The sequence below is a fragment of the Kogia breviceps genome, chromosome 5, assembly GCF_026419965.1.
Source record: "Kogia breviceps isolate mKogBre1 chromosome 5, mKogBre1 haplotype 1, whole genome shotgun sequence".
Lineage (NCBI taxonomy): Eukaryota > Metazoa > Chordata > Mammalia > Artiodactyla > Physeteridae > Kogia > Kogia breviceps.
This window is the reverse complement of record NC_081314.1, coordinates 126,343,265-126,415,353: the sequence shown is the minus strand read 5'-3', so window position 1 is coordinate 126,415,353 and position 72,089 is coordinate 126,343,265.

Sequence of the window (72,089 nt, the reverse complement as noted above, 5' to 3'; positions counted from 1 at the left end):
CCAAGACTCAACTACAGTTGTCTATAAGAAACACACTTTAAATAGAAAGACACATGTACATTAAAAGTAAAATGGATGGAGAAAAATATACCATGCTAACACTAATCACGAGAAAGCAGGATTAGCTATATTAATTTCAAAGAGAGCTAACTTCAATGTAAGGAAAGTTAACAGGGATAAAGGAGGTCATTAGGTAATGACAAAGGGTCATAAACTACATGCAGGTTAAACATTACACTTCTAACATGAGTCAAAGAAGAAATCACAAGACAAAAACATTTTGAGCTAAATGAGAATGAAAACACAAAAATTGTAGGAAGTAGTGTAAGCAGTGCTTACAGGGAAATTTATAATATTGAATAGAATGCTAGTAAGAGAAAAGAAGGATCTAAAATCAAGAACCTTTCTTTCTACTTCAGGAAATTAGAAAAAGAGAAAATTAAATTCAAAGTAAGAAGTAAAGAAATAATAAGAATTAGAGCAGAAATCAATGAAATTGAAACAGGAAATCAATAGAGAAAAATCAATAAAACCAAAAGTTGGTTCTTTGCAAAGACCAACAAAGTTGATAGGCCTCTGCCAGGATAAAGAATAAAAGAGGATACAAATTACTAATATCACAAATGAAACTGGGGACATCACTAAAAATCCTGTGGACACTGAAAGTAAAATAAAAGAATAGTATGAATAACTCTATGTATACAAATTTGATAACCTAGGTGAAATGGATCAATTCCTTGAAACACAATTAGTCAAAACTCACACAAGAAGATATGAACAATCTGAACAGGCCTATATCTATTAACCTGAATCAATAATTAATAATATTCTAAAACAGAAAGCACCAGGTCCAGCTGGGTTCCCAGGGAATTCTATCAAACATTTAAGAAAGAAAGTATACCAATCTCTACAATCTCTGTCAGAGTATAGAAACAGAGGGAATATTTCCTAACTCATTTCATGAGGCGAGCATTACTCTAATACAAAAACCAGATAAAGAGATCGCAAGAGAAGAAAACTGCAGACCAATATCTCTAATGAACATAAATGTAAATATTAGCATGTCAAATCCCCCAAAATAATAGGAAAAATTATACACCATGACCAAATGGGATTTATCCCAGCTATGCAAGACTGGTTCAACATTCAAAAATCAAATAATGTAATCCATCATATCAACAGACTAGAAAAGAAAAAAAATCACAGGATCATACCAATAGATTGAGAAAAAGCATTTGACAAAATCCAGTACCCATTCATGATAAAAGCTCTTAGTAAACTAGGAATAGAAGGGAACTTTCTCAACTTGATAAAAGATATCTGCAAAAAACTATGGTTAACATCATAGTTAATAGAGAGAAACTCAGTCAAGGATGAACCTCTCACCACTCCATTCAATCAGCACCCTGGAAAAGGCAAAACTATGAAGAGACAATAAGATTAGTGGTTGCCTGGGGCTGGAGGAAATGAATGAATAGGCAGAGAACAGAAGGTTTTTAGGGCAGTGTAAATACTCTGATGGGTGATGATGGGTATATCATTACCCATTTGGATAATGATGGATATATGTCATTATACATTTGTCCAAACTATACAACACCAAGAGTGAACACTAAGGTAAACTATGAACTTCAGGTGATTATGATGCGTCAATGTAGGTTCATCTTGGTTAAAAAAGAAAAAAATTAAAAGTACCATTGTGGTGAGTGATGTTGATAATGGGGGAGGCTATGCATGGGTTGGGCTGTTTATGGGAAATCTGTACTTTCCTCAGTTTCGCTGTAAACCTAAAATGCTCTAAAAAAATAAAGTCTTTTAAGAAAATGTAAAAGAATGCAGGACATAGCTATTAAAGGGAAGAGAGGGTCGGTTTATGGGAGGAAAAGCACAAAGCAGTCATGAAGGTGAGAACATAGGAAGATAATAAGTAAACAGAAAGCCTTATTTCTTGAGTGATGACCTGGTTTAACAGAAATACACAGCATGACAGATCTATCTACTAAGAGGGATTCTAATAGAATTAATCCCAGCTATCTCGTTCTGTAAAGAGCTGGGGACTGTTACCTACAATCTATAGTGATCTACTTCTGAGAGAATATTTGTGTATCTGCACTGTCTCAGTGGAAATAGTTCTTACACCGTTTAAGAAATTATAAGTAAAGTAAGAATTAAGCTGTGTTTGTGTGTGTATGTTAGTGTGCACTTCGGGAGCCCTGGACTAGGTTCTTGTGAGAAATCAATTTACCCCATGAACACGCTAGGGAAACACAGTCACCATTTAATTAATGAGGAATTAGAAAGTGGAGTAAGAACCCTCAAATTAAAGACTTGTTTTACATTTCTGTGTGAAAAGTGTATTTGCTTATTCTCAACTTCTTCCTTTAGCTTCATAAGAACAGGGGTGATATGCCCGACATTTGATGGGGTCCAAATATTGGTTCCATACCCCGGCAATTTCCTGATTTCCTGATAATCCATTAAGTCAGCGATTACCTGAATTCCTTATATATATTTGTAACTCCTGAGGGTAGTGGGTCATATTAATTACTTTTATAACTCTAAAACCTAAACTGGTAACATAGCTAATAGAGGTTCTTAGACAATATTTATTGAATTAACAGATGAACCTAGAAATATGATACTGAAACTTAACAATGATGTATTGTAGCCACGTATCAGATAACATTTTTAAGGGCATACTGTCGAAAGGCATGATTTGCCATTTCTATATAAGATCTGAAAGGCCAGAACCACTGCCCTGTGTTACAGAAAGTACCAGAACAGAATTAATCAAGAAGATCTGTAACACGAAGTCTCCCACACCTGGAAGTATATTTTAGTTAGGAATTCCTCGAGCATGGACAAATTTGGAGCAACCTTATTTGATGGTATAAAAGACCTCTAAAAAAATAGGAGATAATTGCATGTGAATAAAATGGAAAACTATATAAATACAAAGTGTTACTACTCAAAGAAGGAAATGTGTTAAGACAATAAATGCTGGCTGGAAGGTCAGGTCACTATTCCACAGCCTAAGAAAAAATACAAAGAAAGGTGTTCAAATTCAGAACACTTTCAAGAAACAGAGAAACACTTATGGACCTGCTCTTTGACATTTACGGTTAAAAACATAGCTAAGTGCTCTTTCTGGGCACTGATTTCCCATCACTTCTCCAAACACTCGAGTTATATTTACCTTTCCATGAGATTATAAAGTCTGGTCAGTACACTCTGGAGAATAAACTGAGAAATGCTTAACAAAGTCCTGACTGGTACAAATGCTGTTACATAAAGGCTGCAATCCATGTAGTCCCCTGACTACTTTAAAAACTCAAGCCTCTCCCTATTATTACTGTCACAGCTACAGACAAGTCTATCTTGAAAAAGATTTTTATAATGAAAGATTTTGTAAGTCCTGAAATATAATTTTTAAAAGTAACAACATCAGTGACAGTCAAAACTTTTGTTTTCTGAAAATACATAATTCCTTTTATTTTATATAAAAGAGCTAAGAACTAAGTGATAGTGTTTTGTTTGGTTTGGTTTTGGGGGCAGGAGGCAAATCAACTGAAAGGAACCTAGTCAAGATTAGTAATTCCTTTGGATAATTGGGGACATACATAAACCAAAAGGAATTGGGGATTATTTAAATTTCTTTGTTCAGGTGGTCAGTGAAGTTAAATGATACTCAACCAAAGCAGTTAAAACAATAATTTTACTTTAGCATTTCATGGAATATTCACTGACCCAGAGTTGATGGAAATTTTATTTTTTAATTTAAAACCTTCTGTGCCCTTTGCAACTCAAGGTTAGTTACGGGTATTTTGATGTATATTGGAGAACAGCATTGGATTGTGAGTGTTAGTGTTGATAATATAACTGTATATTTGATCATTTTAATCTAGTCTAGATGTTAGATTTCTGTATATTTTAATAATACGTTAATGGAATTATCAAAATGGCCTGCTACTATGGGAACTTTATCAAAGGGTAGGAGTTGTACCATTGTAACAAAGTAGCCCCCGTAACAGTGGCTTAAACAAGAAACATGTTTATTGTTGTGTCAGACATGATTCAGAGTTGAGAGAGCACCTTCCCTCTCAAGGTGCAAGAAAGTTGCAACAGTTTCAACACCTCCCAGACACAGGAAGGGAGAAAAGTCTGAGAGAGTATGCAGGTAGTGCTTTTAAGATCATGGACCAAAATGGCACATGTCAGTACTATCCACATACCTTTGCCCAGAACTTGCTTACGTGGCCACAAATAACAAGGATGACTAAGGAATGGAATGTCAGGCTAAAAACCATGTGGCCAGAGTTTGAGAAAGAGAAAGAGAAATGAATATTTGTGGGTAACTATTAACAGCCTCAGCCAAGAACTATTCCCAAATTGCAAGCTCAAATATTTTACTTTTTCCCATATCCTCCCTTTATGCATCTGTAGATTTTCAAGTGCCACTGAAAGAAATTCCTCACCTCCTCTGACTAAATCTGTGTTTTGCCCTCTGCAACTTTGCCCTTCCAATAGAACTATCTTATAAATTACTAAACCTAGATCAAACCTACTGTTTTTTTCTTCTTACTCTGTGTTGTTATAGGACATTATTTAATTTAGCTTGCTTTAAATGCAATCTTCTCAAAATCACAGTTTATCAACGTTTTTGAAATTTTTCATGTGCTATTTCCTCAGCAGTCCATCACAATCAACATTCTATCCCCATAACTCCAATGACTCCCCCTTCACCAAATTTATCAAAATATCCGTATCCCTCCATTGGTCTCCTAATTCTCCATAGGTCATTGTTTGCCTCCATTATGGATTCCTTTTCTTATGTGTATCTTTTAAGCAATAATGTCCTCCATTTTCAACACTGAACCACTGATTTTTTTAAACATGCTTCTCTTAGGTACTATCACTATTTTCATTACCTGTACATTTCCCCTAAATCTCCATTTTTATTTAACTGCATTGTTCCACACATAAATGATCTTTGAGAAACAATTATTTTGTTGTCTTAGATTCTATAAAATACATGGCCAAACCACTTTGTCATAAATGTAGAATATTAAAACGTTAATTTAGCCCCAATCATTAAGCCTAAACAAATTCAGCCAATTTTCATGAGTGGCTTGATGAGGCATATTTTTTTTTCTCAGAAATGCAAAATAAGCTCCTAATTTGTCTTTAAAAGTTTACATGACATTTACCTGTAGGAACAGCCTTGTCCTGTCCTGGTCATGTAAAATGCTCTTCTTCATATGACCCAGCCCTAAAATAAGTCAGTAACAGTTACTTCGGCCAGCGTGTCTGTGTTTGCGTGCTTTGTGTATAGGTGATGGTACTGGTGAGGGAGAAGGTTGCTACGTAAAGCTTCCTCCTTGCTCAGCAGGAGCCAGGAGGCTTCTATGAGGGAATGGACAAAGATGCCTGCTGACTGAGGCTCAAATTTAGGGAGGCTGCCTAAGATGGAACCTCATGATCCCGATAAAAACCTTGCAGGAAGGAGCACCCCTGGAATAAAATTACCTCTAAGAGAGAAATTCAACTGGGACAAAGTTTTAGAATTGTGCTCTGGTAAAATCATTTTCCCTGGCAAGAGCTAAGGCTCTGGGCATGTTTCACAATAATTACTCTTCCCTTCCCCTGCTACCACAGAGACCTAGACTCCTCTCTATGAGAATCTGGCTGGGTTCTTGGAGGAAAGCTCATGAAAGTTAGGGGGCATGAGGTGTTTCTCACTCTCATGGGAGTCCACACTCAGCCTCCAGCAATTCATCACAATTGCCATGTGAGGGCTTCTCCCAGTTCATGCCTCCAGCAGCTTTTGCTCCAATAAGCAGACCATGGTTACCTATCTCTCTAGATTTTGGAGAAACAGTTTGCCCTACAACCTGAGACACATGGATGTAAGAAGAGTTGTTGGTTTTCAGTTTGTCCAGCTTTTTCTTGTTGTAAGAATGAGAGTGAGTGCTGCCAATCTCTTTACGTGTTGGAACTGAAACTGAAAGTCTCAGCTTCAAAGATTTACCTTTTAACTTCCATGGCTAAGCAGTGGGCAAGTCTCCAGTGATAATTGTGGTAATACTCAGCCCAAAGGGTCATGTGTAATTGTTTCTAACGAAGACGGGACCTGTGAGGCTATTTCCTTTGCAAGATACTAGTTAGTACGTGAAGGTTCAGAGACATATAGGGCTTAGATGGACTTCTTACAACTATCAGTGTGTTTTTATTCCTTTTACTCTTTGGAATTAATTAGTGATGGGATGAATGTGTATGTGTGTGTGTGTGTGTGTGTGTGTGTGTGTGTGTGTGTGTGTTACTTGCAAAAGTAATGGCTCATGTAGAATAGAATTTTTTTATTAGAATTATCTTCTTGGTTTCCAAAGAATGTGTCCAACTACTCAGTACAGGTAGTTAAAACCTGTAAATGTTTAAAGAAATAGGTATAAACATTATTTTATGAATGTAAAATGAGGAGATTAGTTAGTATTTTGCCCCAAGAGAGAAGTATAGCCCCAGAGGAAAATAGGGCCAATGTCATAATCTTCCTTAATTTCCCTTTTATAGCTCAACATGGAACATTAAGTAGAATCCCTCAAGCTAACCTAGAAAATGTTGCAGTAGCAAACAACCTTTAAATCTCAGTGGATTATACAACAAAGGTTATTTTTTTTTTCATGCTAAATTTTCGTTCACGTTTTAGCTGGTGGCTGTTTCCCGTCAGCCTTACTCAGGAATACAGGCTACCAGAGCCCCAGCATTTGGAATATATCAGTCTCTGTGGTAGTAGAAGTGGAAAAGTGCTAAACTGGATACTAGATAAAGTTTCTTCCCACAAGTTATACACTTTACTTCTACTCACACTTCATTTTCCCAAAGGAGAGAAACTTAAAATTCTCACATATCCTATAAATAGTGCATATATTATATCCTTTATATGTTACATAGTTAAACAGAATTTCAGTAGCATATCTGACTAAAATCTATATTAAAATTTTTTCAATATAATATTTATGTAGAGCAAAGAACTTTATTTCCTCAAATACTTCTGAATATCTACGGGAAAAATGAAGCAAAGTAAGAGACCAACATGTCTATTTACTTACAGCCTCTGTTCCCACAAACTGTGGTAGGTAATTTACCACAGTTTGCCTTTCAATCACTGTAACTGCTATGAGACATGACCATTATCATCGTTTTATAGCTTTTAAGTAACCTGCCAAAATTACATAGCATTTAAAAGCAGAAACATAATGGGGTCCTAGGATCCTATTCTTCAAACAGCCCTGCTAATGGTGCTAAATTGGGGAAGCATATTCATAAAAGTAAACTAAGTATTTCTTAGAATTTTCTCTTCATTTTTCCATTCAGTGGGCACTTGAAGAAGACCTAGTATCAACCCTTTTCTTTTTCAACAAAGTTGGCATTGCAGAATAGTAGTTTATGAGACTGGGGAAAAGGCTGGAAAGGTTGAAAACTTCCTCGTTTTTCATACCATATCCACTTCAAGTAAGCTTCAAGTACATGTAGGTGACTGCTTTGGACCAGACCTAAGGAGAAATTCTCTAAAGTATTATCAGTTATTTTCAGAATAGTTTGACTAATTTACATTTTCAGTAAACATGTATATATGTGTGTATATATGTATATTTATACACTGTTGAAGTAACTGACATTTAGTGACTATTGTCACTAAACAAATATTTTTATAATTGAATGAATCTCTGCCCCCCACCCCACATACACACACATTCTAATGTTGTAGATCTGAAAAAAAATCTCGAAAGTAACTTCAAGGGACACATTGTAGGTTACATCACCAAAGAAAAATGACCCCACTTACTGTTTCATATTTGATGGTGTGAACAAGAAATACACACAGTTCTGAATAACCAATTTGTTTACACAAACTTATTTAATGAAACTGTTTATTTTGCTCCATTTCAATAGTGTTTCTGTGTTTCCCGTAGCTGACGGCACCTATTTAATATTCATACCAGTAGACATTGGAAGACTCAACGTGAGGAAATACATTCTTCTTGGTCAAAGGTAAGACATATATTTAAATTTCTAAAACTTGGGGGCAGAGAGCTCACAGTTTTAGCTCACACAAACATACATTTTGAAAGGCTGATCACTTGCCAACTTGTTTCATTTAAATGAGAATTTAGATCAAGGATATGCTAAATAAATATGAAGATGCAGTATCTCTTTCCACAATATTGCATTTAATTTGATAGTAATATTGAAATACATATGAGAATGTAACACATCTAATAAGGATAACTTAATGAAGTCAATCTGACCTAAACTTACCATATTAAACTATGTGGTATGAGCAACAAAAACTATATATTGAAGGATAACAAAATGTTATCACAACAATAGTCATTTAGAAGGAACACATGATTTGGGGAATAAGCACCCTAAAGTTGTGACAACAAATTCTGAATATGTAATAAACTCTAGAAAATTTTGAGATGGGACAGCCATTATTTTAAAATGTTCAGTCTTAGAAAGTTGATTTGTAAGCAAATGTGAGATTATAGATTCACATACAGTTATAAGAAATAGATTTCTCGACCCTTTACCCAATTTTCCCCAATAGTTCCACTTTACAAAACTCTACAATAATATAATGATGTTGATGCAGTTGAGATGCAGAATAATTCTAATACCCTAATGCTGTCCTTTTATAGCTACCCCTTCCTCCTCCCATCCCTGACACCCACCAATCTGTTCTCTATTTCTGTGATTTTGTCACTTCAAGAATGTTATATGTATGAAATGATATATTATGCAACCTTTTCAGATCAGCTTCTCTCAGCATAATTCCTTGTAGATTGATCCAGGTTGTAAGTATCAGTTGTTAGCTCATTTTTATTGTTGAATTGTATTCTAGGGTATGGATAAACCAGTTTGTTGATCCATTCACCAACTGAAAGACAACTGGGTGGTCTTCAGTTTGGGTTATTTTGAATAAAGCTTTATTTGTATACTGGTAAACATTTATGTACAGGGTTTAGTGTGAACAGAGGTTTTATTTTTCTCAGATAAATTCCCAGAAATAGAATCAACTGCACGTTAAATTTTTTAAGAAACTGCCAAGCTGTGTTCAATTGTAGTTTTTTTTTCTTTATTTTTCTTCTATTTTCTATGCACACATATCTTCCAAGAAAGATTTGCTTTTTATTTCCAACCAATATGCTTTTTGTCCTTGTCTTATTGCACTGCTTCAGATTTCAGTAAAATGCTAAGTGAGAAAGTGGTAAGAAAGGACATTCTTGTCTTGTCCATGATACTGTGTAAAACGCTATCATTGTTAAAATAGGAGTTGGCTGTAGCTTCTTTGTAAATGCTCATTATAAAGTGGAGAAGATTTTTCTATTCTTAGATTTCATCAAATGGTTATTCTACGTCAATTTAAATAACCATATGATTTTATACCCTCACTCTGTTAATGTGACAAATTAATTATTACATGGATATTTGCTAATGTTGTACTAAGGATTTCAATATGTGTCTACATGAGGGATATTGCTCTGTAGCTTATATGTGTGTGTGTGTTTGTGTGCATATGTGTTTCCTGATATTGAGTGGAGAGGTTGCTCAATTCTCCTGCTTCAGTCTTAGTTTTAGGCAGGACTTGGGTATCTAAACTTCAGGCATGAGGCTTTCTCGGCAGTCCTGACTGTCCTTGTGTGGCAATCAACCTTTCCTCTTACTCAGTGCAGGGCCTAGCCCACGTGTTTTCTGCCTTTCCTCCAGTAGCAGAGGTGTTGCCTCAAGTCAGTGTAGAGTCCTGGACGTGAGCAGGTTTCTTGCCCCTCTTTCAGCAGTAGATGGCTTTTGCCTCGTGTCAGAGAAGTGTCTGGTACACAGACATGTTGTCTATTTGTCTCCCTGTGATAGTCAACCACTGCATTGTTGAACGTACCCAGGGTCCAGGGTTCAGAGAGCCTTCTCTAGGTTCCACTGCTTCCACCTTGGTAATCCCTGTATGTCTACACTGCAGGGGCTTTTCCTTCAGGCCTCTTGCAGTGCTACTAATCTTCCTTGTGAACCCTTGGTGGAGGAATGTAGAAATGAGTTGTAGAACGGCTGCTGACTTTCCCTGTTCTCAGTGCTTCCTGGGATTCTAAACTGTTGTGCTAGTCTAGATCTGTAAGGATTTGTTAAAATTTCAGCTGCTTGATTTCCTCCTTCTGTGAAGAACACCTCTTCTCCCTGAAGAACTGCCTAAAGTAAGACAGTTCATTTGTCCTGTCTCTCCACTCTACCTCTTTGAATCGTCATCCTTACTCTTTGGATTTAATTTCACCAGGTGGCCTTGCAACATGAGTCATCTGACGAGCCTAAAAAATATTTTATAGGCTACTGAGCTTGTTTTTTCAGAGATGATATAATAATTTCCTGTTGCTTTCTACTTGATAATGGGAAGTAGAAGGTTGAGCATGCATGCTATGACTTTTATTACAGGCATTTACAAACACAATGACTTAGGAGACATGATTTCCTTAGGAGATATGATTAATCATTTCCACAGGATAGTAAAACATTCTTTAAATTAAATGTGTATATATATTCATTTTTATATTTTCATCTTATAGGACAAGATTATCCCCTTCATGGTTAGCACCTATCAAGTATCAAGTTCAAGGGCAGTTCCACAATTTTATGCTAAACACAACAGGAAATAGGCTGCATTGAGGAAAGTGAGAGTTTGCAAAACACAGAGTCAGCAAGAGACTTTATTGGGCCTTCATCTTCCCATTGTCCCCCAGAAATTTTTCACTTGCTAAGGTTCTCTACTGGGTACGGAATATGGGTTCACATTCTTCTGGGATATTGTTCCCCCTCAATTTTCCTTCTTTTATAGAAGGTGATGAGAAAGCAGAAATTCAATAAAAGAATATCCAGGAAAATTCAGATGTGGTATCTTACCTGAATTCACCAATCACAAATTTCTGCTTACTAACTTTGACAACTTTTCTTCTTCCAATACTACTGATTCTCCTCCCAGTAAAAAATAATGCCCAGTCATTAATAAGCATTGTATCCTATGCTAACAAATATATGCACATATGCTTTTAAAGTACAGCACATGAACTAATCTTACTTAGAAGCACAAGTACACATATCTGGAAGGTAAATAGGTCAGGGACTCTTTTAGAAATTATTAAAAACATGAGAGCTTTCAGGAACAACATTAAATTTAATAAGATAATTATCTACACCAGACAGCTGTAAATGATATCTTCATATGAGGAAACTTTGTAAGTTGCATCAAGATAACCCTAGTTGTTAGCTAGGTGCTTAAACTGAATTGTTTTGGAGAATTTTCTTTTTATTCTGTACCCCTGCTTCATTTCTCCATTACAATGATTTTATAGTGAATGTGCTTGCTTGTAAAATAATTTTAGCAAATGTTTAAAAGTATCTTGCAGGTTGAGTGTATTAAGTTTTATGTAAGCTGTATGTTTGATGTTCTGCTTTATTTCAACTATGTCCATGGACCTATAGTGTTTATGTAAGCTGCAGGCTACTGCCATCATCTTTAGAACATCTAGCCAACTGCTTTTATGTCTTTAAGAAACTCTAACAGTTAAAATAACGTTGGCAATAGGCAAATCAGGAAATAAAGATACATTTCAGGAATGGACTTCCTTAAAACTCTGCCAACTGATGGTTGAATGGCCCATAGTGCTTTTGTAGCTTTTGCAGATAATCAAGAATGGGATTTCTGTTCAGATTTTTATTCTCAGAAGGAGGTTATTTTCACTTAAAAAAGAGAGTATGTTCTGATAAAACCATGTGTGTGACCGGATCAATTTTTATGGCAGTATTTGAACTGCTTTGATTCTTTTTGGAGGTAGAGGGAAATGCCTGGTTAATTTGAATGACTTCTAATTTAGCTAACAAAAATTTGGATTGGTTTTATAGATTATTCCTCCTAGAATTCACATGAAATCAAAGCAATATGCATATTCTATATAGTTCTTTCCTTTCGTCCTCCTAACGTTTAAAATCAATAGTATTATGTAGTCTCCAATCCAAAATAAAGAAAATATTCTGATTTATAAAATGAACCATTTTGGAATTTTAAAAAAAAGTGTGAACACAATAAAATGGCAATAATCTGAGCATCCAATTAAAATTTAGAGGGCTGGAGCAGGAGGGCATTGTAACTATTTTTAATTTTCTAATCCTCTGCATTTTCTGCACATTTTAAAATGAGTTTTACTTGTATTCACGTTTACTCTTATAACTGCGATAGAATTAGACAATAAGAATTAGAACTCTATCTTTTCATTATTTAGCTTTAGATTTCATCTGAAGCAGCAAAAATTTAGAACACTTTTGTATCTGAGAAGTATCCCAGATGCAAACTACAACTTATTCTTTTCACATCATGGGCTCTAACAAGGACAATGAGATGAGTGAGTGATCAGCCTGAAATAAGAGGAATGTTATGCTGGTCACAACCATATGGCAGTCTATAATTAATGTGCTTTAAATATTTGTAAATTTAAAAATTGAATATTCTGGTTTTACCATCTTGTTTTACTATAAATATGATTCCTATAATTTGGGGGGCCAGGAATGAGGACATATATTAAATAAAATTAAAGACATGATAAGATGTAAAACTTGACTTACGGCTAATAGAAGTCAGTATTTCTAACATAAATGTTATACACATAAAATAAAATTCTTATTGAAGAATTTCAATATAATTGGTTAATAATAAAGATATTTTACTAGGTGAAAATACTTATCTTGAAATTATTTCTGTCATGAAGAGAAAGATAAATGTCTTTCAGAACTGTATATTTCTATTTAGCTTTGTATACATGGTGGTCTTTCATGATATTTAGTGAGGACACAAAAAACAAAAAGAGGCTTTTAATATTCATCATATGCTAAAAGATAATTTTCATAATTTTGAAGTCAGATGCAGGGGATAATTTAAGGAAAAAAACGATGGAATGAGCACAGATAGAGAAGATTTGACTTAGATTTGATAAGAGAAAAAGGTGTAAATATTCGAACATGGCACTATTTTCTTCATTCTTTGTTAAATATTACTGTATATTCAGGATTATATTGCTTCAAATTTAATTGAAATTTTCAATGTCAGTTTTCTCTAGTCTTTTAAAGTGAAAAAACAATGAAATCAAGTGATATAGATAAATGGTTAATTCCTTAGAAAAATATATATTGAAAACCCAGTCTTTGTATTAGTCATGGGACATATAGCTATGATTAAACTCCTGGGCTTCAAAGAGCTCAGTCTAGAATAATAAAAACAACATAAACTGAGATTTTTGAATGCTAGAAAGTACACAGGCATATTGCATAAATTACGTTAATTAGCTCTCAAAGTAGCCCTTTAAGGAGATGCCACCAATATATTCATTTTTCAGGTAAGATCCCTTCCTTGTTGCAGGTTGGTAATCTATAGAGCTGGGATGTATAATTGGAGGGCCTCAGTCTCTTCAGAATATCTCCCTAGAGAATATTCTTACTTGAAATTCTCCTCAGCAAATCTCAATGACTATTCAGTTTCCCTACTTGAAATGTAGAGTCAGGTTGTCCAAACCTCAAGATTTGTTTGTAATGCCTGCAATCAAAATCAGGGAGTCAGAATACTATATACAAACTGGAAAGCTTGGTGCAAAAAAAGATAGTAAAATTAGCCATATATAAAGTAAAGCTAAAAATGTGCAAAAAAGTGGAAAAGACACAGAAAGGATGAAGGTTTATTGGAGGGAGAGCCTTAAATAAGGGAATTACAGAGTGATGGCAGCCCCCAAGAACCACATTATCTACGGCATATCTTGGACTGGGCATGGCTGGTCTGACTTCATCATGGCTAATCTTTTGTTAGAGCATGGCTTCATCCCCATAATGCTCAAAATGTTTTTAGAGTCCGGAGGGTTGGAAACATCTATGCAGCTTCATCTAAGCAGGCTTCAGGTTTTTTTGTTTTTTTGTTTTTTGTTTTTTTGGTTTTTTTTAGTTGAGCTAACTTGGATTTTCTGAGCCAGCTGCTAAGCTAATATAAAGGCATAGAAAATGAGCCTCCAGGTATTCCAGATTTGTCTGTCCTCAGCTCCATGCGCTACCTGTACTTTCTCAAGCCAGACAGCCTAAGGAAGAGCAGATATGTACATAAAGAGCAGTTGTACCTTTCTAAGCTCTTTCTTATTTATCCTCAATTTCACTTAATGTCATGATCGTTCCTTCAGTTGCCTGAATCAAACAAACCTCTGAATCATCTCATTTTTAAAATTTCCCTCATAGAACTGGCCAGACACTAAACATGTCAAAGTTGATTTTTTTCTATTACTATTATTTTTGCCTTAGTTCATATTCTTATCACTTAAAAAAAAATAACTGCAATAATCACCTAAATGATATTTCTGCCCTATTCCACGTTTGGTTCACAACTCTGTTTTAAACCATTACTAATACATTTCTTTTAAAAAAATACAAGAACTTGAAATGCTTGACTAAAATTCTTTACCCTAGCATCTATTACAGAAGGGTTTAAGTAACACCTTGCAAACATCTTGAAGTGAAAATATTGAGGCGTGTTTGAGGACAGCAAGGAAGCTGGTGTGGCTTGAGAGGAGTGAGCAGGTGGTGGAGTAGTAAGAGCACTTGTCAGAGAGGTGAGGAGGGCTTCCCTGGTGGCGCAGTGGTTGAGAGTCCGCCTGCCGATGCAGGGGGCACGGGTTCGTGCCCCGGTCCGGGAAGATCCCACATGCCGCTGAGCGCCTGGGCCCGCGTACCACGAGGGTATATAAACTTTGGTTATAGAAAGGGCTTAACTTTAACGTGGATCCTTAGAACAGAGGAGTGGCATACTGAATTTCATGTTTCATAGGGATCATTCTGGATGCTATAACTTTCAAATAGACAGCATTAGAACAGCTTCAGGAGACAACTGCAATATTCCAGCTGACAGATGATGGTGGCTTGGCCAAAATAAAATGGTAGTAGTGAAGGTGGGACAGCAGATGATTTTCTTGTGTTTCTAAATAAATATCCAAGAAAATAAGAGCACAAATCTATCTATATCTTTCTTGAAATCAGGAAACCTATGGAAGGCTGTCTATCTGTTAACAAGAAATTTGGCCAGGTTTCTCCTTCTGAATAATAGCAAACATGCAGAGTCAGAGCGGTCAGGTTTGTATTAGCTTAGTGTTTACCAGCATCATTTTACAAATTGTGTCTCTTCTAAGGTTTCTATAGACTAATAAGACTACTTTACCATGAAAGCTTACTGAATAAAATGTCACTCCCTTCAATAGTTCTATTTTTTTTTTTTTTTGCGGTACGCGGGCCTCTCACTGTTGTGGCCTCTCCTGTTGTGGAAAACAGGCTCCGGACGCGCAGGCCCAGTGGCCATGGCCCACGGGCCCAGCCGCCCCGCGGCATGTGGGATCTTCCCGGACCAGGGCACGAACCCGTGTCCCCTGCATCGGCAGGCGTACTCTCAACCACTGCGCCACCAGGGAAGCCCTCTTCAATAGTTCTTATGAATGGTCTGATTGCCCCCCCACCCCCAAGTCTTGATTGTCTTTCTCGGGAACAGTGAAATGCACTGATTGACAATAGTTAGAGATGAAAGAGGCAAAGTCATTAAGAGAAATTGACATCACTCTCACAGATTTATTCTAGAATACACTTTTAATTCAGGCATTGTGGAATAGGCTAGAATATCCTTTATCTAATGCCACTCTTTCACCTTAATAGAATGTGTGTGTGGGGGGGGGGCTGGGGTAATGCCTAAAGTCCTATTATGGAGTTTTGATGTCTTAAATAAAGGAGTGTTTACAAATATCAATATTTTGAATTTCCCCTTTGCTTGATGTGATGGTTAATTTTTTGTGTCAACTTGACTGGCGATGGGGTGCCCAGACAAACATTTTTTCTGGTTGTGTCTGTGAGGGTGTCTCTGGAAGAGATTCGCATTTGAATTGGGGGACTCAGTAGATTTCCTTCCCCAGTGTAGGTGGGTATGATCCAATCCCTTGAGAGACTGAATACAGCAAAAGGTGGAAGAAGGAGGAATTTGCCCCCTTTTTTTCCTGCATCACTATTTGAGCTGGGACAGTTCATCTCATCTTCTCCTGCCCTTGGACTGGGATTTAAACCATTTGCTACCCTGGTTCTCAGGTCTTTGGACTTGACATGAACTACACCTCTGGTTTTCCTGGGTCTCTACCTTGTAAAGGACAGACTGTAAATTGTGGGAATTTTTAGTCTCCACAATCACATAAGCCCATTCCTCATAATGTCTCCTTTACATATATACAGATACACACACACACACACACAGAGTCTTCATTCTATTGGTTCTGACACTCTGGAGAACCCCGACTAATGCACTTGGCACCCGTGAGGTTTTTCATCTCAGAGTGAAGTAAAAGTCAAGTATCAGAATGAGTAAGAGATAAGTATGAATTTCTTTTCTAAGTGGAGAATGATTATGAAAGGATGGATCAAAAGAAAGACAGGCATCATGTTTTGAGTCAGGCACATTCTCAGACATAATAACTTAGGAAAAAGTAAATATGAACCTTAAGAATATGGAGTTTTTTCCCATCTTTCCTAATATTCTATATGCCAGCCTACTCCATGAAAATCTTTAGGGATTCAACAATAACTGAATCTTTGTATACAGCTGCCCTGGGAACTGTGAGATACATTTTGCTTAGCAACATATACTTTCTCAAGGAGGCAACACAGATAAGTATATTTTAAAAATTCAACGGAGGGCTTCCCTGGTGGCGCAGTGGTTGAGAATCTGCCTGCCAATGCAGGGGACACGGGTTCGTGCCCCGGTCCGGGAGGACCCCACATGCTGCGGAGCAGCTGGGCCAGTGAGCCATGGCCACGGAGCCTGTGCTCCACAATGGGAGAGGCCACAACAGTGAGAGGCCCGCGTACCGCAAAAAAAAAAAAAAAAAAAAAAAAATTCAACGGAATGAATTGTTAGGGGATAAGTTTATTCATCTGCAAAAGAAAACCTAGATGCATTTCTGGATGAGCAGGTTGAGAAGCAGAAAATATTTCTAACTTTTCTCGCATAAACTTTAATATCGATCAGTTTCAGGAGCGACACAGATGTAGAAAAAATGGGTACCACGTAGTAATAAATAGATTTTAAGAAAAAAAGTTCACTGAAACTGTTACCTTGCGGGCCTCTCACTGTTGCGGCCTCTCCCATTGCGGAGCACAGGCTCCGGACGCGCAGGCCTAGCGGCCATGGCTCACGGGCTTAGTTGCTCCACGGCATGCGGGATCTTCCCGGACCAGGGCACGAACCCGTGTCTCCTGCATCTGCAGGCGGACTCTCAACCACTGCGCCACCAGGGAAGTCCAAACTGTTACCTTTTTATAAACCTTGGCTTAGAAAAAATATGCAACATACTATAATAAATTTTAGTTTATTTGTATTGATATATATTTCTCTATCAACTTTTGAAAGCTGTTCAAGTTGATGTAAATTGAAATCAAATGCATCCATATCTATAATATATTTTGCAGCAATTTGTTACCTGTTTCTTTTACTAAAGTTTATCAATGGAAATTGCTTTTAAAATGACTATCTAAAGTGCATTTACTTTAACATAACAGATGTAGTATTAGGGATTATTTTTTTGCAACATTAATTCAACATTGTTACTATAATATTTTTAAGATGTTCCAAACATATCAAATATCTGGATTATAGTCTTAATCTGCTAATTATGTAATCTGTTATTCAGTTTCAGAATAAATGTCTATAACTTCCTCTTCCTAATTTACTTAATCTATAGGTGTTTGTATCATTATGACTTTCCTTACTGAAATAAAATAATTCTAGAACAAAGCAGACCATTTAATTCTCACGGTCTTATATAGTTGTTTTTTGAATTGCCACTACAAAATGACAACCTTTGGAGAAATTTAGTTAAGCCATTGAAAGTTCAGGGTTGAACTAAATGTCTTATATATTCTAATATTGTCTCTCTCCTCCGTTTCTTTCAAACAATAAGGAATAGTACAAAAATAGCCAAGTCCAACCTTTACAAGAACTGATTTGACTCTAGTTTCTCTAGTAGAAAACTGTATACCTTGTCAAAATATTTAGTGCATTTGAAAGACATTTTAATTCTCTGAGAAATGCAGGATGATACAATATTTGAAAGTGCTTTCACAGGCATATAGACTAGGGTTTGATTTGTGGATCATATTTTTACTACCTTCCTCTCTGGGTAAGGCTTAAGATCCCTTGATAGCTCAGTTTTCACACTTATATAAGTGGGTTAAAACCCTTGGTGAAAATGAAGTAAGATATTTACAAAACTTTGAACATAGTGTCTGGCATACATCATGACTAAATTATGTTTTCATGGTGTTTCATAGAATTATAAAGAGCGAGCAATACCAAAATGACAAGAAGTCTGTGTGCTGTACTTACAGGAGTGTTGTGAATAGCAAATTATATATTTGAAAGCACCCACAAATGTATATAAAATGTCGTGCATTTTTAAAGATATCATTTGAAGTTTTGCTGAAGATTGTAATGAAACTTGGTGGTCAATTTTCTGGCCACATATGTGAACACATTCTTTATGGTATATGCTTCCTCTCAGATATATTCACTATTTGGTATAGGTAAGTTATTTTCAAACTTTCTATGGAAACCTAGAAATTGGATTGAGTGCTACGTGAATAATTTTATGTTGTATGTGCTTGTATGGAGAAAGGGTAGGATTCTGTTCTCATTTCTTTATTCAACCAGAGCCGTTCTTTTGTGATGGTATAATTTTTAATTAAAAAAAATCTTCAAATGGAATAAATTTGAGGTTCCACATTTCAGTAATAACAGAAAAACTTGTATAGACAAACTTTCCTGTAGGTAATATCTATAAAATCTGTATACAACAATTTTAAAATATTGACCTCAAACAGAAACAATCTTGAGAAGGATAACCCCTGAAAGATAGGAAGTACAAGAGGTGAGATTCACATGCTTTCAGGATTTTGCTGAAGCGTATTCCCTGATCTCTATGGTGCAGGGGGCATGAGATTAACATGCAGATTTGAGGCTGGCATATTGGTTTGGAAATTAAGGTGAAAATCCTGGGAAGGAAGGAGTTGAATATGGAATGAGAGCCAAAGTCTATATATAAAAATATGTAAAATTCATGATTAAACACTGATCTAGTCATGCATTTATGAGATACTAAAGAGCCTGGCAAATAAAGTCACTAGAAGTTGGAAGGATGCAGATTTTCAGTTGCTGCCTCTCCTGAAGGAGACAGATTTTAGAGTTTGAGTTTGACCATTTTAAACTCAGCTTGAAAAAAATATCAGTCCTTCAGAGGAATATAAGTAGAATCAGAACCCTACAAGTTACTTTTATTGCCCAACATGCAATAAAAACTTACTAGACACGTGAAGAATCAGCAAAGTATGACATACTCAAACAAAGCAGTCAACAGAATTGATTCCCAAGATGGCATAAAAGGTGAAATTATCAGAAGGAATTTAAAGTAGCAATTATAAATAAATATATTCAAGGTTCTGAAACAAAATCTAGTCACAATGATTGAACATTTGGAAAATATAAGTAGTGAAATTGAAACTGAAAAAAAGGAAATTCTATGAAAACTAAATAAACAATATAAGTGAGCTCAAGCGCAAGGAGAAAAAAGAATCAGTAAGCTTGAAGACAGATCAATGTAACTTATAATATATAGAGAAAAAAGAAAATCAACAGAAGTTTAATCTGTAGGAAATATAAAAATGTCAATAGAATGATAGAATATGTAGGAGAGGGGGAGGAAAAAGAAATTCAGTGTAACTTGGGACTACATCAAGTGTTCTAAGATATGTGTGTTTATATACTTAAAAAGAAAGAAGAGAATGAGGAAAAGTAACATTTGAAGAAATAATGGTTAAACATTTTTCAGATCTGATGAAAATCTTAAATTTATGGATCCAAGAATAAAAGTGAGTTGCATGCAAGGTAAATACAATCACACCAAAGCACATCAGAGTCAAAATGATAACATCCGAAAATAAAGAAAAAATCTTGAAAGAAACTAGAGAAAATTGTTATATTACATACAGGAAAATAATGCTATAGCAGCTGACATCATCAGAAGCAATAGAGGTCATTCTTCACTAAAACTACCAAGACATTTTAGACAACAGGCTGATTCCAGGACAGGTGCATGTAAAATACTAGAGGATATTCCTACATCTTGTTTGGGTCAGTAACATGAGAAAAGCTCAAGGAATTATGGGGAATTCTCAGAAGAATCCAGAAGTCAGCTGGAAGAGTTCTCACCTATCATATGAAGGACAATTTATTGCCCCATCAGATAGAATACAAAGGTTTAAATTCTTATTAATATACAAGCACACATACATAGAGAATGAAAATCCCTTCCTCAGAGTAGAATTTCAACTGAAAATATATTCACAAATATAGTAAAAAAAAGTTGTAAATTCAGTAACAAAGGGATTAGAGAATCAGTAGTTAGAATAGTTAAGGGAAATTTTTACAATGAACAAGGCATTTACATAGTTGCTAAAGGTATTCCACAAATTATTTTTTTAAAAAGCAAGTAGTAACTTTATAGCAGAGAAATATGGCAGGTACCATCTTAACCAGGTCACCAATCTTAACCTAAGCTAATATCACTTACAGTAAAACAAAGTAGTATCATGTTCTTCCTAAAACAGTATCCCCAAAAAGACACAGTACACTTCAGTAATATTCCTGCTATCACACACAGCTGCACAAACACCATAACCTGAATTAAATACAGGGAAATAGCAGACAAATCTAAATTACTTGTCATTCTACAAAATAACTGGCCTATTCTGTTCAAAATTTTAATATTAAGAAAGAAAAGGCTGAGGAACAGCTCCAGAATAAAGAGACATAAACAGTGCAATACATGAATCTATATGGGATCATGGATGGGAGAAGAGAGCTATTGAGAATAATGTTGGGAAAATTGATGAGATTTGAATATGGGCTACAGATTAAGGCTGGGATACAGTGATAGGAAGAAGCCACTCATCTCGGGCACATAGAATTTATGGTGGCACAAATAACTCAGTAATCAAATAACATTTGAAAGTAATGTTTAAAAAAATTAATGCAAAAGTCCATGATGAACAAAGTATCAAAATTTTAAATTACAAAATTATTTCTTGCATTGGTGGTATAGTGATGAGTATATCTGCCCTCCAAAATTACTTCTGATTTTTCCTTTTGCCTTAGGCTCCAATATGACTAGGTAAACACAAACTATATCAATGTTAAATTACCTGATTTTGTCAACTGTTCCATATTTAAGAGAATACACATTTAGGAAATATATAATAAAGAAATTTGGGGTAAAGGGCCATGATATCTTTTCCTGTCGAAGAATTAAAAATGATCCAAAGATGTATTAAATTCCTAATCTCTAGAACATTTGAATAGTACCTTATATGTTAAAGGATGTGATTAAGTTAAAGATCTACAGAGAAAGTGGATATCCTGGCTTATCAGCATGGGTTCTAAATACAATCTTATGTATCCTTACAAGAGAAAACCAGATAGAGTTTTAGAAAAGAAGCAGCAATAGCAATGTAACTAAGGCAGCAGAGATTGGAGTGATGCCACCACAAGGTAAGGAATACTGGCAGCCACCACAAGCTGCAAGAGGCAAGGGATGGATTCTCCTCCAGAACCTTTGTAGGGAACAATACTGCCCAGACCTTGATTTTGGACTTTTCTCCTTCAGAACTGTGAGAGAGTAAATTTCTGTTATCTTAACCATCAAGTTGAGTTTTAAACCACTAAGTGGTAATCTGCTATGACAATCAAAAGAAACTAACATAATCTTAAATGGCATTAGGGTGGTGATAGATGATATAGATAATTGATAAATATAGGAGGAGTAGAGGAGAATGAGAAGGAGAGAGAATAAAACTGAAATGAGGATGCAGTACAGTACTGTTGAACCTGGGTAGAGAGTATATGAGATTTCCTTGAACTATTTGTACCATATCTATATGTTTGATATACCAGAATCAATTTACCAAGATCAGTTGGAAAGCCTCTAATATGTATTATTTTTCTTCTATAAATCATGAAGTATGTATTTTTTAATGTATATCTTTAAATCTTACATCTTTTTCATTTAGCTATAATACTCTTAGTGGTCTTTATGAGCCTCCTATTATGGTACTCAAAGAAGGGATAATTTACAAAGAAAAAATTTTTTTTTCAGGGAGACTAGTTGCTTGCCTGGAGAGAGTAATTTGCCACAAATGTCCCCCCCTTTTAGACTCTAAAGTTCACGTGGTGATAAAAGGAAAAGAAAACAAATTAATTTTTTTAAATCTAGCATGATTCCAGGCACAAATTAGAAGCCTATTATAAACTTACTGAAAATAACCAATGAATGAATAAGTATATAAATAACCAAATATTATGTTTACTTCTTTCAGAGAAATTGGTAATTTTCCAATTCCTACTGTATCTTTTCATTCTTTTCCCTTTGTGTATGCATGTGCACTTAGTTTTGTAAACTTTCATAACATTCACATCGAGATTTATATAAAGTGTCAAACAAATAAGGCTCTATGGAAATACTGGTTTCTAGAACACAAATAACCCAGGGTTCAATCATTTAACATAAAAGGGGTAACAGGACCAAGAATGAGGCATTAAGAAGTTCTGCCATTATCTATGTCTGACTCTGATAATCTTCTTACTCAAAATATCTATAATATCTCAGATGAACAATATAGGAGATATTTTATTATTTTAATAACACCATAAGTGTTATGAGACACAATTTCAAGATGACAAAACTGGTACTCAGAAAACTGAAGTATCACCCTCTGCAGCAAGCAGGTCATATGTGACAATGAGATTGGACTTTTGGTTGCCTTTACTGAAATGTTATGCACCTACACATTATTATTTCTGACTTCCAAACAAAATTATGTTCTCTATTTCCTCACGTATAAAAGAGGTTACGGTAGATACTTTCTCAGGTCCCCTTTTAAAATAAATTGGAATGACTCTGAGGCTTAACAAAGGTCAAATTAACAGTACTGGATAAAAGTTCCCAAAGTCCTTGATATAAATTTGATTTTTTAAAATTTAAAATTAGTTTTTATGCACTGTAGTTGTTTGAATTGTGCCTCTCCACCAAAAAAAAGTCCAAGTTCTAATTCCATTACCTGTGGATATGACCTTTTTTTTGAAAATAATGTCTTTGCCGATATAATCAAGTTAAGGATATCAAGAAGAGGTCACACTGGATTTAGGATGGGCCTAACTCCAGTAACTGGTGTCCTTATACTGGGGAGACACAAAGGGGAAGGTCCTGTGAAGACCAAGGCAGATATTGGAAGGATGAGTCTATAAGCCAAGGAATGTCAGAGCCATTGCCCACAGCACCAGCAGAAGCTATGAGAGAGGCAGGGAGCAGATTCTCCCTCAGACTCTAGAAGTAATCAACTCTGCTGACACCTTGATTTCAGACTTCTGTACTCCAGAACTGTAAGAGAATAAATTTCCGTTGTTTAACACCAGCCAGTTTTTGGTATGTTGTTATGGCAGACCAGAAATTGATACATATGTTTACGATAGAAAAAACTAAAGTCTTAATTTTGGGTTATTTTTAAATATAACTGAGAATTTTCTTCATGTAATTTATCGGAGCAATATTTTATGCTGTCAATTATGCTGCTTTGTGGGAAAGATGAAATTAACTGATAAAATTTCGATTAAAGATATTTGTGGAAAACAGATTAAATTTTAAAAATCAAATAATAAACCACAGTTCTATAACATGTTTTGTTGTAACAATATTTTAATTTATTGGAATGATGAGCTGTATAATTCAAGGGTCTATGTCAAAGAATTATTCTTGCAATATTTTAAAATAAATTTAAATATTTTAGTGCATGTATTAGTGTATTATCTATTGTCACATAAACCTACATACAAAACAAACATGCAAACTTAGTGGCATGCTATAATCAGTGTGTGTTTCTTATACATATGGAGTCATCTGAGATTGTTAGCGATCTCTATCTTATCTGGACTCACATGTACAGACATGTCTGGGGATCAGCTGGTTTGCCATGATTTAGGCTAGCCTTGTCTGGGATTCCATATGTCCCACGTCCTCCAATAGGTTACCCGTATCATGTTTTTAGGGCAATCACTGAAGCATAAGAGCAAACATAAGGACTCAAGGTCTCTTTAAGTCTAGGTCTGGAAGAGACATGCTGCCGTTTCTTCCTTATTGCATTGACCAACCAAGTATATAACCAAACCTTGAGTCAGAAGGGAAGGGCACCACAAAGAAACAAAGCAAAGGGCTTGGTTACAGGAAGGGGTGAAGAACTGGGGTCTTTGATACAATGTAATTTATCATGTTTGGTATGAAGAGATACCATTCTTGACTTTGTCAGTCTTGTTCTAATCAACTAAATGGACATTCTTCCTGCCTATATATCTTCAAACTATACCCTATGCTGTAAGCAGCAGGACGTTTCCATCTGTGTTATATATGTCAAAGTTTGGTTGTACACAAACTCCATAAAAAATTCTTTCTATGTCCAATTCCCCTTCTTTTTATTGCTAGGTTTCTCAGTATCATACTGAGTCACTATATGAATAATGAATATGGTTATTAAAAATGATTTAAAAGGCTTAGTCAAGCACCTCAGTCACCAGAGAGAGGAAATAATTAAAATATTTTTGTAGATCGACTGTCTTTCAACACTTTTAGTTTACCTGGCAATTAAGGATTGGATCATAGTCTTTTACAAGTGGCACAGCTGTGAAGTGAGAACATTGTGCCTCTCAGAAGACAAATGACAAAACAACAGTAATGATATTATATTAAACCACAAGTGTCTATGGCAGAAACTGAGCACTAGAGTTAGAGGAGGAAAGAATCCTGTAAAGTGAAAGTCCTTAAAATAAGAGGCAATAAACATTGTTTTTCAACAAAAGATAAAGAGTAAAATTGATTATAAAATTTTCCCATTATTTTTCAAAGTTTTACACTGCATAATAAGTAATCGAATCACTCCTAAAGGCTTACAACAAAAAAGCAGTCCCTAGGTTACTGCAGTAGAAAAATCCTTAATTCACAGTTCCAAGAAGGAATCAATTTAAACTTAAGCTTCCCTCCACCCTTTTTTTCCCCCAGTATACCTTTATATTTGGCAATGTCATACTTATAATTTGCTTCCTTAATTTTTCAGCTTTTCATATTATCTGCTTCCTAAAACTAACATTGACAATCCTTATATCCCCCAAACCCCTCACCTTCATACACACTTCTCTTTCTCTGTCAATACTACCGTATGACTCTGTTACTGCTTCAGTCCAAGCAATTATTGTTCCAGGTTTACATCATTATGAGTACACTTTCATGAGAATGGAAGTTTTGGTTTTGTTTTTCTACAGCAGTGCTATGGTAATATGTCCTTTCCTACACAACTTCTGTTACTTTCCTGGAGTAAACAAATTCCTAACTTATTTTTTTCTTTTTCTATGTACATTTTATGAATCCATCTCCAGATTCTGTAGGACAATCCTCCAGTTTATAGATCACAGTGAATGTCAGTTTAATTTCCTTTTTTCTTCCCCTTGGAAGTGATTTTCCTCAGAATTTGGAGCAAATTGTTTTATCATCTTGAAACTTTAGACTCCCTGTTGAGAAGCTCAATGTTATCGTATTTACTAATCCCCCACTGTTTTGGATTCTCTCTGTAAAGGTATGAGATCTGCCTTTACCCACTCTATTCTGAGATTTCATAAAGACATACCTTGGTTTGTTTTTGAGAAATGCTGCTGAATTGTTTGACAATATTCCTCCACTCATTTTCACCAAAGGAGTTCAAGATTAAACTATTATAAGGTAGTGGACTTTGTGAACTGCATCATTGACTTTTTAGTTGTTTTATATTGTGTATCAAATTCTCCATCTTTTACAGATGATTTCTTTTTTAGAAAAATCCTTGATATTCTGATCCTATTGAATTTTTCTTTAATGAATTCTTATTTTAATTTCCATGAGTTCTCTTTATCCTCTAAATATTCTTTTTTATCTTTGTTTCATGGATGAAATTATCTCCCTATACTTTAGAAAGGAGAATACTTTAAGAATTCAGGGACAAGAAAACTTTAAATTTCGTTTATTCTATTTAAAAATTTTTTACTGCCTTTCAAATTTGGGCCTTTCTTCAAATGTATAGTGAATTCTGAGTGTCTAATCTTATTTTTGAAAGAGTCAACACTACACTGTAAGCTTCTTCAGCATGTAAGAAATCTGCCAGGTAATTAGTCTCAGGGGAGCTTAATTAGGCTGGGCATTGTCAACCATTAGAAGGGAACTACAACCATAGTAGGGGTAAGTTTTATGTCTTTGGCTAGATTGGTTCACCAGAGATAAATCTTTCAATTTCTTTCCTTAGGAGAATACACTTGCTTGCAATAACTCTGGAGTTTTATTATTTTTTTTAACATCTCTGTTGGAGTATAATTGCTTTACAATGGTGTATCAGTTTCAGCTTTATAACAAAGTGAATCAGCTATACATATACATATATCCCCATATCTCCTCCCTCTTGCGTCTCCCTCCCACCCTCCCTATCCCAGCCCTCTAGGTGGGCACAAAGCACGCAGCTGATCTCCCTGTGCTATGCGGCTGCTTCCCACTAGCTATCTATTTTATATTTGGTAGTATATGTAAGTCCATGCCACTCTCTCACTTCATCCCAGCTTACCCTTCCCAAGTCCCGTGTCCTCAAGTCCATTCTCTATGTCTGCATCTTTATTCCTGTCCTGCCCCTAGGTTCTTCAGAACCTTTTTTTTTTTCAGATTCCAAATATATGTGCTATCATATGGTATTTGTTTTTCTCTTTCTGACTTACTTCTGTCTTACTGTATGACAGACTATAGTTCCATCCACCTCACTACAAATGACTCAATTTCATTTCTTTTCACGGCTGAGCAATATTCTATTGTATATATGTGCCACATCTTCTTTATCCATTTATCTGTCGATAGACACTTAGGTTGCTTCCATATTCTGGCTATTGAAAAAAGTGCTGCAATGAACATTGTGGCACATGAATCTTTTTGAATTATGGTTTTCTCAGGGTATATGCCCAGTAGTGGGAATGCTGGGTCATATGGTAGTTCTATTTTTAGTGTTGTAAGGAACCTCCATGCTGTTCTCCATAGTGGCTCTATCAATGTACATTCCCATCAACAGTGCAAGAGGGTTCCCTTTTCTCCACACCCTCTCCAGCATTTATTGTTTCTAGATATTTTGATGATGGCCATTCTGACAGGTGTGAGGTGATACCTCATTGTAGTTTTGATTTGCATTTCTCTCATGATTAGTGATGTTGAGCATTCTTTCATGTGTTTGTTGGCAATCTGTATGTCTTCTTTGGAGAAATGTCTATTTAGGTCTTCTGCCCATTTTTGGATTGGGTTGCTTGTTTTTTTGATATTGAGCTGCATGATGCTTGTATATTTTGGAGACTAGTCCTTTGTCAGTTGCTTCGTTTGCAAATATTTTCTCTCATTCTGAGTGTTGTCTTTTCGTCTTGTTTATGTTTTCTTTTGCTGTGCAAAAGCTTTTGTCATTAGGTCCTGTTTATTTTTGTTTTCATTTCCATTTCTCTAGGAGGTGGGTCAAAAAGGACCTTGCTGTGATTTATGTCACAGAGTGTTCTGCCTATGTTTTCCTCTAAGAGTTTGATAGTGTCTGGCCTTACATTTAGGACTTTAATCCATTTTGAGTTTATTTTTCTGTATGGTATTAGGAAGTGTTCTAATTTCATTCTTTTACATGTAGCTGTCCAGTTTTCCCAGCACCACTTATTGAAGAGGCTGTCTTTTATCCATTGTATATTCTTACCTCTTTTATCAAAGATAAGGTGACCATATGTGCATGGGTTTATCTCTGGGCTTTCTATCCTGTTCCACTGAGCTATATTTCTGTTTTTGTGCAGTACCATACAGTCTTGATTATTGTAGCTTTGTATTATAGTCCCAAGTCAGGGAGCCTGTTTCTTCCAGCTCCATTTTTCTTTCTCAAGATTACTTTGGCTATTCAGAGTCTTTTGTGTTTCCATACAAATTGTGATTTTTTTTGTGCTAGTTCTGTGAAATATGCCATTAGTAGCTTGATAGGAATTGCATTCAAGCTCTAGTTTCCTTTGGGTAGTACAGTCATTTACACAATGTTGATTCTATCAGTCCAAGAGCATGGTATATCTTTCCATCTGTTTGTATCACCTTTAATTTTTTCATCAGTGTCATGTAGTTTTCTGCATAGAAATCTTTTGTCTCCTTAGGTAGACTTATTCTTAGGTATTTTATTCTTTTTGTTGCAATGGTAAGTGGGAGTGTTTCCTTAATTTCTCTTTCTGATTTATCATCATTAGTGAATAAGAATGAAAGAGATTTCTGTGGATTAATTTTGGAGCCTGCTACTTTGCCCAATTCATCAATTAGCTCTAATAGTTTTCTGGTAGCATTTTTAGGATTCTCTGTGTATAGTATCATGTCATCTGCAAACAGAGACAGTTTTACTTCTTTTCTGATTTGGATTCTTTTAATTCTTTTTCTCCTTTGATTGCTGTGGCTAAAACTTCCAAAACTATGTAGAATAATAATGGTGAGAGTGGGCAACATTGATTTCTTCCTGATCTTAGTGGAAACGGTTTCAGTTTTTCACCACTGAGAACAATGTTGGCTGTGGTTTTGTCATATATGGCCTTTACTATGTTGACGTAAGTTCCCTCTATGCCTACCTTCCAGAGAGTCTTATCATAAATGGGTGTTGAATTTTGTTGAAAGCCTTTTCTGCATCTGTTGAGATAATCATATCGTTTTTATCCTTCAGTTTGTTAATATGGTGTATCATATTGATTGATTTGCATATACTGAAGAATCCGTTCATTCCTGGGATACACCTCACTTGATCATGGTGTATGATCCTTTTAATGTGTTGCTGTATTCTGTTTGCTAGTATTTTGTTGAGGATTTTTGCAACTATGTTCAGCAGTGATATTGGCCTGTAATTTTCTTTTTTTGTGACACCTTTGTCTGGTTTTGGTATCAGGGTGATAGTGGCCTCATAGAATGATTTTGGGAGTGTTCCTCCCTCTGCTATATTTTGGAAGAGTTAGAGAAGGATAGGTGTTAGCTCTTCTCTAAATGTTTGATAGAATTCGCCTGTGAAGCCATCTGGTCCTGGGCTTTTGTTTGTTGGAAGATTTTTAATCACAGTTTCAATTTCAGTGCTTGTGATTGGTCTGTTTATATTTTCTATTTCTTCCTGGTTCAGTCTCTCTCAGAAGGTTGTGCTTTTTTAAGAATTTGTCCATCTTTCAGGTTGTCCATTTTATTGGCATATAGTTGCTTGTAGTAATCTGTCATTATCCTTTCTGTTTCTGCAGTGTCCATTGTTACTTCTCCTTCTTCATTTCTAATTCTATTGATTTGAGTCTTCTCCCTTTTTTTCTTGATGAGTCTGGCTAATGGTTTATCAATTTTATTTATCTTCTCAAAGAACCAGCTTTTAGTTTTATTGATCTTTGTTATTGTTTCCTTCATTTATTTTTTATTTATTTCTGATCTGATCTTTAGGATTTATTTCCTTCTGCTAACAGGGTTTTTTTTGTTCTTCCTTCTCTAATTGCTTTAGGTATAAGGTTAGGTTGTTTATTTGAGATTTTTCTTGTTTCTTGAGGTTGCATTATATTGTTATAAACTTTCCTCTTAGAACAGCTTTTGCTGCATCCCATAGGTTTGGGGTCATCATGTTTTCACTGTCAGTTGTTTCTGAGTATATTTTGATTTCCTCCTTATTTTTTCAGTGATCTCTTGGTTATTTAGTAGTGTACTGTTTAGCTTCCATGTGTTTGTATGTTTCACAGATTTTTGTCCTGTAATTGATATCTGGTCTCATACTGTTGTGGTCAGAAAAGATACTTGACATGATTTCAATTTTCTTAAATTTATTGAGGCTTGATTTGTGACCCAAGATATGTTCTATCCTAGAGAATGTTCTAGGAGTACTTGAGAATAAGTGTATTCTATTGTTTTTTGATGGAATGCCCTATAAATATCAATTAAGTCCATCCTATTTAATGTGTCATTTAAAGCTTCTGTTTCCTTATTTATTTTCATTTTGGATGATCTGTGCATTGGTGAATGGGGCATGTTAAAGTCCCCTACTATTATTGTGTCACTGTCAATATTCCCTTTTATGGCTTTAGCATCTGCATTATGTATTGAGGTGCTCCTATATTGGGTGCATAAATATTTACAATTGTTATCTCTCTTCTTGGATTGATCCCTTGATCATTATGGAGTGTCCTTCTTTGTCTCTTGTAATAGTCTTTGTTTTAAAGTCTATTTTGTCTGATATGAGAATTGCTACTGCAGCTTTCTTTTGATTTCCATTTGCATGGAATATCTTTTTCCATCCCCCTCACTTTCAGTCTGTATGTGTCCCTAGGTCTGATGTGGGTTTCTTGTAGACAACATATGTACGGGTCTTGTTTTTGTATCCATTCAGCCAATCTATGTCTTTTGGTTGAAGCATTTAATCCATTTACATTTAAGGTAATTATCGATATGTATGCTCCTATTACCATTTTCTTAAGTGTTTTGGGTTTGTTATTGTAGGTGTTTTCCTTCTCTTGTGTTTCCTGCCTAGAGAAGTTCCTTTAGCATTTGTTGTAGTGCTGGTTTGGTTGTGATGAATTCTCTTAGCTTTTGCTTGTCTGTAAAGGATTTAATTTCTCCATTGAATCTGAATGAGATCCTTCCTGGGTAGAGTAATCTTGGTCGTAGGTTTTTCCCTTTCATCACTTTAAATATGTCCTGCCACTCCCTTCTGGCTTGCAGAGTTTCTGCTAAAAGATCAGCTATTAATGTTATGGGGATTCCCTTGTATGTTATTTGTTGCTTTTCCCTTACTGCTTCTAATACTTTTTCTTTGTATTTAATTTTTGATAGTTTAATTAATATGTGTCTTGGCGTTTTCTCCTTGCATTTATCCTGTGTGGGACTCTCTGCCCTTCCTGGACTCGATTGACTATTTTCTTTCCCATATTAGGGAAGTTTTCAACTATAATTTCTTCAAGTATTTTCTCAGTCCGTTTATTTTTCTCTCCTTCTTCTGGGACCCCTATAATTCGAATGTTGGTGTGTTTAATGTTGTTCCAGAGGTCTCTGAGACTGTCCTCAATTCTTTTCATTCTTTTTTCTTTATTCAGCTCTGCAGTAGTTATTTCCACTATTTTATCTTCCTGGTCACTTATCTGTTCTTCTGCCTCAGTTATTCTGCTATTGATTCCTTCTAGAGAATTCTTAATTTCATTTATTTTGTTGTTCATCATTGTTTATGCTTTAGTTCTTCTAGGTCCTTGTTAAATGTTTCTTGTATTTTCTCCATTCTATTTCCAAGACTTTTGATATTTTTACTATCATTAGTCTGAGTTTGTTGTTTTTATTGTTTTCTCCTTTTCCCCAAATGGGACTACCTTTATTGCTTAGTACAAAAATTGATAATTTTTTGTATAAAAGAATACATAAGGGGAGGAGATATGGGATATATGTATATGTATAGCTGATTTACTTTGTTGTAAAGTAGAAACTAACACACCATTGTAAAGCAATCACACTCCAACAAAGATGTCCCCAAAAAAGAATACATAAGCAATATAAAGAATCACATATATCTCTGTATGTATGTATAGAATAAGATAAATAACTTAAATCCTACCATTCAGGGATAACCACTTAACTGTCTAGATTTTTTTCTCTCTGTTTACATACTTATTTGATCTCAATTTCCATATGATTCTATAAAAATGAAATTATGTTGCTCATCTGTTACATGCTTCCCCTCCCCCCCACCAATAAATGCGTTATGGACATCTCAACATATCAGTAGAGACCCTTGTCTTCAGTTTTCATGGCTGCAGAGTATTCTCTTTTGTGGGTAGCCTTGACATAATTTATTTAACCCTCTTTAATGGAAGTTTTGGTGCCATCCAGTATTTGGCCCTGTCGATGTTGTGATAAATATCCTTGCATGCTCACCCAAGCATTTGCTTTTCTGGATCTCTTACTGTATATTTTTAGATACAGAACTGTGGGTCAAATATTAAGTATATTTAAATTGTTTTTTTTTTTTTGTTTTTTTTTTTTGTTTTTGCAGTACATGGGCCCCTCACTGTTGTGTCCTCTCCCATTACAGAGCACAGGCTCTGGACGCGCAGGCTCAGCGGCCATGCCTCACGGGCCTAGCCGCTCTGCAGCATATGGGATCTTCCTGGACCAGGGCACGAACCTGTGTCCCCTGCATCGGCAGGCGGATTCTCAACCACTGTACCACCAGGGGAGCCCTATTTAAATTTTTATTGTATGTTTTAAACTGCCTCCTGGAAAAGTGGGACTAATTCAGTCCAATGGTCCTAGCTTGTAGGATGGTTGTTGAATGCCTACAGGTAGTTGTGGGCTTTCTTTGGGTCCCTTAGACTGTGCAGTCCCCCAGCTCTGATTATTTCCTGGGCATTTGTGGATGGACAGCCCTGCCTGTCTTCTCCTCCAAATGACAGTAGGCCTGCTTCTCCAATCTGTCCCCCAGAATGCTGTTCATGTCCCATGGGACTCTGAGGGCTGCAGTGTCCTCCGGAAGTACCTGGGCCAGCTGCAGAGTTGGGTCCCCATGGGCTCAGGCCAGGAGGTCACTGTTACTGTCACCTGGTGAGAGCTGGCAGTGCTGGGGGGTAGCAGGAGCCTGGAGGTGGCCTGGGACAGCCCAGGGGTGCCTGGGTGGTGGGGATGCTCCTCTCCCCACCCTGCTTTAGGTTGCTTCCAGCAGGAAGAAAGCAAGGCTGGCCTAGACTGGCCTTGCCATCGACCCTGATGGTTCAACCTCAGCCTGGTGAGCCCCAAGTCCTGTGTAGGGCTCCCTGAGGCTCTGAGACTGGACTTGTAGGCTGAGGGCTGTGGACAGCAGGAGCCCCTTCCCTTCCACCCCATCCCTGCCTGGTGCAGAGCCAGAGACTGAGACCCCATTTACTCCAGCTTAGGTATATTTGGACCAACTGCCCCAGTCCTCAGACTGCTGTACTCTGAATTCTTTTTCAGGTAGACTGTCTATTTCATCTTCATTTGTTTGGTCAGTTGAGTGTTTACCTTGCTCCTTCATCTGCTGCATATTTCTCTGTCTTCTCATGTTGCTTAACTTACTGTGCTTGGAGTCTCCTTTTCACAGGCTGCAGGTTCGTAGTTCCCATTTTTTTTGGCATCTGCCCCCAGTGGCTGAGATTGGTTCAGTGGGTTGTGTTGGCTTCCTCGTGGAGGTGACTGGTTTCGGTGTTCTGGTGGATGAGGCTCGATCTCTCTTTCTGGTGGGCAGGACCACATCCGGTGGTGTGTTTTGGGGTGTCTGTGAACTTATTATCATTTAGGCAGCCTCTCTGCTAATGGGTGGGGTTGTGTTCCTGTCTTGCTAGTTGTTTGGCATACGTGTCTAGCACTGGAGTTTGCTGGTCGTTGAGTGGATCTGGGTCTTAGCGTTGAGATGGGGATCTCTGGGAGAGCTTTCGCAGTTTGATATTATGTGGGACCTGGAGGTCTCTGGTGGACCAATGTCCTGAACTCAGCTCTCCCACCTCAGAGGCACAGACCTGACCTCCAGCCGGAGCATCAAGACCCTGTCAGCCACACGGCTCAGAAGAAAAGGGAGTAAAAGAAAGAAAGAAAATAAATAAATAAAATAAAATAAATGTATTAAAATAAATAATAAACTAAATTACTATAATAAAAAATTTTTTTAATAAAAAAAAGGAAGCGAGCAACCAAACCAATAAACAAATCCACCAATGATAACAAGCCCTAAAAACTATACTAAGATAAAAATAAAAATCAGAAAACTGTCAGTTGCATACAGCAAACCCCAAGTCTACAGTTGCTCCCAAAGTCCACCACCTCAATTTTGGGTGATTCATTGTCTATTCAGGTATTCCACCGATGCAGGGTACATCAAGTTGATTGTGGAGATTTAATCCGCTGCTCCTGAGGCTGCTGGGAGAGATTTCCCTTTCTCTTCTTTGTTTGCACAGCTCCCAGGGTTCCGCTTTGGATTTGTCCCCACCTCTGCATGTAGGTTGCCCTCTGGTGTCTGTTCTTCGCCCAGACAGGAGGAGCTTAAAGGAGCAGCTGATTCGGAGGTGTGGAGAGTGACCTGTGCTCGCACACAGGCTTCTTGGTGGCTGCAGCAGCAGCCTTAGCATTTCATGCCCACCTCTGCTGTCTGCGCTGATAGCTGCAGCTCGCTCCTGTTTCTGGAGTTCGTTTAGGTGGTGCTCTGACTCCTCTCCTCGTGCACCCAGAAACAATGGTCTCTTGCCTCCTAGGCAGTTCCACACATTTTCCTGGACTCCCTTCCGGCTAGCTGTGGCGCACTAGCCCCTTCAGGCTGTGTTCACTCCGCTAACTCCAGTTCTCTCCCTGCAATCCGACCGAAGCCCGAGCCTCAGCTCCCAGCCCTCGCCCGCCCCAGCGGGTGTGCAGACAAGCCTCTCGGGCTGGTGAGTGCTGGTCAGCACCGATCCTCTGCGGGAATCTCTCTGCTTTACCCTCTGCACCCCTGTGGCTGCGCTCTCCTCCACAGCTCCGAAGCTTCCCGCCTCCGCCACCCGCAGTCTCTGTCCGCGAAGGGCCTTCCTAGTGTGTGGAAACCTTTCCTCCTTCACAGCTCCCTCCCACTGGTGCAGGTCCCGTCCCTATTCTTTTGTCTCTGTTTATTCTTTTTTCTTTTGCCCTACCCAGGTACGTGGGGAGTTTCTTGCCTTTGGGGAGGTCTGAGGACTTCTGCCAGCATTCAGTAGGTGTTCTTTAGGAGCTGTTCCACATGTAGATGTATTTCTGATGTATCCATGGGGAGGAAGGTGATCTCCACGTCTTACTCCTCCACCATCTTGAAGATCCTCCTCCGCAGCCAAGTTAATTTTACTACATAACATCATAAAGCTTGTATGGGCATTTCCTCACTAATGTTCACTCTAAAATAGATTATTCTCATGTGCCTCAAATAGGGAGTGCGTGGGCATGAGAGGGCAGTACATGAATGACTTCTTTAAAAGTCATTTTTTAATGTATATCAATTTATTAGGATAATGAATAATAATAATAAATAATAATAATAATAAAACTATTTCACATAGATTTCCTTAGTCTCCTGTTCAGTAATGCTATAGACAAAGCAGCAATAATTAAGATTCCAACTCTGAAAGCCAATGGCAATACAGTTTCTAGTTCCTTTTTCTCAATTTGGATGAGGCTAGTTCCATTTAGCCACCACTATTGTTTGTGTCAGTTTTAGAAGCTTCATTTTCCTTCATAAAAGTTAAAAAAAAGTCATCATTAGGATATCCACCAGTTTAATGTTAGAAAGCTGTTGTTTTATAGTTATGATTTTGCTTGCCACTAAAATAGTATTAAGTTGCTCTATGACTATTTAAACATCTTTTCTTGCTGAGTTAACCATTATCACCTGAATTTAATTCAATCTAGGTTTAAGAATTTAGACTTTGAAAATTTAGTCATTTTGGAGTCTATCTACCACTCTACTTTCTCAGTTCCAATTTTCTTTACTATCTTCTCACTATCTATCCACTGTTTCCTTCTAAGTTTATTTTGACTCATCTTTGTAGCTCTTAACAGGTTGTGAACTTTCATACCATCAAGCTCACTTTTAGTGGGTATTATCCAAACATTCTCATTAGAAATTCTATTTCTTTTACTGAAAATGTCAAATGGCCCCTTGATTATCAGAATTGATCAAACATGTCCATCTTCTTTTTCTTTTTTTTCCTTCTTCAGAATTAAGGAGAGAACTAAAAGGTCATCTTGGCAGTCCCATAACAAAAAGAGATCCCTGTCAGTCTTCTTGCAAACTAGATAAAATTTACTGATAATGCTCAGGTGAACAGATTGTCAAATAAGCACTTCTACTCTGAGTCAGGTACCTTGATTTGTATTAAGTAATTCAGGAATTGCAGTTATAGTACTGTGCTCTTAGAATTTTATAATAGTAATTTTCCAATATGGTTTCTCCTGAAGACCCTATTTTAGACAGTGCAAAAATTTTTTTCATCATTAGTGCAGTGAATAAACTAAACATGTAGCTCATTGCAATTTATTATTGACTACATCTTGATTTATTCATAGTGAGTAAATAAAAACTTACTGAGGAAAATAATAAGATACATAAATTGAAAACTACTTAAATTTTATATCATATAGGCACTTATAGTGGAGAATACAGAATTTTCATTCTAATTTTTCTTCCTTTTTCATTTACTTACTACACATATTCTATGTGATTTTCTAATATTCTTTTATATCTATGAACAAAAATTTTTAGATATATTTCCATCTATAAATTACTGACTTATTATTTAAAATGTTCATATTAGTTGACAAGTAAAAAATAACTTCATATAAATATAATTTAATTAACTATAAGGAAGAAGAGAAAAACCACTCTTATGTACATTTACAATACAGAGGCTAACCTAATCCATAACATGGCATAAGATTTTAAAAATGAACAAGTTTATTTTGACCTTTTGAATATAGAAATATAATTTAACATTTTTTTGTGATTCCAATTGAACAAACAGTGGCTATACTATCATTTTTGTGTATACTTAAAGGAACTAACAAATCACCTCTATGAAAACATGCATGGTACAGCATGTCAATATGTGCTTCTTTGCCCTTAGTAAAATATCATAAAATATTGCACAACTCATGGAAGTAAAACAATCGATGTTTCTTTTAAAAGAAAGAAGTACTATAACTGACAGATGACTTTGGCAATATGTGGTAGATTTCAATATCATTTCTACTGCTCATGAGTATATATAAAATAATATATTATGTTATATATCAAGTGAGTATCTGCAATCCCATAGAGAAACTGAGGATCAGACACAGACAGATACATAACTGCCTTCTGACTTCAAAGCTGTTCCCTACAGGTTAAGTTTTATATACTGTGTAGGGAAGGACAGGAAAGAATGAACTATCTTTGGCCAAGTTGCTAAATTACATGATTAATGAAATAGTCCCTAAGACTGTCAGTATGAGGTTCTTTCAAGAACACTGAATTTATTTTAAGTAGAACCAATAAAATGCACTACATTAGTCAGGGTTCTCCAGAGAAACAGGACCAATATATACCCTACTGGTATATATTAGCATATATAAATATTTCTCTCTCTCTCCCTCTCCCCCCTCCCTCTCCATCTCTCCCTCTCTATCTACAAGCTGAAGACCAGGACAGCTGTCGGTGTAGTTTAGTCAGAGTCAGCCTGAGTCTGAAGGACTGAAAACCACAGAAACCTTTGGGGTAAGTTCCAGTCTGACTGCAGAACACCACAGTCCCAGCTCAGCAGTCAGGCAGAGGAGAAACAAATTTCCCTGTTCAGCCTCTCTAAGGATTGGATAACATCCACCCACACTGGGGAGGGCAATTTACTGAGTCCACCAATTCAAATTCTAATCTCAGTCAGAAAAACTCTCATAGACATAACTGGAAAGAACATTTAGCCAAATATCTGAGCACCCTGTGACCCAGTCAAGTTGAAATATAAAATTAATCATGACTTGTACCAACAGCCTATCTTATGAATAGCCTAGTGCATCCTTAGTGACTGTGACAAGGATTTCTGTCATTCTCTCTACATTACCTCAGCAATACTCCTGTGATACCTGATGTGTTTCTGTTGGAGAACCATCATCTTGACTGTTTCATATTTTATAACCTGGGATGTTAATTTAGAAATTTTCTTTGACATTCATTAACTATGTTTGAAGTAGTATGTCCAAATACTATTTTCCTAGAGATAATATTATTGCATAGATCTGTTACCCAAAATGTAGAATAATGGAGTGTAGTCTTGTGATAATAGTATATTTGCAAATTACTGAGTAAATGTTATGATATTTACCACTTTTTAAGTTTGGAACCAGGTTTAGAATTTTATAATTTTCTGGTCAAAATTATAATGTTTTCAACTTGTTAGACAAAAATTTAAATATCCTATTATTTATGCAGGAAAAATAGAAACAATCTGCAAACAATATATTTAGACGCTGTTTCCTTGAGAAAGACATGAAATAACATTGTGTTTAAACAAACACAGTTTCTAATCAAACATTATTATACTCTTTGGAGACTAGATCTGTTGGTATTTATGTATGTGTGTTTACACACATAAACCTACAGAGATATAAGGCACACATTTTTTTCAAGTAATCAAATATTTATGGAAGAACACTTGCCTGATAATTTTATACTGCCTTATATGTTCCTAGGACTCACCTATTTTTTTCTCATTGATTGGGATAAAGTATCCAAGTACAATATATAGTTGCTCAATTTAAGTTAAACATATTTCAAGCTGAAGTCATTACTTTTGGGAAAGCTATACATTATAAATACTCAATTTAAGTATTTTAAACTATTTAATATTCTTATCTTGGTATACAGTTTTACAATGTTTTGTCACCTATGTTAATGTTTTGTCACCTATGACAAAAACTATGTGATTATTGAGGTTACAAATCATGTAACATCTCTACTTCCCTTATCTATTTATCTATCTATCTATTTACCTATCTATCTGATCTATTATATATATACCTATGGTATTTGAATGACTATATTACTGTTATTTTTATAATATGGTTTTTATTTAAATGACGAGAAGATTTAGAAAACCACATGTAAATTTCAGAATGCTAAGAATATTGTGTGTGCAATTAATATGCCTATTTAAAAAATGCCATAATTGGTACACTTCAAGGATTGTAAACATAATCAAATTCAAAATATTTTAATTGTGCAGATTGGAAATATTTATACACCAGCTTTCTGATTCAGTGGCTCTCAAATATTTACATGCCTCAGAATCACCTGTAGAACTTGTTAAAACCCAAATTGCTCCAGAAGTTCTGATTTAGTGGAACCCAGGAGTTTATGTTTTTTAACAAGTTTCCAGGTGATGCTCCTGCTCTGAAGTCCCTAGGTTGAGATCCACTGATCTAATATTCATTTCGAAGGACAAGGTCACTATCCTCTCTAGCCAAGTGGGAAATTGTCTAATAATTATATGAATCACAGCTACCATTTGCTGAGCAATGGTAACAGTCACCGTACTAGTCCTTTATGTGGAGTATATAATGGAATCCTCATTAGAGTTGCGAACTGTAGCGGTGAGATCCTATCCTTGGCAATCTGACTCCAAAGTGCTCTCAATTTACAGGATAGCCTCCAGCCTACCAGAAAATCAAATAACTACCTCAACATCTCAGTTGGAATCATAACAAAAGAGAATAAAATAAGTGTAAGGTTATTATTTTGAATTACTTGTAGATAAAACACACTAGCAGGTTATAAGAATTTCAATTTGAAATACTGGAGGAGAGTTTCGTTGTTAAATACTAAAACACAACCATCATCCCTTTCGTATGCTACCAACCCATGCAAGCATCTTTTGAAAACGTTAATAGGCATAATTCATCCAATGTCTGTTTGAGTATGGTTTAAAAATATGAGCTATGTCTTCTCTATCTGAAAAATGAACCATCTGACTTCTTTCATTCAGTAGTGCCAGTTCTTCCATCTGGGATTTCATAAATAGCAAAGCAGAATACCTTCTAATTCAATTTATCTTTGATGATATAAACCCCGAATATTCCAAAGTGGCGTTAAAAATTTAAATTCACCATTCAAATAAGTGTTCTTTGACCACCACCACTGTCTCTGTGCTTTGACTAAAATTCGTTGATACTTGATTCTCACTGCTCTTTAGCAAGAGGTATAACTTGTTACCATGGTCCATGTGGTCTCTTAGTATTGAACACTGTCTCTAATCTCCCTGTTCAGGCACATTGTAAAGAACATGTGAGGCTGTCATATGTGCCAACATCAGGCTCTTATATGTGCCAAGCTTTTTACCCTATGGGATCTTAGTGCCTGAAGTGCTTTCCTTTTTTTTTTCCATTTTTATCTTTTTTACTTTTGAGCCATCCTTTCAATTTCATCTCAGTAACATTTCTCAGGATATTTTCCTCTATCTCCATCTCTTCAAGAATCATGTGTCTCCTTTCCTAGCATCTCTTCCATACGGAGTTGTACACATCAGATTTTTTAAATGTCCAATATAAAAAACATATTATGTTGTTACTTTTAGAGATATGTTCTATCTCTAACAATATATTATGAGGTCAAGAATTCAGTTTAATTTTGATCAACATTATGCCTACAGATTTTATGTTGGTGACACTGTGAGTGACAATAAATCCATCTAAAATGATGACCTGCCCTTTGGACTTCGGACTTGCCTTTCCAGCCCTCACAATCATGTAAGCCAATTCCCTGCAATAAATATTTTCATATATGTCTAAAAAATCTGGAAATAATGGTATCCTATTCTTTCTCAAATTTTTTCTTTTAAAATACTTTTTTTTGATATTTATTATCAACTGATCCTCTTAACCGATAGAAGGTGATTAAAAGAGTAAGAAAAATGATTTTTCAATAGGACTTTTCTGATAAACAAAATGTATGATAGTACAAGTTGTTGCAGGGTCAGTGGTCAGACTGCTTGGATTAAATTCTGGCTATGAACTTAAAACTGGCAAGATCCTGGGCAAATTACACAACCTTTTTAAACTTTACCTTCTTCATCTTCAAAATGGGGGTTGTAATAACCTCACACAAGGTTTATGAGGACCCTGTGAGACAGTCAATGCAAAGTGCTTAACATGGGGCTTGAACCAGTAATAGTAATCACTGAATAACTAAGAGCCTATATAATTATACTTCTAAAAATGTTAAAATACATGCATTTTACATGTTTGTATCTTCTAACATCACCATAATGTACTGAAATTGAAATTTAAGTAAGTCTCCCAAACCCCTTTGAGGCGAGAGGTTGCTTTACCTCCTAATGTATCCCCCTTCGTGACATACACACACTCTTCCCCAAAAATGTGCCCAGATGTCTGTTGAATAAGAAAATTAACTGCTGTGATGATTAAACATCAAGTGAGGAACCTAAATTTGAGCACTTCTATATCAAAATTGCTAAGTACAAAAACGGGTTAACAAAATGGGTTAACAAATTGCTAAGTACAAAATGGAAGTTTCCTTGCCAGGATGTGTATAAAACACGTGCTTTCTTTTCCTATTTCAGGGAGCAGCTTTGAGGCAGACTCCCCCAAGTGAATGAAATAGATAATTACTAAATTAACTTTCAGTTAATTAAGATGTCAATTCATCAAGCAAAATATAGTAGGTTTTATTAAATGTATTTGTGTATGCTTTCCTCTAAAAATCTATACTTGACCCATAGAAAATGTAGTTAAAATATTTTGAATATTTATCCAGTTAAAATAAAATATGCTCTATTGCTTTAAAATATTATTGCACATTAACATAGGAATAGATTATTATAACAGCTGACTGTGCTAGAATTCTCTGAAAGCACTTTTTATTGTTTGCTAACATAAACACAAATAATCAAGCACAGTATTTGAAGGTTTCTATGTAAACTTTGTGAACTCATGTTATTAACCTTCCTATGCTCCAAGTGATTCAGTTCTTTATTTGTATTTGAACTCCATAAATCTAATTCTTTGCCAGTGCCAAACTCAAGACATCGTCTTTACTACTATTCATGAAGCTTCTTAAAAGTAAGATTATAAACTATCAGGAATAGTTTCCAAGTTCTCTATTACAAGTACTGTGTGTCAGAGTAAGATCACTGTATGATAATTCAATTTGATGCACAAGTTTTAAACTATACTCAATAAAAGAATACATTTAACTGCTGAATTAATGTCTTTTAAAGTCAACCTAAGACTATCTGGTTCCAATTCAAGGATATTTGATATATTTCTTATTTTAAGTACTTGTAGACAATTAGGTCATTTGGTGCATTAATACACAGTATTTTGACATAGAACATTTATTTGTTTACCACTCACCTGGTACTTCATTCTATTTTATGAAAAGTTAATTGCTTTGTGACTGCTCTGGAGGTTTTAAACTTTTATACCCATTTTGAATCTGTGATTTGTCTGAAATGTGTGAAGAAAATTAAATTAAAATATATCACGAGAATTCCTCACTGATCTAATAGCATTAACAAGTGTATATTTGAGGAACATAAACAAGCACTCTATAACTTTCATTTTCATTTTTAATTATTTTTGCTTATACTGTCATCTTTGATGTCTGTAAATAGAATTTTTTTCTTTACCAACTTCCTTCTTTTGAAATTGAATGACACTGATTGCTTTCATTCTTTTCAATGAAGCTGAACATATCCCTCCCCTTTCATTTCTATTTTATGTTTGTTCACTTATATTTACAATTTTCTTATCTAGTTTGCTCATACTAAAGGCTTGGGTACAAAGCCTGCCAGTTATTCCTCTGTTGTGTATCAGAATTGGGAAGTACACACACATTCTGATGGGATTTGGGGGAATCTTAAATTTATTCAAAGCTTAAATTCATTTATTGACCTCCATGGTAGAGATTAGTGACTTTAAAAATTAACAATATCAAGGAGGTGGTATAAGCTCTTGCTTCTAGTTTTCTTCTTTCCCAGGTATGAATTTTGGAGGAAATAAAACTTTATATTTGGATATGTTTAGATACAATGATTATTATCATGACTTTGATCATCATTGTCATTCATGAAAATATGCATTCAAAATGAATTATGAGCAAGGAAATTCACACATTATATTGTATATGTATCTAGATCAATTAATACAAGTTGTGTGAAATAATTTATGGGTAAATGATCAGTTTTTATTTCCTATAGAACATGCTATATGGCCAAGAAAATAATATTTCTTGTAATTTCAGTGCTTTAAAAGCTTTATGGAAGTTGTAAGCTTCACGACATACTGTTATTTGTATTCTTGGGTGACAATTTATGGATTTTAAATAGAGAAGTTCTGATCATATCAAGATTTTGCTGCACAAGTCTAGCTTTTGTCCCTTTTTCTTCCTGTCATTTACATAGTATTTCTGTGGCTAGTGACATGTTAAGATCATCTAACCCTCTCTTCCTTAATTGCTGAGATTGATTGTTTTCAATACGGCTTTTGAATGACTATATCAAGCAAAATTATCTTCTAGACACTTTTTACCAGATATTATTGTAAGTTATATTTCTATAACTAACGTAATTCAAATAAAAGATTAAGACGCAGCAGTGGTTCAGTCAGAATACAAGTGCTGCCACATAGAAGCAGGATAACGAGTTTATAGTTTTCTGCAGCCTGGATGTGATTGGATGCCAGGAGAACACAGAGGTTTCTTCAGATTATTCCTGAAGCCCACCATTCAGTTACGTACCCACTGCTGGAGGAGGAAGAATATGGCTCCTGCTTCCCCTCCATATTCCAAATCTGGAGGAAAGGCATGGCTGGTTAGAAAAGTCAGCTTCAGAACTCTATAAAGACAGGGAATGCTTAGAACTGTGTTAAGGAGTTTCCAGCCCGTATGTGTAAGGGGAAAGGAGATACAGGGCTGAAAAAGAATGCTGATTGCTTAAATTAAGGAAAAAAAAAAAAAGCACAATAGGCCACAGCCATTATCTTTAGCTCCTTTTCTTAAACAGGTCATATTCCCCAGAGTGGAATCTTACAAAGTCCTGCCTAATGGTGTAGCCTGGGTACCATGGATGTGAGAGTCAATGTGGTAGAAGGGGGTAGATGTTTGCTCAATACAACTATTTTTTGTGGGGGGGGGGGTACCCTGATCCTCTGGGGACAGGTGTTCCTACAATCAAAAATATTTCTGTTCATTCTCTCAAGAGGTTAAACATCCACAATTTTATTAGGGTTTGGAGGAAGAATATACCCTCTTTTTATAAGTTAGTTTTAATTTAAGATTCTTAAACAAGGGGAAAAAAAAAGTGGCAAGAAAACAGCTCCCAAATACAGACTTCAGGGAGAAAAATAGGGTGATTTCAGAAGTGATTTTAAAAAAATGAGTCAATTTTAAAAACAACCCACACCACCACCACCAACACTGAGTATTAGTGAGCATCACTGTATTCCAGTGCTGCCAGGAGGAGAATGCATTCTATGAAAGAAGCCTAATAGGGTAGAAAAAATACTATTATGTAGCCTTAACAATTCCTTTAAAATATTAATTAAGGGATAAAAGCATTGGAAATCTTTTTATCTATTGTTATCCTTTATCATATAAGAATTATTTATCAGTCCTAGCAAGTGATCTCAGGATTGATAGGGTTTAAATAATAATTTTAAAGTTAACACTTTTGTTACATTATTTAGCACATATTATAAGCTAGTAAAATTCTATTTTACTTCTCAATTTGGAATCTGATTAGCAGTTCTCCAATTTATCTATCTCTAGAATACAACAAATTCTCTCATAGAGAAAATACATACCTATATGGAAATTCTGATTTTAAAAAAGCATTTAAAATTTGTTTAAATATAAAAATGCTTCCCCATCTTAACAATTATTAGGCAAATATTTACAGTGATAATTTTTTAAGTTGATTGAATGTCTAATGTACATGGGAATTATCTGAACTATTTTGAATTGATTTTAATTACTAAGTATGTTACAATGTAATTATTATGAAAATTGTATTTTAATATTAAACATATTCAAAAACTAAATTAATTGGAGAGTTATCTTCTTTTGATTTCAAAATGACAGCCACATGCATTGTACAAAATATATTTAATTTAAAAATCCATTGATAGGGCTTCCCTGGTGGCGCAGTGGTTGAGAATCCGCCTGCCAATGCAGGAGACACGGGTTCGTGCCCCGGTCTGGGAAGATCCCACATGCCGCGGAGCGGCTGGGCCCGTGAGCCATGGCCGCTGAGCCTGCGCGTCCGGAGCCTGTGCTCCGCAACGGGAGAGGCCACAACAGTGAGAGGCTCGCGTATCGCAAAAAAAAAAACAAAAACCTTATCCATTGATAAGGTTATTTTTAGCATGACAATGGATTTTCTACAATTTGTTCAAAATAACTAATAATTCTGCATTGAAAAGACAGTTCTACTTTATAGTAAAATATGGTAATCATGATAGCAACACTAGCTATAACGATATTAGTTATAAAAATAAATAAAAGTACAATTAGCATTTCATACTATTATATAATATTTGTTTTAACTGATATTGGTCTGATATTTAATTTTAATTAATTTTTGAAACCCATTCTCAAGCTTTGTGAATGATTGAATATGGTTTGATGATCTCAGTGAAAATTCTAGCATTTATCTTTAAAAACAATAAGCACATTTTATTTGTACAAAACTTGGTTTAGCTGAACCCATTCAATCTAGCCATATTTAATTAATATATTTAATATAATTAAAATATATTTAAATATAAATCATCTTTTAATTCTGTACATTCCACTGGAAAAGGGATTGCATAGAACAATAGAAAACAGAAACTACTTGGTAAGATTATGTGAAAAAAACCCATAATCAACAGTTACTATTTTTTAAGGAAGTGAGAGTAAAAAGAACAAAAAACTACTTTCACCATTTAAATGAATTTGCTTTTGTTGTTTTTACTGTTGTTGCTGGCTGCTCTTGCTTTTGCTACTGTTTTAAGTTAAGATCTTGTACTTGCCTGAGGAGAAATCTACCAACCCAGAAACCAAGAGCTATCAAGTGTTCTGTGATGAAACAAAGAAATATTCTTAATTTGGTTTCTTAAATGTCAAATAATTTATTACCTGGTTTTCCAAGTATCTTAGGAAGAAGAGAAAAAGGGGAAATCTCAAATTAATTATTATTTAATAAGAAGAGCTTGTACTCTATTCGTTATTCAATAGCTTTCACTTATGTAACTTATTATACATTGCAAATATTGCCTCATCAATCATCACTAAATGAAGGCAGAAAATATGACATGTTTTAAATAATTTCCAAGAGCTCCAATATTAATATCATATTCTATTTATACTAAATAAGGTATAATCCTTGCTGAGTGATCATGCTGGCTTTCATGAAGGATAAAAGCATCAATCCATGTCCTGGAGGAAAAACTGACAAAACACTGTTCTAGTGGTTGAATATGATTAGAGCATTGGATTTTAAAATGTGGCTCTTGCCTGTAAGATGAAATGCAGGAAAAGTAATCAAATTTCCTGCAACACAGCATTTATAAATATAAGATACACTGAAACTTCAGTTATTATCCATATAACCAATGAAAATGATGGTCTGATCCTAAGTCAAACTTGGTAACTTGCATGAACTATATCAGTTCAAAAGGAACAGCTTGGAAGTCTTACTATGCAGTGAGACTACCGAAGAGTAATTTAGTACTTGAAAAAGCTGTGATTCTTTTAAAACTTCTATTTTAATTCTAAAATCATTATCACTAGAAAAGTAACAGCTGACCCTTGAACAACATAGGTTTCAATTGTGCAGGTCCACTTACATGCAGACTTTTTTCAAATAAATATACTGAAATGATTTTAGAGATTTATGGGAATTTGTGAAAACTCACAGGTGAAGCATGAAGAGTAGAAATATTGAAAATATTAAGAAAAAGATATATCATTAATATATAAAATATGTAGACACTAGCCTATTCTTACTTAGTCATAAGGTGAGTGATATTTAATATAAAATTAACAATGTATTACTTTTCTTACTCTTTTATAACTTTGCTTTCAAAGTTACATTACCTTACAGTACACCTCTCTCTCATAATTGGAGAAATGTGTATCAGCCTATTATCACGCGTTTTTTAAAGTAACAATGTTTCCAATACTGTATTATGTATATGGCTGTAATCCTGTATGCCATAAAGATTTTATAATGAATTACTTATTAGTATATAGGCTAGGCTACCATAAAGCAATCATATTCCTGTTTCTTCATTATCAAAGAATGAATCATTACACCCATAAATAAATATGAGTCTTTTTCACATTATCTTTTTATTTTTGAAGTCTAGTGTTAGTAATAAGTATAATATATAGTGTTTTGTATCATATAAGACAACATTGATGCAGGTCCTGACAGATGATTCATCTTGAAAACAGATGTAAACTTATGGTAATTATAAATACAGTACAGTATTGTAAATGTATTTTCTTTTCCTTATGATTTTCTTAATAACATTTTCTTTTATCTAGCTTACTTTAATGTAGAAATAGAGTATATAATACATATAAGATATAAAATTGTTAACTGACTGTTTATATTATTGGTAAGGCTTCTGGTCAAAAGTAGGCTATTTGTTACTATGTTTTCAGGGAGTCAAAGTTATAAATGGATTTTTGACTGTGCAGGGGTTGGCACCCCTAACCTTCGTGTTGTTCAAGGGTAAACTCTATGCCTTAGATGTTAGCTAACATACTCATTATTTTAGAGTCAAATTTTCTAATTTCCTATACTTATTGATTGAACAACTTATTCAATAAATCAATCAATAAAGTCCTGTGTATTATCAAAAAGACAAGAAATACAAAGTGTTGCCAAGGATGTGGAGAAGAGGGAACGCTTGTGCACTGTTGGTGGAATGTAAATTGGTGCAACCTCTATGGAAAACAGTTTGAAGACTCCTCAAAAAGTTAAAAATAGAACTACCATTTGGATATAGCAATTCTACTTCTGGATATTTATCTGAAGAATATGAAAACACTAATTTGAAAATATATATGCACCCTCATGTTCATTGTAGCATTATTTACAATTGACTAAGACATAATAACTTGTGTCCACTGATGAATAGATGGATTAAAAAAATGTGATACACACATGCACACACACACACACACACACACAATGGTATATTATTCAGACATAATAAAAGAATGAAATTTTTCCATTTGAGACAACATGGACAGATTTTGAGGGCATTATGATAAATGAAATAAGTCAGAGGAAGACAAATACCTAATAATCTCATTTATATGTGACATCTAAAAACAAAAACAAGTGCATAGATAGAACAGATTGGTGGTTGGCAGAAGTGGGGGGGGGGTGGAAGGTGGGCAAAATGGGTGAAGGGTGTCAAAAGGTATTGATACACATTTCCAGTTATAAAATAATTCATGAAGATGTAATGTATAGCGTGGTGACTACAGTTAATAATACCGTATTGCATATTTAAAAGTCGCTAAGAGAGAGATCTTAAAAGCTCTTATCACAATAAAAAATATTATAACTTTTAGTGATGGATATAAACTAGATTAATTATGGTGATTACTTCACAATATATACAAATCTTTAATCATTAAATTTTACACCTGAAACTAATATGTTATATGTCAATTATACTTCAAAAAATCTTTTTAATTATCAAGGAAAAAAAGGCCTGTGAAGTTACTGACAGTTTTTTCATAGTAACTAATTTAGGAACTTACATACATGTAACATTTAAAAATGGTACTAATACAAAATTAAATTAGACTGTGGATAAAATGAAGGATCGTATATACCAGTCAGATCCCTAAAATATACACTGGTATCCAGTGGTCATTATAGACATAAATATCTATTATTCAAAATACTGTATCCACTGCTGGTCACAATTCAGCTGTGAACCATCATTCATTTAGTATTGCTCAATAACAAATGAATATTTGGAAAAGCATCAAGTGATAAAGTAGATCTATGGTTTTAAAAAAGGATCTTTTTTGTCTAAATTTCTAAATTAAGTTCTTAATGATTAATAATGTTATTAGATGCACTTACTGAGTACTTTTTAAAAATTTAATTTAATTTTTATTTTATATTGGAATATAGTTTATTTTCAATGTTGTGTTAGTTTCAGGTATACAGAAAAGTGATTCCATTATACATATACATATATCTATTATTTTTAAGATTCTTTTCCCATATGTTATTACAGAATATTGAGTAGAGTTCCCTGTGCTACACAGTAGATCCTTGTTGCTTATTTATTTTATATACAGTCATGTGTATAAAATATGATGCTTAAGTTCTCACTTTCAAAGAATGTCCACAACACTGATTTAATACTTCTAAAAATTATACTTATAAATTAATACTTATAAAAAGTGTTGGATTCAGAAGACAGATATTGATTATTTTCAGCTGATTAAATATTGATTATTTTCAGCTGATTAAACTGATGTCTGGACAGTTTGACTTTTTCTTTAATGTCATAAAACATTCATTTCTATTGCTCCACTTTTTGTAGTTTAATATATAGGAAAAATATAAGTTGAAGGTGAAATCTAAATATTTACCCAACTGTTCTTTGCAATAAAACAATTTGATGCCTAAATGGACAATTTCTGTCTCCCAGGCTATCATTTTGTGCACTAATCAAGAAAGAAATACAAAGAACTCAAATATTGATATAAAGAACTCAAATATAAATACCAATATTGAGTTGTTATTTGCCAACTCAATAGTTTTTTGTGTAGGTCTTTATAGTTGTAATAGATAAAAAACAGAATTCTGGGGAAATTTACTGTTTTGATTAACATAAATGGATTCAACCGAGAAAATTACACTTTATCTTTATGTTCTGAGTGACCATACATGAGTATGCCATTCTTCTTCTAGGCTCTTTAGGTATATTTTAGTTCACTCAACAAATATTTATTGACCAACAATTAGAAACAAGCCCTGTGACAAATGTAGAAGACTATTTATTAATTTAGTTGAACACATACTTATTGTGCACCTGCTGTGTGTATTGCTGTCCTACAAGGTAAATATAATACAGTTGTTAAGCGGACAAACAAGAAACCTAACCTCAAGGAGGTTAAAACTGAATTATAGTCTCTGAAGCAATGTTAAGAGAATGTCTAATGCCATCTACTCACAATACATTTTTAAAATACCCTAAATATTTTAATATTTAAGAAATAAATAGTCTCAGATCGAAGATTAAACTCCTGATTACTTATTTTGGAACACAGGATATATTTGCATACTGACCAGATATTTTGCCATTATGTTTTAAACAGTAGTTATCACATTGGGTCAGAGAAACCTGGGTGAATGCAGGTATTGACAGTTCATAATTCAAGAAATAGCATATAATTATTAAAAATTAAAACATGTAACAATGGCTGCTTACATCTAATTAATCATTTTGACATTAGAAGTAGTAGTTTGAAAATGAAGTCTATGTATATATTCGTAGACAACTAGAAGCTCTTCATTTCAGAAAACCTTGCCATGTATAATCATTTCAGAGTTCTACTAAAGTTAAAAAAGGGTATATTTTCCTATAAAAATTGCACCCTGAAATGTTCAAGTCCTCCTCTTCCTTTATATTATATTCTCTTTGCCATTGAACAAAGATCAGCTGGCTGAGTTTTAATGTAGATGAGAGACAAGGTGAAATGAGAGTCATATTGCTAGGAGATGTTTAATCAATAGTGATTTAATTTTTACCTTTTTTTTTCTGAATTGACTTAGAAAAGAGCTAAAGAAAAGAAATGTCATTGCTATGAGGCTTTGCATTCAAAATAGCTATGGACTTTATGATTTTTTTTTTTTTTTTTTTTTGCGGTATGCGGGCCTCTCACTGTTGTGGCCTCTCCCGTTGCGGAGCACAGGCTCCGGACGCGCAGGCCCAGCGGCCATGGCTCACGGGCCCAGTTGCTCCGCGGCATGTGGGATCTTCCCGGACCAGGGCACGAACCCGTGTCTCCTGCATCAGCAGGCGGATTCTCAACCACTGCGCCACCAGGGAAGCCCTGGACTTTATGTTTTAACAGCAAATTATAAGCTAATTTTACATTTCCACATAGTTCACATGTTTAATAAAGAACAAACAGAATAAAATAATATGAATAAGTCATGAAGATGTTTTTATTATTTAAAACTTTCTAGAATAGCATTGTCCTATAGAACTTTTGTGATGATAAAAATGTTCAACATCTACGCTCTTCAATATGTACTACACTATACTAGTAGAAGTACTACACTACTAGTACTACTACTGCTGGCTACTTTTATAAATGTAAATGTAAAATGTAACAAATTAGCTTTCCATTTCTAATGTGGGAATAAAATCATTTATTATTGTCAAATTGTGCTTTCCTATAATGCATGGTTTTATATTAACTATGTTATTCCCTCTATATTTTACGCTTACATAAGTAATCATTGTTAGTAATCATTCATTGTTAGTAATCATTGACCTATTGTTAGTAATCATTCATCTAGAAACTGCAGGCATTTCTTCCATAGTACACCAGCTCAAAAAAAATTCCAATAAAGAATTTTGGAGAAATTCATTCCCACATTCATAAATTAGCACCTTGCATGTGCTACTGACTTTCTACCATAAACATTTATTTTGAGCAGAATGAATTACTGAAACCAGCTGCTTGGAGTGATCAGTTTCACCCATCTCTCCACTTTTCTTGCTTCTATTGGCACAACTTTAAAATTTCATAATTTCCTTTTCACAGTAGAATAACAACATTGCTCTTTCTCTTAATGCCTTTCTGTGGAAGGCAGATATATATTAGATAACACTGAGATTGGTTCATCTGTTCTTACCTCTTTTATATCCATTGCCTGCTCACCCTTGATAACATAAATATAATTATCATATACCTTAGTCAGTACTAGAAACAGATTAGCTTTTTATACCAACAATCTTTTCCACTTTGTAATGGCTTTTGCAAAGCCATAATTGACTATTCCTTTTTATGACCATATTTAATGTGTTTTGGTTCAAGTTTTCCATATTATTTTTCTCATGACTTTGCTACATGATATATTCTGAGTCAGAACTAGAATTATACTTAATTTTCAGTACATGCTACCAAAACCCAGCACATATACATTCTAGCAGTATTTAGGAAAATACCACTGCAGGTAAAGACAGTTTTTCCACTGAGGCAGTAATAGTAGAAATGGATGTACTGAAATGGCAAGCAGTATCATCATGGGGAGACTGGTTTAAAATAGGGACTTACTTAGTCTCAAATATGGTAAATCAAGGAACTGAACATCAATTCATCTCTAACTGTCCAACCATTTCCGGCCTGGCTTCCAGTGTGAGGAGTCCATAAATTTATAGACAGCTGTGATGATACTTGGCTTGCCTTCTATTTGAAATGGTGAAACTAGACAATAAATATTTTTTTGCTTGCAGACTATACTTAATGATGCTATATTCAAGCTAAGATAGTCTACTCATTATTAATGTTTCAGCATATGGCTAATCAAGACAGATAAAATATTTTATTTAAAATAACCAGAAATTTGGAAAGGAATAGCAATAGTATCAGAATCAAAATAGTATCTTAAAAATAATAATGTGATAATCAGATAACAGCAGTAGATTAAATCAATAGATGTAAGATTTGATCATTTGAGAAAAGAAAAAAAATCCAAGTATGATGAAATAAGCAAAAACATCATATAGAGAAAAATAATATAAAAGCATATATGGAATTTTAAAAAAATTTGTGAAGTCATTTTTATACTCTCATTTTCATACCCATAATCCAACTCATCAGTGAATCCTATTGGCTCTATCCTCAAGATATTCTCTGTATTCAACCACTTGTCATTAACTCATAACTACCATCCTATTCTAAGCTCTTTCTTTGACTCTTAAAATAGCTTCCAAATGGACTCCCTCAATTTCCCCACTTAATTCCTAATTTCCATTCCATGCAAGAGTCAAAATTATCTTTTCAAAATACAAGTCATACATAACTGATTTTTCAAAATTCTCCATTTTTTTTCCATTTTACTCAGAAGAAAATTGAAAGTTCTTCTCACGACTTACAGATGTCTAAATAATCTTGGTTTTGGCAACTGCTCTGACCTTATCTGTTACCACTCACTCTACTGTTCACTCTACCCCAGACCCATTGTCCTTCTATAATCAGTTTTCCACGGGAATCCAGATGGCTTATTATATCCCTTCTTGGGGGGCTCTGCTCCAGTGTCTTCTTTCTAGAAAAGACATTCTAGATAATCTTTTAAACCACATTTTTTCCTATGACACTTTTTTCTTGCAATTATTACTTAAAAAACATTTTATTAGCACTTTTCACCATTTCACTTATGTGTTTATTTTCTTCCTCTCCAATAAGACAGTACCTCCACGAAATCAGTGGCCTTTTTTCATTAATAGTTTAAACCAATCTTTTTGCAGGGCCTAGAAGAGTGACAAAAATATAATCCCCATAGACTCACTATGTGTTGAATCAATAACTTGAGGATCCTATTTATTTTAATAGATATTTACAAGGAATTTAAATCAGAATATAAAGATGACTTCAGGAAGCTCAGATAAGCTTCTAAGACTGATTCCCTCTAACATCAGGACACAAAGGAATAGACTAAAAATTTAGCTGATCCTCATACTTGTATGTCTAACAGCAAACTATGCACTCCAGCAGCTTCTATTTACATACATTGAGGAAATCCATCTTCAAGGGTGTCACATGGCCAGAGAAAGTGAAAGACTGGTTGAGGTGTACTTTTTCCAAGAATATTAAGGGATGTCAGGAAAACTTGTGGATATGTTAAGTAAAACAATGATAAGCTTAAAAAGTACTTTCAGTTCAATGATTCATTCATTCAATCAGTCACTAATCGGAATATTGTTTATCAAGTTCCACTAATGTGTGAGACACTGAGCTGGGGATTAGGAAATTATGATAAAGCAAAGCAGACAGGACCCTTGGCCTTTAGTTTGCTTATGGTATAGTCATGGTGACAATTATGACTCACATAATCAATTAAAGAAAGTAAACATTTAAACAGCAAAAAGTGTTACAAATAATGAGTTATTAACAGACATATTTAATGTAGTCATAAAAATCAGAAAATTTTTTCTTTGGAAAAAGTAAATTTGAATTGAGATATGAAAAATGTATGGATTAATTAGGGAAAATGGAAGAAAGGAAATGTCAAAGGTCCTGGTGAGTGGAGATATCTTGCTAGTGAGAAATTAAGGAGACCCTTAGGGCAAGAGTGTGAGGGTAATGCTATGCTATTTAGAGAGAAGCAGGAAGGACACCAGACAATACAGAACTTTTCTGCCCAAATTTAGGGATATCCTAAGTGAGATAGGAATACATTGAAAGGATTTATGCTGAGGGTCAGCTTGAATCCTGGCCACAATATGAAGAACATGTTGGACAAAAACTATTTTAGATGTTATTTGGCTAGTTAGATGTTATAGAAGTATTCAGGCAAGAGACAGAATGATAATTTAGACTAAAGTGGGCAGGTAGAGAAGGTTAAAAATCAGAGATATTAAGCAGGTAAAATTCACAGGACATCGTGATCAGAGTGAAATAGACAAATGAAGGTATGATGCTAAGGATGATGATGTTCTATAATATTTCTGGCATGTGGAAGCTATATGGAAAGGCATGCTATTCAATGAGACAGAGAGCAGACTGATTTATATGAAGAAGTCCATTAATTTCCAGTTGGGCATGTTGAATTTGCTTGAGACAACTTTAAAAATTTCAAGAAAATATGCCAAATAGGTGGTTAGATTATAAGGGTTTGATGGACAGAGAGGTAACTCAGAAATACATTTGTGATTCATTTGTAGAATTGGAAAATATAGTCCTGTATGTGTGTGTATGTACATAAGATTCTCTAGGGAAAGTTTATAATTTTTGGAGAGTAGATAGCTTATAATGAGCCTTGAGGATTTCCAAATTTTAATATCCATTTAGTATAGCATTAGACAGCAAAAGGGTCAGAAAAGACCCAAGAGAAAACTGGGTCATAGAAACTAAGGCAGAGAGTGTTACCAAAAGGACAGAGTATTTAACAAGTCCAAAATCTACTGAGAAGTTAAGTATCATAGAAGCTAAAAATCTCTATGATAGTATTGAAATGAGGTGAAACTACAGTAGCTTCAGATAAGTGATATAGGAGTTAGTAGGGAGTAAGGAAAGGAGATGGTTATTAAAATATTTTGATAATGTGGATATTTATTTATTTTTATAGCAGATATTTTGGTTTTGCTTTATTTATTTGGCTGCATCAGGTCTTAGTTGTGGCACGCAGGATCTTTTGTTGCGGCACATGGGCTTCTCTCTAGCTGTTGCACGTGGGCTCTAGAGCATGCGGGCTCAGTAGTTGCGGCACACAGGCTTAGTTGCCCTGTGGCATGTGGGATCTTAGTTCCCCGACCAGGGAGTGAACCCATGTTCCCTGTATTGGAAGGCAGATTCTTAACTACTGGGCCACCAGGGAAGTCCCAAATGTGGATATTTAGAAGAAAAATATATATTGTATTTGGATGGGTCCACATAATTTTAATTGAGATTTCTGTATCTTTAACAATAAGTGGGAAGATACAGTTGCCAAAGAGATGTTGAACGTACTTGAGACGTGTTGAAATGGGGTCCAGACATATATATTAGCTAGAAAAAAGGACAGCTTTTATATTTAAAGAAGAAAGATAATCAAGCAGTAGTATTCTGTATTTTTCACTGATAAATTGGTGTGAGATACTAGAAAAAATAATTACATATCTATATATGTATATTATATATATACCATCTGTATATTTTTCTATCTATATGTCAATCTTTATAGATAGATAGGTAGATAGATAGATAAGTAGGTAGATAGGTAAATTTTTTAAATTCACAGGGACTGTGATAAAGCAAACAGTCACTTATTACAATAGATGCAGAGTAAGTGGTGCCCTTGTTTAGTTATGATATATAGGAGGAGAATATTTAGAGAGATTGGGATGAGGCATTTTATTGTATATGGAGAGGTAATTTCAAAAGTCACAGTTAAATAGTATGGGATGATGAGAGAGAAAAATACTAAGTCAAGAAGAAGGAATTATATAAAAATTGGGGGCTTGTGGTATCAAAGAACCCTGGCTTAACTCTGTGACATAATGCACTATCAATAAAGTCTCAAGAGCCATTTTAAAATGTGTGGATTCTCATTTTATTTACCTGTGTAAAGACACTTGGGAAATAACTGATCCAAAAGCTTCACATTCCATGCATAATACTAAAGAAAGCCCTGACCTGATGTAAACAATCTTTTGGCAAAGAAGAGTCACATAATAAATCTGATTCTTGAAAAATTATCAGTCATAAGCAGTGAAAACAGAGAAAACTTACTTATTTAATTGGACTTACTCCAAGTTAATTTTTAGGAATCAGAACTCAAACCTTAGCCAACATTCAACTCTTTTGTGGTGGTTATGGCACCATTAATTCTCTGGGTAAAGACCTGCCCTGGGCAGATTGTTACCCATTTCAAAAAAATAATTAGGAGAGAAAACAAACAGCAGAATACCTAAAACATATGCAAAATACGGCAATATTGGCAAGAACTTGAATCACCGCAGGAACACATTTCTGAACATGATTTATTACAGAGTTCACAGGATACTTTCAGAAAACAACTGCTCTGTAGACTCCAAATTACAAGAAAACCTCAACTTTATGACATGATATGAAAGATAACATAGGGAGTTAAGAAGAAAAACAGACAGAGAAAGGAATTTGGAGGAAATTTGGGATGAATGTTGTAATAAAAATTGCAATATTAGTTCAACTCATTATGATCCCAGTAGATAGGCCTATTCTCTATTATAAATCTATTGAAAACACCAAAAATGATAAATTTTCCAGAAATTTTATGAAGTTTTATTCACACTAACAAACATTTTAATAAATTATATACTTGTCATTATTTCTTAGAAATTACATCTTTTGTTGGGTTAAACATAGTAGAGTTTTTTCCAGTCTATTGTGAGTATAAAAATTAAACAATATTTAGAAATATCAAATAATAATATTTTGTAAAGAGTCATAAATCAGGTTTTAAGTACCAATATTTATATATAAATTATTATTCTAAACTGCCTTTGGACTACAAAACATAAAGATTAATTGGTACATTTTAATTTTATATTTTTAATATTTATTTCTTTAAAATTCTACTCTAAAGAAATTTACATTAAAATAAATAGTCTAGGAATATTTTGATTTGAATGGAAATTTTTTTCCTCAAAATATTTGTAATATGTTATATACAATATATGACTACATATTCTAATGTGCTCCATGAGTAATTCATGAGTTCAGACCTGCAAGATAATTTTCCTCTTTGAATTGCAAATATTAAAATTTAATATGTCAAAATATGCTATGAAATTTATTTTAGTTACTAACATCTTTAAAAACAGTTTATTCTCTTTTATATTCCCTGATGTTTAAACTGTTTTCTACTTTTAAAGTTTCTATCAATGCATTTAATTATTATCGTTGTAAGTAAAATTAAACATGGTCAAATCTATAAAATGTCTAAAAGTAGACAATATTTATTTTGTCCCAGTTAAATACTAAAATAAATTAGATTACTTGATTTCATGATTTTGTTCATTGCTTTCCACCTGAAACCTACAACAAAACAAAACTGTACCATGTTCTTATTTAATCAGTACTTTAATCAGTTCCAGATATTTGTTTTATATCTAGAAACTGTTTCATTCGGGTGTGAGCCATGGCTATCAGTGCGGACACCAGAGACGGGCATGAGATGATAAGGCTGCTGCTGCTGTCACCAAGAAGCCTGTGTGCGAGCACAGGTCATTCTCCACACTGCCCTTCCTGGGAGCCTGTGCAGCCTTCCAGGGTCCTGTGATCCAGGGACAACTTACCCGGGAGAACACACGGCATGCCTCAGGCTGGTGCAATGTCATGCCGGCCTCTGCCGCCACAGCCTCGTCCCGCATCCGTACCCCTCCCTCACCCCGGCCTGAGTGAGCCAGAGCCCCTGAATCAGCTTCTCCTTTAACCCCGTCCTGTCTGAGCGAAGAACAGATGCCCTCGGGCGACCTACGCACAGAGGCGGAGCCAAGTCTAAAGCTGAACCCCAGGAGCTGTGCAAACAAAGAGGAGAGGGGGAGGTCTCTCCCAGCAGCCTCAGAAGCAGCGGATTAAAGCTCCACAATCAACTTGAAGTGCCCTGCATCTGTGGAAAACCTGAATAGACAGTGAATCATCCCAAGTTGAGGAGGTGGACTTTGGGAGCAAGATATATTATTTTTTTCCCCTTTTTCTCTTTTTGTGAGTGTGTATGTGTGCGCTTCTGTGTGAGATTTTGTCTGTATAGCTTTGCTTTCACCGTTTGTTCTAGGGTTCTGACCGTCCCATTTTTTGTTTTGTTTTGTTTTTTTTGCTCTAAAAAGTTTTTCTTCGTAATAATAATTCTTTATTTCAATAACTTAATTTTATCCTACTTTATTTTATCTTCTTTCTCTTTTCCTTTCTTTCTTCCTTCCTTCCTTCCTCCCTCCCTTCCTTCCTCCCTTCCTTTCCTTTCCTTTCTATTTTTTCCTCCCTTTTATATTGAAATGTGTGGATTAAAGGCTCTTGGTGCTCCACCCAGGCATCAAGGCTGTGTCTCTGAGGTGGCAGAACCAACTTCAGGACGCTGGCCCACAACAGACCTCCCAGCTCAACATAATATCAAATGGCGAAAATCTCCCAGAGATTTCCATCTCAACTCCAAGACCCAGCTTCACTAAATGACCAGCAAGCTACAGTGCAGGACACCCTATGCCCAACAACTAGCAAGACAGGAACACAGCCCCATCCATTAGCAGAGAGGGTGCCTAAAATCATAATAAGGCTACAGACACCCCAAAACACACCACCAGAGGTGGACCTGCCCACCAGAAAGACAAGATCCAGCCTCATCCACCAGAACACAGGCACTAGTCCCCTCAACCAGGAAACTTACTCAACCCACTGAACCAACCTTAGCCACTGGGGGCAGACACCAAAAACAACAGAAACTACGAACCTGCAGACTGCAAAAAGGAGACCCCAAACACAGTAAGATAAGCAAAATGAAAAAACAGAAAAACACACAGCAGATGAAGGAGCAAGGTAAAAACCCACCAGACCTAACAAATGAAGAGGAAATAGGCAGTCTACCTGAAAAAGAATTCAGAATAATGATAGTAAAGATGATCCAAAATCTTGAAAATAGAATAGACAAAACGCAAAATGTGAGAAAATGCAGGTATATTATAATAAATGTTAGCATGAGTTATTTATAAATTATTATAAAATAAATACTAACTTCTGCTTATTGATGGAAAAGAATCAGAATAGTGTTTTATCTGGATCTTATTTCTATGTCAGGAACATGTTAAATACGGGTTATATTTATTAGCTAAATAAACATAAAATGAGTATTTACAAATATATGAAACTAGTATAATTAACAGTTTTGAATTCCTCTACTTCTAAAGGTTGGATCAGTGTTCTGTTGAACATTTAAAACGCATGCATTGATTTGCAATAAATTATTTAGTTTTTTAGTTGCTAAATACATTTTCAAAAATGTTTTCTAATATTAATACACTTACTGTTATAATAAAATAAAATTTTAGGTTAATACTTCCTAAGGAATATTAAAAAGCTTGGCATTTATATCTTTAAAAATTGATATATATATTCATTTTACATATGATTATAGCTAAAATATCAGATATAGATCTAAATAAATTAAAATTTAAAAAACTATTGTTCATTTAAGGAGAAGATGGCTAGAGCATAAAATTTGTACGGATTGTTTTTAGTATGATTTATTTATAGTTAGACAAAACAGTGTAATCTTTTCTGAAAGTCGTGATGATTAACTTTTTAAATTAATTGTCCCCAAAAATGTGCTTTAAAATAGTAATAGAATTCATTACTAAAGGTTTTGTGTTTGCCATTACCAAGCACGATAGGTAATTGCCTTTTACTGAGTCAGCCAACTCAATAAAGACTCCATATTCATTTTTATTGAGACAGTGCATATGCACACACACACACACATTTAGACTGAACAACTGAATATTCAATAAAATTTAAATGAAATATATGAACTGAATATTCAATAAAAAATAAATGTCTACAGGTCTCTGGCACAGTAATTTAGATGTAGTACAGTTTATAAAATAAGAATATCTATAGAACTTCCAAGAAAAATTCACTTATCTACTTAAAGTTACATTTGTGTGTGAGTGTATAAACTCTCAAAATTTACTTAGCATTTATAACAAAAACATTCTTGGTTTAAACATCAGACTGGGAAATTAAATTTTCTATATTATTCAATCTTCAAGTTGTTCATTAATGCAATAAACATCTATTAATGTGCTCATGTATTTCTTTGTTAATGTCCATTTTAAAACAATGATTAAAGCAAATGAGTAGGGACTTCCCTGGTGGCACAGTGGTTAAGAATCCACCTGCCAATGCAGGGAACATGGATTTGAGCCCTGGTCCAGGAAGATCCCATATGCCACGGAGCAACTAAGCCCATGCACCACAGCTACTTAGTCTGCACTCTAGAGCCTGACAGCCACAACTACTGAGCCCACGTACCACAACTACTGAACACCGCATGACTAGAGCCCCTGCTCCGCAACAAGAGAAGCCACCACAATGAGAAGCCTGTGCACCACAACGAAGAGTAGCCCCAGCTCGATGCAACTAGAGAAAGCCTGTGCACAGCAACAATGATTCAACAGAGCCAAAAAAAAAAAAAAGCAAATGAGTAAAGATGCCAAAAAAGACATTATCTCACAGTAAGAGAATGAAACCTTTAGCTCTTTCTCACTATTGTGATTCTGAGTTATGGATCATGCTGAAAGAACAAACTTTAAACTTTATACAAGGAGTCTGCTTGGGTAATTTGTAGGTATGTGACTGGTAGTTAGCAATGAACACCTGAATCGTTCTGATGCTGTGTACTAAGATCAACCCTGGGATGAAAGGAGACACATCGGTATGTCAGAGTCTACTTTGCTGTTGTGACTACACCAAACTTAAAAGTGGGTAGAATACCGTGTAAACAAATTTGTGTAATAAGAATCCAAGAAGGTGAATATTGACATGATACAATGGGCTAATATCACTCATGAGACACACCTAGAAAGATGTATATGGGAAGCCTTGTGTCATATTCATGAACTATATTTAGGATGTGTCATATTCATGAACTGTATTTAGGAGTTCAATATGTTGAACTTAAAATAAGCAGAGGACAGACACTTTTGGATGTGTTTACAATTTTCTTGAATTGCATCCAAACCAAAGGTATTAGTGGCAACAGCATTTGATATAAGCTGAATAGATGCCATTTAACCAATTCAGAATGCAAAATGGCACTTCGGACCCACGTAACTGTTGGTTTTCCTGAAGCCTCACTTTAGATAAGAAAAAAAAAAAAAAATAACCTACTCTGGGACACTGAAATGAGTGTTTATTCTTCCAGAATACTGACCACACTCAAATTGGCATAGAAGATGATAAAGTATGTGTAAATGGAGTATATAAATATATTACTAAAGTGATAGAGCATCCTGCTTGCCAATAATTCTACAGGAGGTCATGGGGACTCAGGAAGAACTCATCGGTATGCTGCTTGCCATGGAAATTGATTTATTTAAATGGTCAATGACTAGTTGTGCTGGAAGCTTACATCTAAGGAAACCTTATGGCCAGTCTAAACTATAAGTGTGATCTTAATTAACTGACTCAAAGTGTCACACGTTAAAATTAACATGTACAGAATAGCCCAATTAGTCAGGATGAGAGAAATTAGGTATCATCATTGTGCTATGCTCCTGGGAGAGAAATGGCCTATGATCCAACATGATACTAGGAAGCCTGTATTGGTAAAAATTTGTTCTTTGATTGGCCTTTCACTAGGTTGAATTCAGTGTTTTGTTGTTGTTGTTGTTTGGTTTTTTTTGTGTGTGTCTTGGCCCATAGCATCCTACCTAGCAATGGAAAATATATGGTATGTAAGGAAATGATATTTTTGTCGGGAAGGTTGAGGAAATGATCTGGTAATCTTTGGCTTTAAATACGTCTATATTTTTGTACATCAAATAATTGTATCGACATGGTTTCAGTTAGAATTACAAAAAGAAACATCCAGGAATTGCTTGCCAAAAAGTATTGTTAATGGTTAGACACGTATTTGATGAAATGGATGAATAATTGGAGAGTAATCATTTCCCCAGATTCAGGGATATATGAGGATTTGACTCTTTACTCTTTGTATAACTAAATCAAGAAGTTTATAATTATCTAAGATAAATAAGATGTCTGCTGAGTTGGCTAAATACTAAGTACAGTTATTCAAGCATACTGTACCTGCTTATAAAAAAATATATTGTGTAAACTGTGACTAAGATAATTGATATCAATTGATATAATCAAGATATAATCTATAATCAACAATATGCATCAGAAAATGGGAGTTAGTTACATAGTCTTGAGAATGCTATGTGATTAGAAAGGTATAAAAGCTGACCGGATCCTACACTGAAGACTTAATTTGAGTTGAATTGGCCTATACCCACCACCCTCATCTTTGTGATCATGTATGCCCCCCTGTGGAATAATTAGGAAAACTAGAAGCCATGTCTGATATTAATATACCTAAGCTAGGCTGCTATTGGGCACCCTGTGTCACCTTTCATGAATTCTTTCTTAAAAGCAGGTACATTTGGTCCAGAGTAAAGTTTACTGCACATAAGAATTATATTGTCAATTTAGGAACCCCTTTGTTAGTAAATGTACCCTTTGTCTTATAACCATTTATGAATGAAGAAAATAAATTTTAGAAATAATAAATATATTATCCAAGTTTGCACATTCCTTAAATGTCAGAAATTTGATTTTATACCTAAGAATTTTGGTTTCAATATAAGTGTTACCAACTTGAGGATCCGAGAAGTTACATGGAGCTTGACATCTAATTACTATAAGGAAAAACAACAAAGCTAAACAAAAATATGTTATAAATAGAGATGTCCGATAGAGGAATGGTTTTTCCTCTCCCAAATTCACATGTGTTTTCAGTGAAAATTGGTTGACTATATTTCAGATGTATTGTGTAATGCATTCCTTCACCAAACAGAAGATGGGACAAGGTACTATTTAAGGCTTTTAAAAAAGAAATAAAAGATTCATATGGAGTTGAGAGCAACTGTTCTCTTACCCATAGAGAAAAACTATGCAGTAACTGAAATCCTAATATAGTTAGGATTAGGTTAAGAATTAAAATATATTTATGCATGTTGGTATAATAATAGCATGTTTCTTTTCATCTCAGTTGTGTAGGGATTTACTGTTGAAGAAAATCCTGAAATTACCTAAGGGATAATGGTAACACATCTCTCTGTCAAATGCCAATTAAGTCCTATTGAGCTTACCATCACTTCTCTATTAAAAAAGCAGAGAGGCAACTAGATATAAAATGAATAAAAGAGAATATGGTATTTATTTATTACCAAATATGTGCCAGGAATTGTAAGCTATTGTTAAAATTTGGTGACGTCTACCCCATCTCCAATTACCTCACCTATAAAGAAAGAAGATGAACCTTGGAGAATGATTATGGGCTATCATAATCAGAAGATGACTACAGTTTAAGCTGCTATTCCAAATGTGGCATATACTCTGAAACAAATCAACAAAACCTGGTGCTAGATATGTGCCTGTTGATTTAGCAAATGCTTTTAACTCTATAGTGATTTGGAAGAATGACCAGAATCAGTTGATGCTTATCTGGCAGACAACAGTATTGCTTCAATTCTACATCTCAGTTTTACATCAGTCCTGCAGTCTGCCCTAGACTAGACTGCTGAAACTTTGATCTTTTTGACATCCTGCAGAACATCACACTGTTTTGCTACTCTGTTGACACTGTACCTGATGACAGAAAAAAAAATAAGTAACTTAGATGCTTTGGTAAAAAACATGTTAGATGTTGACAGAGAAATACAAAAGGACCCATGCTCTTAGTAAAGTTTCTAGCGGCCCTGTGGTCAACAGCATATCACCTCTAAGGTAAAGGAAAAATTGCTGCACTTTGCATTGCCTGTCATTAATATGAAAACACCGCAAGCAATGGGCCTCTTTGGATTTTGGAGGCAACATTCCACATTAGAGTGAGCTATTCTGGCACATTTCCTGGGTGTCCAGGAAGGCTGCCATCTTGAGTAGGGCCTAAAGCAAGGGAAGCTCTACAATGCATCCAGAAGCTACAGGGAACCACCCTACCCTTGTAATGTATAAAACAGGTGAACAAAACCACAAAGGATTTTTGGCAAATAGGAATGCTCTAATGTGCTCTAGAGAGTTTTATCAGTGAATGATCTTAGAAAACCCTAGGGCTTGGGAGTAATCTCTTGCCTTCTTCTATAAATAACTATTATTCTTTGGAGAAAGAGCACTTAGGATGATACTGGGATCAGGTAAAAATGAAAACAGGATTATTGGATATAGGTAAATACTCTAAGCAACCTGAGTTGTTCATTATGAATTGAATATTGCCCACAAAATTGTTAATGGACAGATAGTCACAGAGCTGAGGCTGCAAAGAGTATTTTTCTTGGAAGTTAAGAGGAGAGTGTTGGGTTGTTTGTAGTGCTGTACTATGCTGAACAAGAGGCCTGGTTAAATAAGGTATTATGTGTGAAAATGGTTATTGCATGATATGTGCATAATTAAATGCCTATCAAAAAGAATTTAATCGAGTTCACTTTCCTGTAGGATTGTAATTCTAGCCTGTAACTACTTTCTGATTTAAATATATATTTGTCAATTATATACTGAGATTATTCCTTATCACTGGATATTTCACTATGTGCTCATAATGGGTAGCTCATAACGTTACAGTGTAAAATACAATAAAGTTAAGATAAGCACTCATAAAATACTGTTCATCATTATATTTGATTATATTATTCTTACTTTGCATTTAGTTTTCATTGCAAAACACAATTACAGTGGTATTGCATAGCAAGAATAAAATATGTTTTGGTACTTTTACTTTGCAATTTTGAAATAATAAAAAATAATCCATTGCTGTATAGTTTAAGAGAACAAGAAATCTGTGGCTTCATGCTTTAAGTGAAGTGTATCCTTTTCTTTTTTCCTAAAAGATAAGATTCTATTCAACTGTATAGGCATGGATTATACATATGTGGGATAATATTAATTGTAGAAGTAACATAATTTACTTTCTTCATTATATCAATGAGAAATATAAAACAAAAGCTTTAAAGACCTCACCCAGTTCACACAAATTGTGCAGAACTGAGTTAAATTCATGTTTCTGAGCCTACTGCAAATGAATATTCCACAACCCATTATATTGTACATCCATGAAAAGTAATTTTAATTTTTTCTGTTAATTCAGTGTTTCTAAAAACTTCAAATAATTTAGATCAAGTCATTTAAAAACTGAGCAGTTTTCAGGCACAAGCCATGGCTATCAGCACGGACATGAGAGACGGGCATGAAACGCTAAGGCGGCTGCTGCAGCCACCAAGAAGCCTGTGTGTGAGCACAGGTCACTATCCACACCTCCCCTCCCGAGAGCCTGTGCAGCCCGCCACTGCCAGGGTCCCGTGATCCAGGGACAACTTTCCTGGGAGAACACAAAGCATGACTCAGGCTGTTGCAACATCACACCAGCCTCTGCGGCTGCATGCTCATGGCACATTCTGTACCCCTTCACCCCCTTGCCTGAGTGAGCTAGAGCCCCCTAATCAGCTGCTACTTTAACCCCATCCTCTCTGGGCGGGGAACAGACACCCTCAGGCAACCTACAAGCAGAGGCAGGGCCAAACCCAAAGATGAATACCGGGAACTGTGTGACCAAAGAAGAGAAAGGGAAATCTCTCCCAGAAGCCTCAGGAGCAGTGGATTAAATCTCCACAATCAACTTTATGTACCCTGCATCTGTGGAACACCTAAATAGACAATGAATCATCTCAAAATTGAGGCAGTGGACATTGGGAGCAAATGTAGACTTGGGGTTTGCTTTCTGCCTCTAATTTGTTTCTGGTTTTATGTTTACCTCAGTTTACAATTTAGAGCTTATTTTCATTGGTAGATTTGTTTTTTGATTTCGTTGCTCTCCTCCTTTTAAAAATGTTTTAATATATTTTTTTCATTTTTCTCCTTTTGGGAGTGTGTATGTGTATGCTTCTTTGTAATTTTCTCTGTATAGCTTTGCTTTTACATTTATCCTAGGGATCTGTCTGTCCATTTTTTTGTTCTGTTTTGTTTTTAGTATAATTTTAGTGCTTGTTATCATTGCTGGATTTCTTTTTTGGTTTGGTTGCTCTCTTCTTTTTTTTCTTTCCTTTTTTCATTACAATAAAATTTTTTTTCTTTTTAATAATATATTTTTTATTTTAATAACTTTGTTATATTTTCTTTCCTTCCTTCCTCCCTCCCTTCTTCCCTTCCTTCCTTCTTTTCTTTTCTTCCTTCTCTTCTGAGCCGTGTGGCTGACAGGCTCTTGGTGCTCCAGCTGATGGTCAGACCTGAGCCTCTGAGGTGGGAGACCTGAGTTCAGAACACTGGTCCACCAGAGACCTCCTGGCTCCATGTAATATCAAACAGTGAAAGCTCTCTCAGAGATCTCCATCTCAACACGAAGACCCAGCTACACTCAATGACCAGCAAGTTCCAGTTCTGGACTCCCTATGCCAAACCACTAGCAAGACAGGAACACAACCTCACCCATTAGCAGAGAGACAGCCTAAAATCATAATAAGTTCACAGACACCCCAAAACACACCACCGGACATGGTTCTGCCCACCAGAAAAACAAGATACAGCCTCATCTACCAGAACACAGGCACGAGTCCCCTCCACCAGGAAGGACAGACACAAAAAATAACAGGAATTACGAACCTGCAGGCTGTGAAAAGGAGACACCAAACACAGTAAGCTAAGCAAAATGAGAAGACAGAGAAAACACAGCAGATGAAGGAGCAAGGTAAAAACAAACCAGACCAAATGAAAAGGAAATAGGCACTCTACCTGAAAAAGAATTCAGAGTAATGATAGTAAAGATGATCCAAAATCTTGGAAATACAATGGAAAAATACAAAAAAACATTTCACAAGGACCTAGAGGAACTAAAGAGCAAAGAAACAATGCACAATAAATGAAATTTAAAATTCTCTAGAAGGAATCTATAGCAGAATAACTGAAGCAGAAGAATGGATAAGTGACCTGGAAGATAAAACAGTGAAAATAAGGACCACAGAGCAGAACAAAGATAAAAGAATTGAGGACAGTCTCAGAGACTTCTGGGATAACATCAAATACACCAACATTTGAATTATGGGGGGGGGGTGTCTCAGAAGAAGAAGAGAAAAATAAAGGGACTGAGAAAATATTTGAAGAGATTATAGTTGGAAACTTCCCTAATATGGGAAAGGAAATAGTCAATCAACTCCAGGAAGCACAGAGAGTCCCACACAGGATAAATGCAAAGAGAAAGATGCCAAGACACATATTAATCAAACTATCAAAAATTAAATAGAAAGATAAAATATTAAAAGCAGCAAGGGAAAAACAACAAACAACATAAAAGGGAATCCCCATAATGTTAACATGTGATCTTTCAGCAGAAACTCTGCAAGCCAGAGTGAGTGGCAGGACATATTTAAAGTGATGAAATAAAAAAAACCTACAGCCAAGATTACTCTACCCAGGAAGGATCTCATTCAGACTCAAAAGAGAAACAAAATCCTTTACAGACAAGCAACAGCTAAGAGAATTCAGCACCACCAAACCATCTTTACAACAAATGCTAAAGGAGCTTCTCTAGGCAGGAAACACAAGAGAAGGAAAAGACTTACAATAACAAACCCAAAACAATTGAGAAAATGGTAATAGGAACACACACATATCGGTAACTACCTTAAATGTAAATGGATTCAATGCTCCAATCAAAAGAAATAGACTGGTTGAATGGATACAAAAACAAGACCTGTATATATGCTGTCTACAGGAGACCCACTTCAGACCTATGGACACATACAGACGGAAATTGAGGGGATGCAAAAAGATATTCCATGCAAAGGGAAATAAAAATAAAGCTGGAGTAGCAACTCTCATATCACACAAAATAGACTTTAAAATAAACACTATTACAACAGACAAAGAAGGACACTACATAATGATCAAGGGATTGATCCAAGAAGAAAATATAACAATTGTAAATATTTATGCCCCCAACATAGGAGCACCTCAATACATAAGGCAAATTCTAACACACATAAAAAGGGAAATCGACAGTAATACAATCATAGTAAGGGACTTTAACACCCCACTTTCACCAATGGAAAGTTCATCCAAAATGAAAATAAATAAGGAAATACAAGCTTTAAATGATACATTAAACAAGATAGAATTAAATGATATTTATAGGACTTTCTATGCAAAAACAGCAGAATACACTTTCTTCTCAAGTACTCATGGAAAATTCTCCAGGGTAGATCATATCTTGGGTCACAAATCAAGCCTTGGTAAATTTAAGAAAACTGAAATTGTATCAAGTATCTTTTCTGACCACAATGCTATGAACGTAGTTATCAATTACAGGAAAAAATCTGTGAAAAATACAAACATATGGAGGCGAAACAATACACTACTAAATAACCAAGAAACAAATGACAATGATAACAGGATGATACAAAACCTGTGGAATTCAGCAAATGCAGTTTTAAGAGGGAAGTTTATAGCAACACAATCTTACGTTAAGAAACTTCTCAAGTAAAACAACCTAACCTTACACCTAAAGCAATTAGAGAAAGAAGAACAAAAAAACCCCAAAGTTATTGGAAGGAAAGAAATCATAAAGATCAAATAAATAAATGAAAAAGAAATGAAATTATAGCAAAGATAATAAAACTAAAAGCTGATTCTTTGAGAAGATAAACAAAATTGATAAACCATTAGCCAGAATTATCAAGGAAAAAAGGGAGAAAACTCAAATCAGCAGGATTAGAAATGGAAAAGTAGAAGTAACAACTGACACTGCAGAAATACAAAGGATCATGAGAGATTACAAGAAACTATATGCCAATAAAATGGACACCCTGTAAGAAATGGACAAATTCTTAGAAAAGCACAACCTTCCAAGACTGAAATTAGAAGAAATAGAAAATATAAACAGCCCAATCACAAGCACTGAAATTGAAACTGTGATTAAAAATCTTTCAACAAACAAAAGCCCAGGAACAGATGGCTTCACAGGCGAATTCTATCAAACATTTAGAGAAGAGCTAATACCTATCCTTTTCAAATGCCTGAAAAATATAGCAAAGGGAGGAACACTCCCAAACTCATTCAATGAGGCAATCATCACCCTGATACCAAAACCAGACAAAGATTTCACAAAAAAACATAACTACAGGGCTTCCCTGGTGGCGCAGTGGTTGAGAGTCTGCCTGCCGATGCAGGGGACACGGGTTCGTGCCCCAGTCCGGGAAGATCCCACATGCCATGGGGCAGCTAGGACCATGAGCCATGGATGCTGAACCTGCACGTCCAGAACCTGTGCTCCGCAATGGGAGAGGCCACAACAGTGAGAGACCCATGAATGATAAAAAAAAGAATAAATAAGTACAGACCATATCACTGATAAATATAGATGCAAAAATTCTCAGCATAATACTAGCAAACAGAATCCAACAACACATTAAAAGGATCATTGGGCTTCCCTGATGGCGCAGTGGTTGATAGTCTGCCTGCCGATGCAGGGGACACGGGTTCGTGCCCCGGTCTGGGAAGATCCCACGTGCCACGGAGTGGCTGGGCCCGTGAGCCACGGCCGCTAAGCCTGCGCGTCTGGAGCCTGTGCTCCACAAAGGGAGAGGCCACAACAGTGAGAGGCCCACATACCGCCAAAAAAAAAAAATAAATAAGGATCATACACCATGATCACGTAGGGTTTAAACCAAAAGTGAAAGGATTCTTCAATATATGCAAATCAATCAGTGTGACAAACCGTATTAACAAATTGAAGGAGAAAAACCATATGATCATATCAATAGATGCAGAAAAAGCTTTTGACAAAATTCAACACCCATTTATAATAAAAACCCTACAGAAGGTAGGCATAGAGGGAACTTACCTCAACATAGTAAAGTTTATATATGACAAACCCACAGCCAACATTGTTCTTAATGGTGAAAAAGTGAAACCATTTCCACTAAGATCAGGAACAAAATAAGGTTGCCATCCTCACCACTATGATTCAACACAATTTTGGAAGTTTTAGCAATAGCAATCAGAGAAGAAAGAGAAATAAGAGGAATCCAATTCAGAAAACAAGTAAAACTGTCACTTTTTGCAGATGACATGATATTATACATAGAGATGCTACCAGAAAACTGCTAGAGCTAATCAATGAATTTGGAAAAGTAGCAGGATATAAGTTTCATGCACAGAAATCTCTTGCATTCCTATACACTAATGATGAAAAATCTGAAATATCTAGGAATAAACCTACCTATGGAAACAAAAGATCTGTATGCAGAAAACTATAAGATACTGATGAAAGAAATTAAAGATGATAAAAACAGATGGAGAGATATACCATGTTCTTGGATTGGAAGAATGAACAGTCTGAAAATGACTCTACAACCCAAAGCAATCTACATATTCGATACAATCCCTATCAAACTGCCAATGGCATTTTTCACAGAAAGAGAACGAATAATTTCATAATTTGTATGGAAACACAAAAGAGCCCGAATAGCCAAAGCAAACTTGAGAAAGAAAAATGAAGCTGGAGGAATCAGGCTCTCTCAATTCAGAGAATACTACAAAGCTACAGTAATCAAGACAGTATGGTGCTGGCACAAAAACAGAAATATAGATCAATGTAACAGGATAGAAAGCCCAGAGATAAACCCACACACATATGGTCACCTTATCTTTGATAAAGGAGGCACGAATATACAATGGAGAAAAGACAGCCTCTTGAGTAGGTGGTGCTGGGATAAGTGGACAGCTACATGTAAAGGAATGAAATTAGAACACTCCCTAATACCAAACAAAAAGATAAACTCAAAATGGATTAAAGACCTAAATGTAAGGCTAGACACTATAAAACTCTTAGAGGAAAACATAGGCAAAACACTCTATGACATAAATCACAGCAAGATCCTTTTTGACCCATCTCCTAGAGAAATGGAAATAAAAACAAAAATTAAAAAATGGGACCTAATGAAACTTAAATGCTTTTGCACAGAAAAGGAAACTATAAATAAGACAAAAAGACAACCCTCAGAATGGGAGAAAATATTTGCAAATGAAGCAACTGACAAAGGATTAATCTCCAAAATATACAGGCAGCTCATGCAGCTCAATTTCAAAAAAACAAACAACCCAATTCAACAATGGGCAGAAGACCTAAATAGACATTTCTCCAAAGAAGATATACAGATTGCAAACACACATGTGAAAGGATGCTCAACATCTGTAACCATGAGAGCAATGCAAATCAAAACTACAATGAGGCGGGCTTCCCTGGTGGCGCAGTGGTTGAGACTCCGCCTGCCGATGCAGGAGACACGGGTTCGTGCCCTGGTCCGGGAAGATCCCACATGCCGCGGAGCGACTGAGTCCGTGAGCCATGGCCGCTGGGCCTGCGCGTCCGGAGCCTGTGCTCCGCAACGGGAGAGGCCACAACAGTGAGAGGCCCGCATACCGCAAAAAAAAAAAAAAAAAAAAAAAAAAAAAAAAAAAAAAAAAAACTACAATGAGGTATCACCTCACACCGGTCAGAATGGTCATCATCAAAAAATCTACAAACAGGGGCTTCCCTGGTGGCATAGTGGTTGAGAGTCCACCTCTGATGCAGGGGACATGAGTTTGTGCCCTGGTCAGGGAGGATCACACATGCCGCGGAGCGACTGGGCCTGTGAGCCATGGCCGCTGAGCCTGTGCGTCCAGAGCCTGTGCTCTGCAACGGGAGAGGCCACAATGGTGAGAGGCCCACACACCGCAAAAAAAAAGAAAAAAAAATCTACAAACAATAAATGCTGGAGAGGGTGTGGAGGAAAGAGAACCCTCCTGCACTGCTGGTGGGAATGTAAATTGATACA